This window comes from Lotus japonicus, chromosome 5, assembly GCF_012489685.1.
Source record: "Lotus japonicus ecotype B-129 chromosome 5, LjGifu_v1.2".
In the NCBI taxonomy this organism is placed as follows: Eukaryota; Viridiplantae; Streptophyta; class Magnoliopsida; order Fabales; family Fabaceae; genus Lotus; species Lotus japonicus.
The window spans coordinates 15,996,977-16,067,469 of NC_080045.1; the positions used below are offsets into that span (position 1 = coordinate 15,996,977).

Genomic DNA, 70,493 nt, shown 5'->3' on the forward strand with positions numbered 1-70,493 from the left:
GGCAGCAAGGAGATATTCTCGTAGCCAACCAAAAAACCCCCGTTCGAGCTGCTAATCGTAGAAGAGGAAATGCAATGAACCCCAATACCGTCTACTTCTACAATATCACCAAAGTCGCATCCCAAAGACAAAACTTCCAGAAACAGAGCCGCAATAGGGATCCTAACCATCAGAATAGAATCTCTAGAAGAATCATAAACCATCCTCACCTCATCCTTCAAGAAGGGTATCGAAAAAGGACATTTTCTATTCCCTAGAAGATCATCATCACCTCAAGAGCCATGAGGAAGAACCAAATCCTTCAAAATTGAAACATTCCCGACAAGATTCCCACTGGTAGAATCAATATCGATCTTACGGGGGAAACGAGCTAGAGTGACTGATAATGAAGCACCTTCAATCCTAAAACCATCAAGGGCCTTGATCTCCATCGAAGCATGGTTTCAAAGAAAATATGCACAAAACCAAATCGAAATCTTTTCCCAACCTTGTTGGACTATCAATAAAAAACTTTCATCAATTGTCCATATTTCGCAAAGAGATTTCTTTCTTGATGGTAACCAACGAAATCAATAATCCCATAAACAAAAAGAGTGTTGGAACATGAGATCTGCTCGCACCTCTGTGATCTTGACGCGATCCATCCTCTTCATCCCATGGATCCTTTTTGTCAGTCTTTTCACCACCAAAGGTCCGATTAAGCCTTGCATACAGGACTCCACGAACGAGATCAACAACCATAGTATCCTTGCAAGTTGGAGAAGACAAAATCCTAGCAGAGCATCGCTTAGACAAAGACATAAAGGCAACAAAGAGTCGATGAAATAAAGGGGCAAAAACCCAAGCAGAGCTAAAGGGTTGCATGAATATGAGCAGAGGTGCGTGAAACGAGGAGTGTGGGCAGTTAGCAGCTAATGGAGGACGACGCATAAAGGGGTATTGAGCGGAGTCAGCAAACGACGATGCACGAGTACAGACGGTTGCAACCACCATCGTGGAGGCAGATGGCTAGAATCCTAGCGAGAGAAATTTAATCTTCTAGATATATTAAAATTATTGAAGTAGTTATATATTTTTTGGTGCAATATTCATTTAACTTAGCCCTTCGTTTAGTGGCAAGGCCTTGATTATACATTGTAGATTCAATTCCAACTCCACTAAATTGAATTTTTTAAAATTGCCACATAGGATGCTTATGTGTCCGACACATATGACGTTGACCGTGCAATTAAGGGCTATGTGGAAATGACTTATCCTAGTTATCACATGACACGTCATTTCCTTGGTGACACGTAAGCAAACATAAGGGACCACAATCATTCATTTTAAAACACGAGGACCAACGCTTCGCAATCGCGATATCAGGGACCGAAAGTGCAATTAAGCGTAGTGAAGATGAAATCCATCATATAAAAACGCCTCCTTAGTTACTTCTTGAGATACGTGACAAACTAACTCGGCGTTCCTTGTCTGAAGAACGACCTCTGCTTTACTCTTCAACAGTTCCATCATCGAATTCTAACCTTTCTCTTTCTCTCTCTCTCTCTAACCCTTTCAATTTGGGGATTAGGGTTCCTTCTCCTTTCTCATTGTATCATATAGAATAGGGTTTAATTTTTTCCAATCTTGTATCATTTTCCCAATCAACGATGTTATTCTTACATTGTAATCTAGTTTTTATATGTTACTGTATCCAATTCGGTGTAAACTAGGATTAGGATTAGGGTTTTTGAACATTTGATTTTTGTGGGCATGGAGAGTAGCTCACGCAGACCATTCGATAGATCGAGAGAACCGGGTCTGAAGAGACCCAGAATGATGGAAGAACCAGAGCGTGTTGCTGCTGCTCAGAATCCAAGTTCTCGGCAGTTTCTTCCTCAGCGACAGCAACAAGTGGCGGCTTCTGGGATTTCAACCTTGTCATCTGCTGCAAGGTTGAGAGCTGCAGCTAACAGTAGAGACTTGGAAAGCAGTGATTTCGGTCGCGGCGACGGTGGTGGGGGTTACCATCCACGGCCACCACCATTTCAGGAGCTTGTGGCTCAGTATAAGAGTGCCCTTGCTGAGCTTACGTTTAACTCGAAACCGATAATTACCAATTTGACGATAATTGCAGGCGAGAATCAAGCTGCGGAGCAGGCCATTGCAGCTACTGTTTGTGCCAACATTATAGAGGTGAACTTAGTTTATACTGTATTCATGTGTAGTTGATTGTCTGATCAATTGGGTAGTGATTCCTTTTGTTTTTTTGTTGTTGTTATGGACCTAATTGCTGATTGAATTGAATTGTTGTAAGTCATTTGGAATGATAAATCATTGTGGTCTTTCTGATTGAAATGGTGTTGTTTCTTGTTATTCTGTGTGGTGTGTGGCAATTACTTTTTGAGTGAGAGAGAGAGCCATGGGGATTTTGTGTATTGCTTGTTTGCAATTAGTGGAATATGTTTGGTGTTGTAACTTGTAACAGTTATGGGACAGAGTTGCTATTGTCATGAGAAGAGATCTATTGTTTAGAAAGGACTTTCATGATTCATTCAATTCCATTACATGCAGCTCCTCAATGGAAAACATGTGGATTGGCTTTGTGTTGTACGTTTTACCCTACCTAGAGATGAAGTTTCAACAGAAAAATGAAAATAAAAAGAAAAAACTATGTAGCTTTACAAGCAAAATAATAGATGGTGGGGAGGGGGGGACTATCATTCTGCAATTGCAAAGATTATGTAAGTTTGGTAATCCATTTGGTACAGACAAGCGGCATCATTACAGAATGCTACTCCACAGTTCTCCTGGTTTTTTGTGGACTTTGTATGCAGAGGGGAGTACGAATCATTGCAAACATTTAATTTTTACGGGCCAATGTTTCCCAATTATTGTTGCATTTCTCTTCTCTTTTTTTTTTGTAATAGACATTGTAATTGCACAGTATTTTTGCACTTGTGGAAGGTAGTTCTGTTTCATAGATAACAAGCATTAGCATCTTTCAAGTCTTACCTCTCAGGTTTGAGTCATGTACAGGAAAATACAATTTGGCCACATTTTTGGGGGGTTATTCGAGACAGAAAATTTGTATAGCCAAGATGAACAAAGACATTGTAGCTTGTATCATTTGGCTTTTGTGCTTGTGGATTCACTTTGATTGAAGGGGCCACATGTAGCATGTAACTAAAGATAGCATCAGTAATTCATTTACGATCAATTGGATCAAAGAGCAGATGGAACTAGTCAGTGTTTGATATGATTTGGAAGATTGGATAGTCTTCATTTTGCAGCAATCAAGATTGTGACCAAGACATTTCATATTTGGTGATTTTTTTTCCTAAGGCTCTTTACATAAGTTGAACTTATTCCACGGAGTGCAAGATATGATCAAAACTATCTACAAAAATGTGGAAGGTTTGCCCTGCATTTAATGTTAGTTTATGTGTTAGTTGCCTCCGTAGTATGAGATGTAGGCTGTTTGAGGCAGCTAGAATAAGGAATGGAATGACCAATAATTTTGAACATATATGACATTAGCCAATTGCTGTTGAATATTTCTGGATTTTGATGTTTTTTTGCTGCTAATTTCTATGTGTGAGCTATATATTATTATTTTCTGTCATTTTCATTATATCATATGTCAGGGTCTCTTATTTCTAGCTTTTTGATAACTAGTCTTTTTGTTGTATACAGAACGATCCTTTTTCATTGAATTGTGTTAATGACTTTCCAGGTTCCGAGTGAACAAAAGCTGCCATCACTCTATCTCTTAGACAGTATAGTTAAGAATATTGGGCGGGGTTATGTGAAATACTTTGCTGCCAGACTACCCGAGGTTGGATACTTATTCTTCTCTTAGCCTGTTAATGTCCTTTATGTCTTTTTAGATGTACTTATGCATGTCTTTACTGTGGTCTGTGATGAATCCTTCAATTGTTCAGTTATGCAAAATGTACTAATGCATGTCTTTCCTGTGATTTGTTTTCTCATTTTACAAACCTGTTTTTAACTAGGTACTTGCTAATTACTCCTTTTGTTTAGGTATTCTGCAAGGCATACCGACATGTTGATCCTGCTGTCCACCATAGTATGAGGCATCTTTTCGGAACATGGAGAGGAGTCTTTCCTTCTCAGACCCTTCAGGCTATTGAGAAGGAACTGGGCTTCACACCTGCAGTCAATGGTTCATCTTCCACATCTGCCACACTCAGGAGTGATTCACAGTCACAACGTCCACCTCCAAGTATCCATGTTAATCCCAAGTATCTTGAAAGACAGCGTCTTCAGCAGTCCAGCAGGGTAGGTGAAATGGTTGCACTTCAAAATTTTCTGTCTTATGAAACATTGATATGATTTGAATGGATCAAGATATGACATTATTACAGAATACAGATTTATATTGGGATGAAAATCTTCATTCCTTTCATGATGAAACCAGATGGGTAGATGTATGTTGTAATTTTTAAATCTTGTTGTTGCTTTTTGGGCCACCACAATATTCTTGCAATCACTGTATTTTTTTGTTGGATTTTTCCAATGAACTGATTTATACTCCTTTTTTCTCCTGATTAATCATGAAATGTCCTTCTTTGTCTGTTGTTGTTTTATCTGATTGTTGACTTGTTGGATATCTAAGACAGCCCCAATTGCTTGGAGGCATACACTAGGAATTGCTCTTTTTGTTTCTATAGGTATTATCCACAGTATGCAGACCTATGATAAGTTATACGGCTATACCATTTGACATCCTGTCATGTTACTTTTGTTAGCCACATTCCTTTTGCTATCACATCACCAGTGCATAATTCTTTTGGCATGTACTTTTTCTTTCATGAAGACTAAAGGAGTTGATGATATGTCTGGAGCAATTGCAAACTCAAATGATGACCCAGAGATGCCTGATAGAGCTTTGGGTGTTAAACGACCAAGGGCGGATCCTAGTGTTAGTGTTCACTACCACTTAGAAGTAAAATTTCTTTTCCACTTATGCTATTCTTTCTGTCAGTTGTTATATTTTAATGTTATAATCCACATTGCAGAATAATCAGCGCGCTCATAGAGATGCATTCAATGATTCTGTTCGGGAAAAGAGTATCAGTGCATCCTATGGAGGCAATGAATATGGTTCCGATCTTTCAAGGAATTTGGGCATGGGTACTGGCAGGACTGGTGGTAGGGTGGCCGAGTTAGGAAGTGACAAAAGTGGGTACAACAAAGCTGCTGGTGCTGGTGTTGCAGGGACCATATCTGGGCAAAGAAATGGTTTGAGTATCAAGAATAACTTTTTGAATACTGAAGCATCCATGATTTTGGATGCACGTAATCAGCCAAGACAAAACATTAATAGCCTACAGAGAGGCGTAATGTCAAATAGCTGGAAACATTCTGAGGAAGAGGAGTTCATGTGGGATGAGATGAATGCTGGATTGACTGGTCACGATGCAGCCAGTGTCCCTAACAACTTGAGCAAAGATTCTTGGACTTCTGATGATGAGAATTTGGTAAGCTTGCCTGAATTTGATAACTTGGAAATTAGCTGATGCAGAACAGAACCCGGGAAAGATATTAGAAACCAAAATTTTGATTATCAGATATATATCAGATTTAACTCCCTGTGATAATAGAATAGTTTTGTTAGGACACCCTTATTACAGACAACCCAAACCTAAGTCAAAAGACTTCAAAAATCCTAATCCCCAAGAGGAAAAAAATGTTCTATACCTTGGGATATCATATTCTGGAACTCTAACAGCTTGATCTTTTTTTTCCCCAAATTTCTAATATTTAATATTTAAACCCTAAGGTTTTGTTTGGGAATTTTTAGGGGAAGGCTTTGAGGGGAAGGGGAAAGAGAGGGTGAAGGCAGGGTACGTGCCCTCCCTTTGTTTGTTAGTTCAAAATCCCATAAAATCCCCCAATTTGGGGTAACTTATATAAATAACTGAATTGGGGGTTTTAGAAATTCCCCAAATCTTTCCCCTCTTTTTAAAAACTCCCAAACATTGGGAGGCCTTCTCATACGCCTCCCCCTCCCCCGCCTCTCCCCTTCCCTCCCCTCCAAAACCCAACTCACAAACAAACCCTAAATCTCCAGTTACAAACACAAGTTCCTAAATTACAGATACAATAATCACCTCATTCTGCATAGTTAACATTATGTAGATTTATTGATTTTTTTTCTTGTTCAGGAGGTTGAAGATAATCACCACCAAAGCAGAAATCCCTTCGGGGCAAATGTTGATACAGAAATGTCCATTGAATCTCAAGCAACTGAAAGGAAACAATTACCTGCATTTCGGCCTCATCCATCACTATCATGGAAATTGCAGGAGCAGCACTCAATTGATGAGTTGAATCAGAAGCCAGGTCACTCAGATGGATTTGTGTCAACTCTTGGTGCCCTACCTACCAATACTAATTCTGCTGCTACTAGGATGGGGAATCGGTCTTTACTGCCAAAGGCAACAATTGGCTTAGCAGGAAACCTGGGACAACTTCATTCTGTGGGAGATGAATCCCCTTCGAGAGAGTCAAGTTTGCGACAACAGTCTCCACCACCAGTAAGTGTGCACCTCCCTCATCTAATGCAAAATTTGGCTGAGCAAGACCATCCCCAGACTCATAAAGTATCTAAATTTTCGGGAGGTCTGCACAGCCAAAATATTAAAGATATTTCACCTGCCCTTCCTCCTAATATTCAGGTTGGGAAATTCCATAGATCACAGCTAAGAGACTTGCAGAGTGGTTCATTCTCTTCAATGACGTTTCAGCCAAGTCACAAGCAGCAACTGGGCTCTTCGCACACTGAAGTTACTGCTAAGACTGAGAAGCCACACCTGTCTAAAGTTCCTCTGCCTCGAGAAACAGAGCAACCAACCACAACTCGTTTTGAAACTGCAGCTGGGAAGGGCGGAAAGTTATCCAACATGCCAATTACTAATAGGCTTCCTACTTCAAGAAGCTTGGATACAGGGAATCTTCCATCTATATTAGGAGTTCGGCCTTCCCAGTCAAGTGGTTCTTCCCCTGCCGGATTAATTCCTCCAGTGTCTGCAATTGCATCACCTCCCTCATTAGGTCGTCCCAAAGATAATTCCTCTGCTCTGCCAAAAATACCTCCAAGAAGGGCTGCACAGCCACCAAGGACATCTGCTCTACCACCAGCTTCCTCTAATCTCAAAAGTGCTGCAGTCCAGGCATCAAGTTCTGCCAATAATGCCTTAAATCCAATTGCAAACCTTTTAAACTCATTAGTTGCAAAGGGTTTGATCTCTGCAGAAACCGAGACAACAGCTAAGGTGCCATCTGAGATGCTGACTCGATTGGAAGATCAAAGTGACAGCATTACCACCAGTAGCTCTTTGCCTGGTGCTTCAGTGTCTGGTTCTGCAGTCCCAGTCCCTTCTACCAAAGATGAAGTAGACGATGGTGCAAAAACACCTATATCCTTATCTGAATCAACCAGCACAGAAATCAGAAATTTCATTGGCTTTGAGTTTAAGCCTGATGTAATCCGAGAGTTGCATCCATCTGTAATTAGTGGATTATTTGATGATTTTCCACATCATTGCAGCATTTGTGGCCTTAAGCTTAAATTCCAAGAACAGTTCGATAGACACTTGGAGTGGCATGCCACAAGAGAAAGAGAACACAGTGGTCTAATTAAGGCATCGAGATGGTATCTGAAATCAAGTGACTGGGTTGTTGGCAAGGTTGAAAGTCTATCTGAAAATGAGTTCGCTGATTCTGTAGATAGATATGGCAAGGAAACAGACAGAAATCAAGAGGATGCAATGGTTCTAGCTGATGAAAACCAATGCTTGTGCGTGTTGTGTGGTGAGCTATTTGAAGAGTTTTACTGTCAGGAAAATGGTGAGTGGATGTTCAAAGGGGCTGTTTATGTGCCTAACTCTGATATCAATGATGATATGGGAATTAGAGATGCGAGTACAGGAGGGGGTCCCATCATTCATGCAAGATGCTTATCAGAGAACCCAGTTTCCAGTGTCCTGAACATGGTAAGGCTTATTATTTGATTTAAATGGACAGAATGAAGGCTTTCTAGTTTGGTGTTCAAAGCTCCAATCTATCTATTTGAAAGGTTGGGTGTGTTTGAAATATTGGATGGCTAGGCTCTCATATATTTAGGGTTGAAAGATGAGCATAAAAAATTAAACACACCCCGTTGTTACCCGAGCAATGCAAATGGTGGGCCTAGGTCCTCTGTTTATCAAGTTAAAATATGCTTACATCAAATTGAATGGGCTTTATTACTGGTAATTGATCTGACCCTGTTATATTTTGCAGGAGCAGGATTAAAGCAAGTTTAGACATTGGAGCTCTGATGTAGCAAAAATTAATAAGCTGAGGGAACCCAGGTTTACTTTGAATTTACCTATTCTTGATGGCTCTTCATACTAAATTTATTTACCAGTTGGTTTCTAGAGCTGTCAAGCAATTTTTTGCTCTCTTTTTTTTTTCTTTTTTGTTCTGTTTTGTTTTTGTTTTTAAACTCAGGAAGAGGTGCTAATTCCTTGGTGTTCAAAGTATATAAATGCGATAGTTTTTGCGGCTCAACTTGCTCATTGATGTGTTGTGTATGTTCATTTTACCTGATGAAGCGGATTTATGCTTTTTTAAACAGCATCTTCTGGTTGTAATGTGAGGCAGAGCGTTAAGGTCATAGTTGTTGCAAATGTCTACTGGCGTTCTCTTATCACTAGAATTGCTACTATTCTGGTTACCTTTTTGCGTTGTCCTTTTATTCCCCTTTACATGGGACTTGGTATTGCAGTATTGTTAACTGGACATTACTTTCATAATTTCCAGAATTTCAGTTTTATAGACAATAATGGATATGTAATTTGTTTTACTTTTCCTGCTGCTGATCGATGCTGAGCCATTGTTTAATATTGATAAGAGTAAAGTACACTCACCCCCTTCAAGGTTTGTTAGAATTACACTCCACCCCATTCTTATCTAAAATCTACACCCCACCCCATTTTATATAGAGGCAAATTTAGTGACGAAAAATATTTTTCATTAATAATTTGTTATTATTTAAATTGTTAATCAATAATTTCAAAAAATATTTTCAATATAATCCAATAAATTTAAAAATGTAAACATTACAGTCCCCCTCACTCTCTCAATCGTGTTCTTCTTCCCTAAATTCACAATGCAAATTTTGCAATAGCACACCTGACCGGTTGACAAACCATATCTCGAACACAGTGAAACATGCTTGTGTTTTCATATTTGGTAATAATTCAATTTGAATTAAAATAATCTCTTTATACCTCTAATTTTCAAAATTGGATTGTAGACCCTAAAAGCAACACAAATGGGTGAAGAAAATTGAGAAACAAAATTAAGAAATATGAAGTGGATCGGAGGTTATTAGAACTCTTAACGGTGCGGTGGAGCACCGTTTTTAACAAAATCCAACAACATCTTAAACCAACAGAGCGTTCACTCACAACTTAAAGGGGTGGAGTTCACAAGAAGTAGTTGAACAAGTGGCTTTGGGGATGTGCGATTCACGTTCTGGGGTTCAGGTCGCAACAAAACTTTGAGGCATGGTGGTGCCATGGGGTTTCACATTCTGGGACGGTGGCCACCGTGTTAAAGGGAGCAAAGGCTTGGTGGTGAGCGTTTGTGGTGAGAAATATGATTTGGAGATAGATGAGTCGTGGACTCAACAGACAGAGTTGATGGTTTTTTTAAATTTAATTCAGTAAAATTATTTTCATAAATTAATGTATGATAGTGTATATGCATTAAATTTATTTAAATTTTAACTAATTAGTAATTATTTTTTATTAGTGACGAATTTATTTTCATCACTAAATTTTGCCTTTATAAAAAATAGGGTGGAGTGTAGATTTTAAAAAAGAATGGGGTGGAGTGTCATTTTTGCAAACTTTGAGGGGGGTGAGTGTATTTTACTCTATTGATAATTGCCCACCAACGGGTGATTGGTTCAAGTGACACATGTTTGATTTTCCGTAAACAAGATCTCGGGTGTAGTGAATGATACTCCCTCCCGTCTTAGAAATTTCTTTGAGGTGTTTGGTTTGCCTTTAATTTTGCTGCCATATATTTATCTTTCTCTGGTTCCTTCATTCCTTGTAGTACAAAAGTTGTTAGGTAGGTTTTTCTTTTTTGTCTAGCGATATTATAATTGAGTTACTCCTTGGTTAACATTCAGGAGGCTACTTTTACATTGTATGTTTGTTGACTTTTGTATTCTTGAAAGCGCACAATTATCTATTTCCGCACATTTCGCATAATTTTACTTGTTTACAGTTCACCATTTGATTATAATTGGTCTTGGAGCCTGTTTGGATGCAAACAAAACAACATTTATTGGAGCTTATTCAGTGCTTTTTTCAGTAGATAAGTTCTAATAAGCTGGTATCCAAACCTTTCTATTTCTTTTTTACGTACTTCACAGGTGATGTGATGTGTGTTTTTTTATTTAGATTGGCTGGAAGCACTTGTGAAAATGTAACAAGGAAAAATATTTTAAATTATAGTATAACAATTGGGTTTTCATACAATAAATAATCCTCATACATATGTTTCGTTTATGTAATTATTTTTTGCCTAAGCTTAATCCTTCTTTTTAAATTTTCATGTTAAATCTTAATGTTTGTTAAATCAATTAATATGCTGTGTTTATTTTTAATTTAAACTAAACATAGTGGATATTTATAAATTAATAGGCTATAGTTTTTTAATTAAATTAAATCAAGTTTCACTCAGTTACGATTCCTATCTTATATGGCTTTTCTCTCAATAAACTTATCAAGTAAACGTTGTGTAATCTTGGACCTAGTGGTAATTCTGCTACCCCTCCATCACTGGTGGCATCATCTTCCATCTAGTGATTCATGAAAAAAGAAAAGGAAAAAGTTCAGTAATTATTGTGTTCGATTTCAATTATAATCTTCATGGATATGTTGTATCAACATGGACATAGTAAAGTTTCAGAGTTGCAATGACTGATGCACTTGCCAGTATATACAACACATTCTAAAGTCTAAACTGACGTTTTCATGCGACACTGAACATTTATTCGATGTGTTTCCTAAGCACAAAGTCAGAAGCACAAAGCTTTTTCATATCTCGGATTAATATTGAAATTAATTTATATCCAACTCATGCTTAGTTAGTGCTCTGCATTTGAACTAAGGATGCACTCTTTTTAGGGCTTATAGTGTTGGGTGTAGATGTAATCCAAGTGGGCCTCTGCAATCATCCTTCTGCTAGAGCATTCTTGATCCTCCTCATAGCATGCTTCTGATCCCTTTAACTAAATGAAATTGCATGTAAATTGTAATTAGAGGCAAGAGAGAGAGAGAGAGGGTTAAAAACAGATAAATTAAAGAAGCTAACTTTTTTTTTTTTGATAAGCCATGAACTATATATTGAAATGAAATACAATGGGTACAACAACCTAATACAAGTGTAAACAACAAGAATAATCAGACGTTCAAAAAAAAAAACAAGACTAATCAGTTTAAAATGCGAATAGAGATGAGGAAAACTATGTATTTGCTTACTTCTTCCATATCATCTTTCGACTCAGCATATGAAAGAGTAATAGCATTATCATCGACCTTCACTTCCTTTTCACCTATAATATCAAGTTGTTCAAAGATAAAAAAATATTGACAGAGGGAGGTGAGAAAAAAAGATGAATAAAACAAATATATATAAAATATCATAGTAAGATGTAGTTAGTTACCTTTTCTTGGACCTTCTGGTGCTACATGGAGACGAGCAGAAGCTAAGAAAGATGAAAGAAGGAGAACAGAGAAAAGAAGAGCAATTTGTTGCTTCATTGGTTCATTCAGGGAATAAGGGATAGCTAGCTAGAGAGGAATCAAAGCAAATTAAAGAATGTTAGCAAGAATGCATCTAGGAAGGTGGAAGAAGGGAATAAATAAATCAAAGAGCCCAACAAAGCTTTGCATAAAGCTGCTCAGCGGGGTTTGAGTCACGTGGAGCCCCTCAGTAATACACAACTTTGCATAAAGCTGAGGCTATTTTTGGAGATACCTATTGACTTAGCTACAAAGGAGGTGACCATAAAAAGTGAATGTAATTCTTATTAGAATTATAATAGAAGTTTATTCATGTTGCAGTTAATTACTTTAACACACACTTCGAATCCCTTTGTTTTAAAGGATTAAGTATATTTTAATGCATGTTAACTCACTTTTATTCAACTTAAAAAGAAAAAAAAGGTAAACAAACTGGCATGACACTTGTGTTGGTGTGTGAGTTTTCGTTAAACTCAATATTAAATGCAATGCTGCCAAATCCCAGTGTAATTGTCATATAGCTGTGAGTTTCTTAAGTATGTCAACAAGGGTCTTAACCTTGGACGTGTACGTATATGAAGTATAATTTGTTGGAAGAGATAAAATCACTTCAATGATCACTACGCCTCAAAAGAGATTAGTTTTTGTCCATTGGCTTGGGGACACCCTTGGTGCATGTAAAAAATAAAAATCGACCCCAATCCTTCTTTATTTTTGTAATCAGTTATGATATATAGATATCAAACAATACAAATACCTCACTTATCGTGTTTTTATGTTTTTTTTGGTGGTTACAAGTATCTTCAACTGGAGATAATCCTGTTTGAGTCGGAAATATTCACTTCATGGTAGAGATAACTCTCTCAGTAGATGTTTTTTCCATCCATAAGATTGGAACTCGAGACGTTGCTTAAGGAAAATTAAATATGTACGACTTGAACTAATGTTACTATAATTATAAAAAAATTATTTCATTTAGTTAAATTGTTTTTATTATATAGATTGCCGCGCCATTATATTAGATGAGTAAAAGCTTGAAATTGATCAACGCAGATTTAGGTATAGATACCGGTATTTTTCATAATGCCTTTGCTTTGGTGACTCTTTTAAGATGAGAGGATTTATACCTCTTAGTCTATTGTTTAAATTATTACAACTAGATCATTAATTAAAAAAATTAATTATTACATAAGATAACTTAACACATTAAAACAAAAAGTACATTGACTCATTCATTTTAAGTAGGTATTGGAGAAATTGCATTTTCTTAATGTATGTAAACAAATACTAGTACCCTACCCCTTTTTTTTTACCTTACCTAAATGGTTAAATCTTCCTTTGGGTTCTACAATAATGGTGTCGACCAAAAAAAGAAAAGCACAATAATGGATTTTTTTTTTTAATATAAGCAAACACAATAATTGTATCAACGTTGGATATGTATGTAGCCTCTTAATTCTTCATGTGACAAGCTTATTTCAGTATGAAGACAGAGGATAAAAGGATTGTCATTTTCACAGTGGTCCAATTTGAAACTAGAAAATTAAACAAAACGAATTAAAAGTCATCATAGTCAACAGTAACTCGCAAGGAATTGGATTTCCCACCCAAGGAAAGGAATTTGGCACCCCAGCTATTTTAAAAAAAATGTCAGAAGCACCTTTCGGAAACTTAGATTCTAAAGTACTTAGGAGACTCAAATTCTAAAGTACCCTTCTTTTAATTTTCTCTCCAAAAAAAAAAATGTTTCCCCACTTTTACGTGTTTAAGTACTTTTGAAAGTCAAGTTCCGAAGTACTTAAAATCCTGGGGTGTCAAATCTAGTTGCAATTAATTCGGGAACTAAATTCCCTAATTAGTCATCCTCCTAGTTGGCAAACTAAGTTTCATAATTACTTCGGAAACCGAGTTTTCAAAGTGCTTTGGAAGAACTTTGGAATGTGAGATTTCAAAATACTTTGGAAAGTGGGATTCCAAAGTACTTTGGAAAGTGAGATTCTGAATATGTTATCAATTTGTATATAAAAAGGAATAGCTATTGCCATACAATGCAATAGCTATTGCCGTCCACGAGTGCGCGGTACTCAGTTGGAGAAGAAGGTAGGAGGTCACCAGAATCCTTGAGTAATGGAACACTTGCGGACAAGGGAGTGGACGTTGGGTGTGTGTTAGCCATGCTAGATTTATGGAGCAGGTCAGTGATGTATTTCCTTTGTGAAATAAATAGGCCTGTAGCAGAAGGAATTACTTCCACACCCAAGAAATAATTGAGACATCCAAGGTCTTTCAGCGAAAACCGAGCAACAAGGGTGGTAATGAGGTTGGACAGACCCGTAGAGGAACTCCCAGTGACAATTATATCATCAACATAGACTAATAGATAAAGTGTAACACCTGATTTTTGGTAGATGAAGAGGGATGCATCTGTAGTTGAATTGACAAAGCCAAGAGAAAGGAGAAATACTCGAAGCTCTGTATACCAGGCGTGGGGTGCTTGCTGTAGCCCATAGAGTGCCTTTTTTAGGCGGCAGACATGATCATGAAAGGTTTTGCTGACAAAACCAGGGGGCTGGAGCATGAAGACTTCCTCTTTGAGCTTCCCTTGAAGAAACGCATTGTTGACATCAAGTTGGCGGATGGGCCATCCTTGACGAACTGCAAGTGTGAGGACAATGCGGATGGTGACTGGTTTAACAACCGGGCTGAATGTCTCTGTATAGTCCCAATCAGGGCGTTGGTGAAACCCTTTGGAAACTAGCCGAGCCTTGTACCGATCAAGCGATCCATTCGAGTTTCGCTTGATGCGAAAAACCCATTTACAGCCAACCAAGTTTTGAGAAGAGGGTCGACTGACAAGTTCCCTAGTGTTGTTGCGGTGTAAGGCGTCAAACTCAGCTTGCATAGCTGAGCGCCAAGCAAGGTCGCGAAGAGTTTGGGTGATGGTACTGGGCTCGATTGGAGAGGAGGGTTGGACATAGAGGTTAAGCTTCTTGAGGGGTTTGACAATGTTGTTTTTAGACCGGGTGATGATGCCACCTCCATTGGTTTGTTGTTTCTTATCGAGGTTGACAACTGGTTGGGATGGTGGCACAAAATGTTGTGGAGATGACGTTGAGGTTGGAGGAGGTGAGTGAGTGGATTCGGAGGGTCCGATTGAGGATTGGGCCAGATCCGGGGAATCGGGGAAGGATGGAGATGAAGGGGCAAGAGATAACTCATCCGGGGGGTTCATAGTGGTACTGACCGTGGGTTGGTTTATGGGTTGTAGTATGGAGAGCTGAAGTGGGCCTATTTGTTGATCTGCACTAGGACTGGCGTGAGGGACTAGAGTGCTGTACGAGAATTCAGATTCAACGAACTTGACATGGCCAGATGTGTAGATTCGTCCGGTGGTTGGATCAAGACATAAGTATGCATGTTGATCAGCTGAGTACCCTACAAAATCACACATAGCGGATTTTGGCGCAAGTTTATGGTTAGCATATGGTTTAATCCAGGGAAAACATAAGCAACCAAAAAACTTTAACTTATGATAATCCGGGCTAATTTTGAGCAATTTGGAATATGGTCATTGATACCCAAGAATTGGAGTTGGGAGACGATTTATGAGATAAGCGACAGTGGTCATGGCATGAGGCCAATACGTGAGGGGCATGCCCGAGTGATGGAGAAGAGCGAGACCGGTTTCGGTAATGTGTCGATTCCGGCGTTCTGAAATACCATTGTGTTCAGGTGTATGAGGTGGGGTGGTGTGATGACTTATACCATGAGTGCTTAGAAATGGACAAAGACCAATATATTCGCCACCATTATCTGTGTAAAGGATTTTTATGTTATGATGAGAGAAATTTTCAATGGGCGATTTAAATTTGGGAAACATAGTTTGCACATCATATTTGCGTTTGATTGGATATAACCAAATATAACGAGTAAAATGATCAACAAACATTCAATAGTAGCGAAGACCATCAATTGATAAAACAGGAGAAGTCCGTACATCAGAAAAATTTATTTGACTTAAGTGTAGATTCATGGAAAGGAAGTTTATGACTCTTGCTAATTTGGCATGAGTTGCAATCTGATTGCGGGAATTTATTTGAGCCAAAAAAAAAATGCTGCTCAACAAATGCGAAGATAGAAGAGGAAGGATGCCCAAGTATATGGTGCCATGAAGCAGAGGAATCCTTGCAAACAGAGTGAACGGAGGGAGATTTGGCTAGCCAGAGATAGAGTCCATCCACACACGGGCCTTTATGGGTTGTTTGACCCGTCTGCAAGTCCTTCACACAAAAAGAATTTGGCAGGAAAACAATAGCAGAGTTAGGTTGTTTGGTAAACTTAGAGACAAAAATGATTTTCTGTTGTATTGAAGGAACACACAAAGTATGAGAGATGGATAAATCATCAAGTAAAATTGTTCCAGAATGAGAGATGTTTAAACCTGAACCGTTACTCATAAACAGTGAGTCAGGACTGGTGTACGGATGAAGAAGCACCAGATTGTCAAGGTCATTGGTGACGTGATGCGTTGCTCCACTGTCAACCAGAAAGTTGGATTAAGATGTGCCAGCAGTTGCAGCATTGACCTGAACCTGTCCAGTGTAAGCAGGAGAGGGACGAGGGGGCGGCGGAACACTAGGGTGCTGCTGCTTGAAGGTGCGGCACTGAGACAGAACATGGCCTTTGACATTACACCAATGGCAGCGACCAAGGAACGGTTTGCGATTGCCCCAGTGCAGAGTGGAAGGTGCAGAAGGCTGCCCAGACCGAGATTTGTCATAGTTGTTGGGCCGAGCCTGAGTGTGCAGAGCTGTCATTGGAGTAGGAACCTGTCGCTGAGCCGCAACAAGGGAGAGTTCCTGAATGAGAAGCTTCTCGAGGAGGTCGTCAAAAGGAATGACACTCTCCCTTGCATTGACGCCGTCAATGACAGCTCTGTAGCCGTCATCGAGGCCACGCAAGACATGGTCAGTCATGTCTTCAACAGAGACTGAAGAGCCTAGTGATGCAAGGAGATCTGCGGTTTGCTTCAGAGAATGCATGTAGGTGGTGATGGATTGGGTACCTTTGGACGCCGTATGGAGACGCTCCTTCAATTGCTTGAGGTGGCTGCAGGATGCCTTGGCATATGTGTTATGGAGAAGAATCCAGAGATCATGTGATGTCTTTGTCTGAGACACCAGGGTGCCACTTCAGGGGAGGGAGTGGTGAGGAGAGCACCGTAGATAAGACGGTCCTGTCGACGCAAGGTTTGAAAATCAGGATTCGGAGTCGTGGTCGGAGGTTCGGCGGCGGTGGAGATCGACGTCTCCGGTGCAGGAAAAGATCCATCTGGATATTTGAGAAGATCATAGCCATCAAGGAGAGCTTCAACTTGGAGTTTCCAGGTGAGGTAATTGGAGGGAAGAAGCTTGGTGACACTACTAAGGGTGATGCAAGTGAAGGGTTTTGATGGCTCATGGGGGTTATTAATGGTGGAGGAGTTGTTGTTGGCCATGGTGGAGGAGCAGCGTCCTGTGTTGGAAAAAAGGGGGGGGGGGGATCGTGATTAGGCTGATACCATATAGGAATAGGTTTAAAAATAAATTGAATTGATAATTGTCATTGGGTTACAGCAGTATAAATATACAAATTGATAACCTAATTCTGGAAGGAATCTTACTAATAAATTCCACCAATTGAGCACTAAACTTGAGCCTAAAGAAAGGGAAAATCAGATTTCCAAAAGCTGACTAATTGCAGTAAATTTAAATCTAATTATTTATGATTGATAATTGAAACCCCCCTCACATATATTACAACCCTCGTTATATTCGTAAAATTCGGAATATCCCTTACAATTTTTTTTTTCCGCTCGCACTTTCAAGGTGCGTTACTTATGTACTTTGAAAGTATATTATGGTCGCACTTTGAAAGTGTGTGAGTAACACCTTTAAAAGTGGGATTGAAATAAATGTGAGAGGAGTTTGAATAACAATTGAGTCTGGCTACTATCAATTCAGTTCAGTTAAAATAAGCTAATGGCCCAGCCCTCCTATATTGTAGATTTTTAATCAATATTTGATTTTCCTTTACTAATCGCAATGGACCAAGTTAGAAGAGTTTCGATTCGAGTCCTTGTTTGGTGGCAGTTCTAGTTCTAGTACAACTGAGAAAAAGAAGATGATAAGAGAAATCTGTGTCCCTGCAAGAACAACACGTGTCTGTGCCCCTCTCCTTTACTCTACACATCGATGTAATAATAACATGTTTGCAACTTGTTCAGCATCTTCTACAATTCCAAGAAGATCTTTATCTCTGTCACTCATCTCCACCACTTTCTCAGCATTCATCTTCTCACTTCCTCCTCCTCCTTCCTCTTCTTCTCCCATTTCTTCTAAATTCCCCATTTCAGAATTCTTTGAGCTCCCCAATTCCGGTGGCGTTAAGGCATTGGACCTCCTTGTTGGTTCAGGTGATGTTCCCGCAAATGGAGACCAGGTATCTTTCTCTTCTTCCATCCTTTATGCAATAGCTATTGCCATCCAATGCTATATAACATATTCAGTGCATGATTATTGAATTTCCTTTTATAATGAATTCTCAGAAGAAGTTCATGTGAGCAAGTTTTGATTTGTAGAATCTATCCCGGGAAAAGATAAGCTGATCAAAACCATCGAACTGGTTTTATGCTGAGTTAGTCTTAGAATTTGGGGTTAAGTTAACTCTACCTCAAAAGCTATTAGGGGTGAGGGATGCTCTATCATTTATAAGGACTATATTGACCATATTTCTTTTCAATCAATGTGGAACTTCTAACATACCCCAACACGTAACATACCCTATCACTTGGACACATGGAGCATAGAATTAGAAAGGCTGAATATATGCGGAGTAGTCCATATATGAGAGGTCTCCAAGAAAGATAGACTCTTATATCATCTTAGAATTTGAGTTAGAGCTAACTCTACCCTTAAAAGCTAGCTAGGAGTGATGGTTGCCCTATCCTTTATGATTTAAATCTATGACCCAGTTTGGAAGAACTTATTTGAGCTTATCTGACAGCATAAGCTCTTATGCCAGTATTTGGGAGGGCTTATGCAAACAGCTTATGACCTGCCATAAGCTATTTTCAGCTTATTTTCATAAGCTACTCAGGATAGCTTATGAAAAACAGCTTATGCTTATATACAGCTTATTTTTATTTTATTTCAATAAATTTTTAAAAATAGCTTATGAATAAGCGCTTATGTCATAAGCGCTTATGACTATAAGCACTTAATTAAGTTGTTTTTCCAAACGGGGCCTATATTGATCATATCTCTAGTCAATGTCAATGTGAGACTTCTAATAGTTAGTTTCTGAACTAATTCTGAGAAAACATAATTTCATTGAAACAATCGAACTGGTTTTATGCCTTTCAAATTGTTGGTATAATAAGAGAAGTTGTATGATTATATTTAATTAGTAATTTCATGCATATGTGTGTAAATTTAGTAGTTTGCTATATTCATTATGATTCGGTGATAATTCTTGATATGTTTTTATTTTGAAGGTTGCAATTCATTACTATGGCCGGCTGGCAGCAAAACAAGGATGGCGTTTTGACTCAACCTATGACCACAAAGATGAGAATGGGGATCCTAATCCTTTTGTCTTTGTCCTTGGTGCTGGCAAGGTAAGCCTCTATATCACTGCTGGCAATTGAGCATATCAAGCCTTTACTATTTGTTTCTGATATGTACATTTTCATTTTGCGCCTATGTAAAACTAAAATATTTCCTTTCCCTAAATTGCAAATTTTAACCTTTATGTTTTTCTAAAATTTCCATTTTCAATGCTCTTTGTGCTTGGACAGTCAAAACGTCAGATTTCTAAATGAAGCATTTTTTATAAGTTGTAAATTTGTAATCAAATCGGTTCTTATGCTCATGTCATATTAAGAAAGGACTTAATCATATTTTGGAATCAAATGCTGCAGGTAATTGCTGGAATTGATTTTGCAGTGAGATCGATGAAAGTAGGTGGTATTCGTAGAGTCATCATACCTCCTTCCCTTGGCTACCAGAACACATCACAGGAGCCCATCCCACCTAATGTAAGAAGTATTTTCTGTTCCAGACTTTTAGGATAAAGATCTGATTGATTTCTTAAAATTTTCTCATTTTTGATGACATTAGAAAGTATGAAAGCGGAAAAGCAACACATGTCAAGACACATTTTGTTGAATTTATTGAAGGAGATCTGATTGATTTTTAACATTTTCTCGTTTTGGATCACATTAGAAAGTATGAAAACGGAAAAACAACACATGTCGAGACACATTTTGTTGAATTTATTAAAGTACTATAGCAAATAAGTGTCTAAAAATATGTTAATTTTCTGTTTTCACACTTTTGAACGGTATCCAAACAACTTCATTGTGATCCATCTTTCCCCCTTTCCTTTTTAGACAACTTCATTGTGATCCATCTTTCCCCCTTTCCTTTTTAGACGATGTACAATTTGCAAATGTATTTGAGATTATAGTATGAATCTCTTTTCTTTAATTCTTACAATACTAATTTTTGGTTTTCTCCTCCAATCTTCCTCCAAAAACAAAAGTTCTTTGACAGGCAGAGGCTGTTCACTACCATTTTTAATCCAACTCGGCTTGCAAATGGTGAAGGCTCAACTTTAGGGACACTTATTTTTGATATTGAACTGGTTAGCCTTAGGCACCAGTGATATCAGCATATATATTGCTCGACTTTTTTTCTCTGTAATGTATATTGATTTTGGTCTATTGCAGATTATGCAATTATATCATGACCTCTACTTCATGATTAATTAGTTTTGCACTTCTGCTCAAAATGAACAACGCCATTTCAAAAATGGCTTATAGAGCTAGTTTTGATGTATGGACTCCCATAATATCCCCTCCAATCAGTTCAGTCTTTGAATTATTCTTTGCGTAATACTTTTTTTTTTTTTGGTCAAAGGTGAGCAATTCATTGATAACATGGGCCAAGCCCATAACCCAAGAGGGTGGTACAACTAAATGGGCAAAGCCCGCATAATACATAGAAACATATGCCAAAGCATATAGCCTAACAAGTCAGATTCTTACACTTGAGCTCATGACTTCTTAGTATACCTCTAAACAAAGTTAGAACTAAAGGAGATTAAAAAACTACTTGCAAGAACAATCAAGCAACCCAAGCCCATAACACAGAGCCCATGACAACACCCTAGTCAGTCTCCAAACCCTAGCCCAACAGAGGAGAGAAGATGGTGGAACGGTTGATGGTGGCGGAGATGGAAAACAGCAGTGCTCCGAAGCTCAACCCAAACTTGATTTGCTTCAAACAAAGCGAAAAATTGATATTGAACGAATAAGATGTCGCTTCTCTTAACCTGCTTCTCTTAACCTTGACGGCTCTGCCGTCTGCACTTTTCTACTTCAAGGCCAGGTGCAAAACACCTCTAAAACAGGGGACCAAGCAAGCAAAAATCAGATCTGGATGAAAGGACCATGGAGTACCGATGAAGATGAAGGAGGCAGTTGTTGGTGGTTGGTGGACACCGGTGGAGGCCGCACGCTGGTGGAGGCGGTAATGATGCCTAGAAAAGGCCGCAGGAGCAGACGCGAACGTGGCAGTGACAAAACGGCGTGGCGGTGGCTGCACGGCTCGGAAGTTCAAAGACCAACTAGATGGAACAGATCTGTGTGACCACAATAAGGGGAGAAAACCAGACACAAGAGAGAAAAACAAACAGGAACCCATTTATTGGGTAGCGATCCACCTAGAGTGGAAGATAACTCACCTAATGTGGGAGAAACCCACCTAATGTGGGGAAAAGGACCTCCCTAGTGGAGGAAAAAGGGGAACCCCCAAGGGGGAGAGGCCCCCAAGGGGGTGGCAACTCAGTTCAAGAGAAACCCTAGCAGACAAAGTTTTTCGTAGAAGGAGGATGGCTATGATTTTAAGTGGACCCTTTGCGTAATACTTTGTGAGAGTTATGATGGAGGAAATGGATATTTAGGGACCTTAAAGCCCAATAAACGCTTAAGGGCTTGGAGGGCTATGATCCCCCGAACGAATTTGGATCTTAAAGCCCACTAAGTGCACACGCTTAAGGGCTTAGAGGGATATGATCCCCCCAAACAAATTTGGACCTTTAAGCCAAATAAGCGCACATGCCAAGGGCTTGAAGGACTATGACCCCTTGTCTCAACAGAATAACCAAGACCACTTCCCCGGAACATTCCATAACTGCTGCCCTAACGATTCCCTAGGCATTAACCCCAGTAACCGACAATGCCCCAAATCATGATTTTAGCAATGATGAGGAGAAACCACCGACAGTCTAAGAGGCAAGAAGGAGGCCTATAAAATGACACTCGAGTTAGGAGACACACATGTTCTTCACTCTACATCTCACATGCACACTCTACATCTCACATGCACTAAGTGAGAGAAATGTTTATTGTGAGAGATGAGAACATCAAATCCTAACCATTAAATTTAATATGTATGGTCAAGATTAAAACATAAAATCACATGATTTTTTAAAAAAGTCACATGATCATTAAATGACATTAAATTGTATGGTTAGGATTTGATGCTCTCATATCTTACAATAAGCATTGCTCTCACTTGATACGCCGTCTGAGTTCTTATATGAGAAAATAAAAATAAATCATGATTATTAGATTTAATTCCTTAATTTTTTTTTGGTAAGAAGATAATTTTACTTTTATGGACTAATTCATCGACCTTCCCCTCCCAAAGTCCCAAACCATATATCACCAAATTCTTATCACTTAAACTATCCTTTGAGGACACTCCTTAATTTTTAGAAACACTAATGTTCCTACCATATTTTATTTTAACACGATATAATAAATATTAATAGCCTCCCAATAATAGCCCGGATTTGAGTCATTGATGGTGAAGTGTCGGTCCTCCATACTTTAACTTATTCCTTGCTAATCAAGAGTCAATGTCAATAATAGAGTTTTTTTTAACAAGAGGATGACAATCTATATATATATATATGTAAAGGAGACTTGAACTTTTTTGCATTGATTACCACCTTAATATTAAATACATTAGATAATAAAATACAAAACTAAAAAATAACTACATTTACTTTATTATTCATTATATTAATTAATAATTGTTAAACCTTTCAATTTCCAAATTAAAAAAAACTTTTCAATTTCCCATATTTTAAAATAATTTTTAATAGTGATTAAATTTTAACTATTAATTATAACTTGAAGACAAATTTTGAATAATAATAATTTAAATTGACTAACTTTACATTAATAAAAATATATAGTAAAATAAAATTTACATTTATAACTAATTGTAAAAAAAATTCAAACTCTTATATATTAAAATTAAAATTAGAATTTTAATTTTAATTTTAATTATCATCATAAGTTGATGAATTTTAAAAATTAACCAACAAAACTTATTGCTACATTTTACGTATAAATAAAAAATTAAGTGCTAAAGTTAGATACAAAAATAACACGAATTAATATATTTTGAATAAAAATAAACATGTTAAATATTGAAATTAGTTAATGGTTGAATGCTTTTTGGAATTTACTTTTTTTTTAAAGAGAAATATATATATATATATATGTATATATATATAATATTAGAGTTTTGAGAAATATCTCCTCTCAATATGGGTACAATAACATAGGAATTTACTTTTAAAATCTGAAATGATTATGCATGTTGTTTAAATTGACTATAATGTAGTTTTCTGTTATTTTAAAAAATAATTTCAAAATAATTTGTGATTTTTCTTAATATTGATAGTAATAAAATTTTTTTTTGAACGTAATGATAGTAATAAATTATTGATGAATATTTTATGTTATTAACTATATTATTAACTATTAATTGTCAACTGTTCATTTTCATATACAAAAGAAAAATTTATTATGTAGTACTTAAAAATAGTTAGAATATTAACTATCAATCATAAATTGAGAGAAAAAAAAATTAAGAAACATATTTATATGTAGACAATATTAATAATTTAAATTAAATAGTAGTAAATATAAAATTTTTTAATGAACAATCTAGAAAAATAGTTTCAAAATTAAATGAATGTCTCTGAAAGATATTTACTATTAAATATACTGCATGTGTGTATTATTTGAAAAACATAGTAGTAAAAATATTTTCTCAAGTTTTCTTATGTTATTAATAATATTTTCTTTTTCAATTTTTTTTTATATTTCAGTAATATCTTTTATTTACATAAAGAGAATTCGAATACCAAGGTATCCCCACAGCCGAAAGCCGTGAGATTAATCTCTCTTCCCAAAAAAAAGAGAATTCGAATACAAGTAATTTAATGCATCAAAAAAACTGTAATACTATCTATTTCGAGATCTAAACACAATAATTTTTTCAGTTATATTTATATGTAAGAAATATTTTAATATTTATTATTTATGTAATTACATTATAGTAATTTTCATATAATATTAAAAAATATCGTAAATAAATCCGTGCAACGCACGGGTATAATATCTAGTAACAGAGTATTAGTATAACAAAGAGTTTTCATTAAAATTATAAAAATCATTTACTCCCTCAGTTTCTTATAAGATGTCTAAAAAGAGAAAAAATACATATAATAAAAAATATTTTCAAATAATAGTTTAATTGGTAAGAGTTGAGTGATATACAGTTGGAGAGGGGAGGTCTAGAGGTCAACCCTTTGAGAGTATAATTTATCTTTTTTTTACCCAAAAATGACTTTGATCAAAATATTATTTATTTTTCTTTTACCCTGTACATTATACATCATCTCTCTTCATTTATTAATTTTATAAGAGCATTATTTGGAAAAAAAACAGTTAATACTATTAAAAATCTAAATGAGAAAGCTTGGAGGCGGGTTCGTCAGGACCACGATGATCGAGTTTCTGGCGATGAGGAAACCCAGGTCGAGAATGGGGAGAATGATCGCATGAGCTGTCGCGGGTCAAAGCCTCCAGACGGGTTTGTCAAATTGAACGTTGATGGGAGCTTCCGAGAAGGCGAACAACGTATTGGTGGTGGCGGCGTGGTTCGGAATTGCCATGGCAAGTGGGAGGTTGCGTTCTCGTCGATGGAACTGGGGGAGAACGCTTTCATGGCGGAGCTGCTGGCCATTTGTGATGGTCTTCACATGACTTGGAATGCAGGGTTTCGGTGTGTCGTAGTTGAGACAGATTGTGCATAGATTTTAACCTCTCTAGAGGATGAAGAGAGCTCTCATTTTTGCCCAGTAGTGGAGGTTGTTCATGGCCTTCTCCGACGGCAATGAGACTCTCGGTTAAGGCTCATTCCTCGCGAGTGCAACTTAGTGGCTGATTGGTATGCTAAGTACGGAGTGGAAATGGTCTCCCTGGGCTTGCAATTTTGGCAGGATCCATGTTTTGAAGTTCAACCTCTATTGCTAGAGGATAAACTTATAGCTTGTTAGTGTCGTTTCCCTTGTTGTTTATTTTCCGCTGTACCAGAAAAAATATATTCTAAATGAACATGTAAAAGAACAAACTTTTTTTCTCGAGCAGAACAGTTAACCAAAAACGGAGGAATCAAATGCTTTAAAAGAATACATGCCAGTAGACTTTTCGCATATTTTAAAGATAGAAACAAATAGTCGTTTTCTCACCTGCATCCAGGCATGCATTATGTTGTCATTAGCAACAGGTTTATAAAAAAGTTATCATCATAATGCTAAGCATGCATATATATGATAAAACTTGATTATTAATATGATTATAAGGCGTGTCTTGGCCCGATATGATTATTGAATAAGTTAAATATATTTTATTTGTAGTTAATGGTTGAATTTAGTCAATTTACACTTTTTTTAATGATTTACCCTTTGGTGAGAAAGAAGAGAATTTGCACTGACATGGGAAAAAAGAATTAAGTTTTGATAGAATGAGACAAGAAGAAAAAAATTGGTAAAAATCAATTATAAGAAAAAGTGACATATCATTTAAAAAAAAATTGTATGCTGGGTTTGATTTTTGAGCTGAAGAGGAGGAACTAGTTGAAATGGAAATAAAGCGAGTCTCGCCACTTTTAAATGCTATATACAGAAATTGGAAGATGAGATGAAAAATTGTAGTTTCTCTTATTTCTTCTAAAGGTGAATTTTTTTCGAAGTTAAACATGTACATTTTGGTGGAGCTTACTCTTACAATAAAGTTCTTTTTATACACAAGACTTAGACCTTAAATCTTTTTTAAGGGGAATATTCTAGCACCATTTGAACCAGCAACTCACTAGGTAAAAGAATTTGGTCTAGAAAATATTTTTTTCTTTCTATAATAAATCATACGCCTTGTGCGAATAAAGATTCCTAGTTAAAGTGATGTTGCATAATATCTTATATATCTGTTATAGGATAATATTGTATTAGAACTTGATTCAGCGTTTGTTACAATAATCCTATGTATATATACATCACGAGGGGAACATACCCTAAACGTACACACACACTATTTTTTTAACTCTATTTTTGATTTCTCATTCAACTTTGCTGACTTGAGTGTCAAAATGCCTTGTAAATACCCACCTCGATGCACATTTGATCACTAACTACTAGAAGAAGGAGGCCTTCACGAGAAGCATTCACATACAGCCATACTTCTAATGCCCACATTACTTATTTAGATTCAGAAGCTATACAACCAAACACATAATAATTATATCATACTCATTTTCTTTCTTCCTAAATTTTGAATGAAAATATTCTTTTTTTTTCTTTCAAATTTCTCTTTCTCTATTTTTCTTTTTTTTTTTCAAATTTTGTGTGTCTTTCTCTATTTTTCTAAATATGTTAATAACTCAAAAATTAACTTGTTTTCCCATTACTTTGTCTTCTTTATGGGTTGTTTGGTTTGATAAAAAAAAAGTTGTTTCTTTTTTTTTAATTTTCATTTTTTGAAAATTGTTTTATTTCCAAAATTTTAAAATTTAGAAAACAAAATTTTTGAATTTTGTTTTCTATTTTTAGAAAATAAAAATATTGAAAATTTGTTTGATTTAATTATGTTCAATAAACTTTTAAAATGTTTTTTTTTATAAAATAATAAATTCAAACGAACACGCATAATCACATTCATGATTAATTGATGTATCAAATACAATAGACATATTCCCCGTGCAACGCACGAGAAAAAAAACACTAGTATAATTTGATTTGATCACCACCATCACTATAAGCTCCATCACCACCACCGCTTCCAGGAGATTTTTGTGATTTGGATAAGGTTTCTATAATTTAAATTTAAAAAAAGATTTATCTCTTTTTCTCTTAAAAAATTTAATTGGAATTTGGGCTAATCCAAACAAAACATTTAAAAAAAAAAGTTAAAAAGCACCTGACCCGCGGGCTGACCCGTTCAACCCGCGGGCTAAACGAGTGGGGTTGTGCTGGCCCAGGTTCCATATGGGCTGATATTTACCCAACCCAACCCTGTCACGAGCCGGGTTGGGTCGGGCTGGCTCGCGGGTTCCAACCCATATTGACAGCTCTTACCTTTGATTCAAGTCTTGTAGAGAAAAATAAGTTGAGCCTTATAATAAGGGAATCATGATACATTTGAAAGTCCAATAACAATGTTCATTTACAATGTTTGTTCGAATCAATAATGACAATTCATTTCCCTGACCTTATAGAGATGATGTGGATTTCTTTACTCAACAGCTAATTCATCTAAGAGAGAAACAATTCTCATCTCAGGTTGTTTCTAAGGGCGTTGAACTAAGATGACGCACTTCATTGAGAAAATATATGATAATACTTGGTCAATTAATTTTCATAGTATAAAAGCATTTGATGAACGTGAACTTCTCACATCTTTTGACTCGAAGAGTAAATGCATGGAGATATGTGGTAGGATCATCCATTCCCACGAGTGATATACTTGTTATGTGTGACGCAACACTAAGGTGGAGAAGATTCCGTCAATTTTTGGAAATAGTCATGAATTCGAGTTCATACTCATCATTTAGGCTATTCATTTGCGTAATGCTAACTCATTTATGTGAAATTATATATATTGTGTGTAGATATGTGATGTGTGTTTACCATGTCTATCTTATAATCACATACTGGAATTATATTATTAGGTGGTTGAAGCCGTATGAGATTCTCTTATTACTCATGATGAGGTCTGCATATCACTAAGTTAACATCAGCTAAGTTAATGCTAGATGAAAAAATAAGAAATTATACTCCATAACTTAACATCAGTTTAACAAGTATAAATATTGACCTATACAACCAATATTGGAGAAATAAATTAGTGTCGGCCATTTTTGTCATATGTGTTGGGCCGGCTCAAAGTCAGCTAAACTGATGTTTTACGTTGTGTCGTCCGCTTTTAACGACAATAAACATTTGGTCGAAGCCACCGATATTAAGCTGATTTGATTTTAGCCTCCGTTTGCTCCACATTAGTGGAATTAGTGGAAATAGAAGTTGGAAATTATATTGACAACTCCATAACTTGGCTCTTTAATATATTATGAATTGAAAGATAAATATTCCTACCACATTTACAAAGAAAAAATGACTTTTAAAAGGCAATAAGAACCGGTACTACACCAGCACTACACATAGATGGAATATTATATTATATCATACCAAAGAACCATCTGATCAAGAATTTGAAGGTCTCACCTACATATATTACATCTTGCATGATATCATGTCAATAAAAAAATTCTTGTATAATGAGTAATTGTAGCTGATTTGAGTGACACTATGCTTTCCGTCCATTTGTGCACCCCAAGATTTTGGGTGTCACAGATTGAAGATTGGCCTTACTTCTTTTCTCATGTTTTCATTTTAGTTTGTGATACTCGTCAGCCCTACCCTCCCATCGCGCTAAAAGATATCACACAAACCCATAAATAGAGATGGAGATTGCAATGTGATTAAGAACCAACCAAGAAGAAGAAAATTGATATCAGAGGGATGTGTTTTACTTTGATAGCTTGATCTTTGGATCAAGAATATTGAGTACCTTAAGTGGTTTCTGGTCACATTTTCAAATAAATGCTGCTAATTATTGGATCAGGAGGTTGAGACTTATTAGTCGTGTTTTCAGTACAACAAATGAGTCCTAGTTAATTTTAGTATGAAATCGCTTGAGGAACATAAGTTCTGTGGAGACAACAAAGTAGCTGGTTAATATAATCGGTATTCTATTTCTATTAGAAAACTTAAATTATACTCCAAGAATTGGGTTAAACATACATCCAACAATGGTTTTCAACAAATTATGAACAATTGAGTGATTATGGAGATCAAATAACTAGGCAAAAAACACGGAAGTACTTATTATGATTCTGATTCAAAACATTTTAAACAATATTGGATAATAACCACAGTTAAGAGTCAAAATTTAAATGGAAAGAACACTGCACACTCCCATATTCCAAAAGATTAAAACTTTTTTTTCCGAAAGATGATGACGAGGATGAAGACCAATCAAGATATTCAACAAGTGCAATATAGAAATTGAATAGCTTGATAACCTCTAGTTAAAATTTGTCATTCAAGTATTCAACTGATTCAAGTACTTTGAAACGCTATGTAACCTACCCTAATTGGAAGCTGAAATGTGAACAAGAAAATATTTGTAAATTTTTAATGCATTTGCTAACTTTTTATGTCTAATGGGCAAGGTAACATGTGTATTTATCTGATTAATTTGTGAATTTAATGTTTGTAATCACAGCAAAACCGAAGTGTTGCTCACTAGTAGATTTATTTGCTAACTAATAGTCAGGCCAATGGACAGAAAGAAAACCATGCTTATGGATAATAATCTTATGTTTTAATTCAACCATTCCCAAAACTATTTCACTGCCACATATGACGTCTAATTTTCAAGCTCGAAAGATATTTTTTCCTTCTTTCGCCATTCACTCTCTACGTCTTTTAAAACATCTAGGACGCCAAGAACACCCAAAAGAGTGAGACCACCTGAAAACTTATCGCCACCTCCTCCATTATCACCATTGCCATGGTTGTCACGAGGTGGAAACGTGGGCCCATTGTCATCAATTTTAGGGTCATGTTTGCCTGTCATTTCAGATAAAGCGATAGCAAGTTATATTTGTATAGTGACTACAAACATAAAAACATTAATAACAAAATCAAATGATACAAGATAATCAAGGGAAAAATAACATCTATATAGACATTTGTTTAGAGTAGATCCTCAACATTCCATAATTTACTGTTGTTTCTAATCTTTAAAGTTCCTTTTGCTCTTCTTCCTCTCTTCAGAAAGTTTATCTACTTACTGAACAGATTAACCGACATTGAATCAAGAACAGCGGATCATACCAATCCCTTGCATAATGAATATAAGGGGAAGGGATTCAAGAAAACCATTATCTATCCATTTCAAATGACTGCTTTAAGAAAAAAATGAAGCATTTGAGCGTGCATAACTTCATTACTAAATATTCTTACTTCTTTCCCTTATTAAAGATCAACTAGCTAACATTCCCACAAAGTCCCTTAGGGGGGGTCCAGTATTGAATTCATTTATAACAAGCTGGTGCTTATGACCTATATGCTTCAGCTTGAGGGGCAGTGTGAATGTATAGTAGTTAGTTTGTGGTTTTGGGCCCTTAAAGGGCTCACTTCTAACATGTATATATAAATAGATTAGAACTTATCATGCAAAGATAGATTAATAAAATATTTGGTTTTGGGCTCTCTTCAAACATGCATATATAAATAGGTTAGAATTTATCATGTAAAGATAGATTAATGAAATATGTTCAGATTCTCTCATCTCTTCCAAATCAACAATTTTAAAGAAGACACACAAATGTGTATGGGAGAAAAAAGAGAGATGAATGAAAATTATATATTTAAACAAATGAATACGCACGTCATGATTAGCATAGCAAATGGAAAGGCCTATTACATTGTGGTGAAACCTTGTTCCAATGTAAAACAAATTATAGAATTTAGTAAATATAAGTGCATCAAATATTTGGCGTAAGTTCATAGAGGAGTCATACAGGAGAGAACTTATTACCGGGAACAATAACTTTTTGATCATTGCGTTTTAGGACTTGGGTTGCACTTGCACTAGCAGCACATTTAGCATTCTGTGGAGAGAAGCACAATACAAGACATCAGAACGTTGTAGATCAACAAAAAAATTAGATAAGCATTTGTCAATGATTCACCAACAAATAAGCACAAGTTGCAAGATTGTGACTGAAAGTAAGGGAATAATAAACACCCACAACATTTACTTCCATCATCAATCTATAAAATATCAGCCATGCCAAAAAAAATATATCAGAAGTTTCATCAGGGAATCACTCAACACAAAATAACAAATGTCCACTACTTTACTTAAAAAGAATTATCGTACCGGATGGAACCCTGAACAATGTCTATATGAGAAAGGAAAGAGGGAGAGGCAGTGGAGTATGGACCTGAGCTCCCTTTGTTGGATAAATAATGTTTAGTGATTACGAGTTTACTTTCACAGAACCTAATTTTGTAATGCAATAATACTAAGTGCCCTTACATGATCGAGTCACTTCACCACATCAAGAGAGCAAACAAATAACAAACACCAAAGAAAATTACCAAAGCAGAAGCACTTACAATACCACGGGATGAACTTTGAAACGTAGAAGTCTGAAGTTCTTCTTTCCTGATGTTAAATGGTAAGTGTGGCATCCCGACTATGTTTGGTCCAGTACCCTTAACATGTACTTGAGACTGAATTTTACCAATGACTGCATACAAAAAGAGCAAAACATGATCCATTATTTGTGTAACTTCTCACACACATCTCTCACAGCAATATGTTAGTAAGATTAGATCAATTACGGAGATGCATAAATTATTATACCTGGTAGTAGTCGAGGTGATGAAGCAACGCAGCTTTCCATTGACATCAGCTTCTAATTAACGACCTAATGCTAGCTGTTCGAATAAAATGGAAATTTACAAATTATTAGTTTCGAATACAAAATATATAATGAGCTAAGAGCAGTGGCGGAGCCAGAATTTTTGTGAAGCCTAGACAAAGTTCAATGTTTAATTTAAAAACTATAATCGCATATTCGGATACATATCATGTAAAATGGCACATACCAAAACAAAAAACCCTAAAACAAGAGCAATCTCAGACCTTATACCAATATATTAAAAATTCAGCAAATCAATTCAGCAAAACATACCTAATACCCAGTTTCAGTTTTTCAGCAAAAGAAAGGAAAAAGCCCTTTTAAGAGAACGAGAACGAGAACGAGAGAGAGGACAAACAGACGTGGGAATTGAATCAGAAATCTAGAACCGATAAAATACTCTTGTTCCTCAAAATATCACAATTGATTATATCGATAAGAACGAAGAAAAACAAATTCACAGAGCAAAGTGCATAGCGAAACCTACATAGAACAACGTGATCACAAGTAAATGACAAAGCAGTGAAGGGGGCGATTACCTGAAAGCTGGTGGTTGGTGGTTGTGGCGGCTTGATACGGTGTCTGGCCTCGGACACGCTTCTGACGGAGAAGGCGGTGTTAGGCAATGTTTCGCAATTAGAGTTGTGCTAGATATATAATCGCTGCCTAATCTGCTTTATTTCTTTACAATTTTATCTTCTTTTTTTCATTATCTTCTAAGGAGTCAAATAAACTATTAAGTAATACATTTTTGTGATAAATAACTATTTTAATGTCATAACTAAATGTGTAATGAATAAATATTCCCCTTAAACAAATATTGTCATGTTCCATTTTGTTCTATCCCTTCCGTTCTGCCACCAAACACTACCTTAAGTGCTGTCAATATGGGCTGGCCCGACCCATACGAGACAGCCTGTCACGGGTTGGGTTGGAAACGGGTTGGGTCAGGCCAACCCATATTTTGACGAGCTAGAGAAATATGAACCCAACCCGACTCGCAGGCTGGCTCACGGGCTGGCTCACAAGCTGTTCAAAACAGGAAAATGCAGAGATATATATCATAAATTCATAATAGCTAATTGCACAAGTTGTGGTAGTCAAGGAAAAAACAATACAAGAATTAACATAGAGTAACAAAATAGAGCAAGTACAAACAAGTTAAAAGAGGCCAAAAAGCCAAGGAAACAAAACAGGGGAACATAAGAAAAGACAAGAACCAAAACAACACGGGAATGAAGAATGAAACAAAGCTATAAATTGAAAACTAGCTACAGGCACCAACACGCATGGGAGAAGGAAAATACAAATCCCATTCCTAATAATCCAAGAAACCATCATCCCCTCTAATTGCTACAGGTAGCAAAAGATAAACTACTAATTCATCAACAAACACCAGTAACCTACCAAGAAATTTTCACAACATTATAGAATATCCTGAGAAATTTAACTACTAATTCAATTCAATTTCATTTTCTCCAGTAACCTACCAAGAAATTTTCACAACATTATAGAATATCCTGAGAAATTTAACTACTAATTCAATTCAATTTCATTTTCTCCAGTAACCTACCAAGAAATTCCAGAACAGCCTGGGAAATTTAACTCTGCTAATTCAATTTCATTTCATTTTCTCCTGTAACCTACCAATTAAAAAAATATGAAAAAATAATCACAACAACGCATCAATGGCTGTGAAATTGTACTACTAATTCATCAACAAACAGCAATTAAAAAACTAAAAAAATCGCATACAAATAGGCAATCCGAAATTTACAGAGAAATCAGTCTATTGAATAGACCGCAGCCGAAAATCGAAGACAAAGAAGATCGATACGAGCTAGCTAGGTCTGGCTGCGAGATGTGAACATCGAATCGAAATCGCAAGAACACTGAAAATCACACTTAGGAACAAGTAATTGAATCAATGAGCTACTTCGTTGTAGTTAGGGCTTTTTTAGCGAAAAACGATTGTGATAATCTTGCTTAGAGAGAGAGAGAGAGAGAGAGAGAGAACCTGGCGGTGGCGGTGATGGTGATGGTGATGGTGGCGGTGGTGTGATGGATCGGAGGAAATTGAGATATTTTGGAGTTTTGGAAATTTCCCTCCGAAACCAAAACGATAGTAAGCAAATGCACCATCTCTTACTTATTTATTTGTAATAAACAATTTCATTTTTCTAAACCCTAATTCCCTCCCCCCCTCTCATTTTTACCCGTTTTCAACCATGGCGTTGCTTTTTTAATAATGCAAGAAAAATAAAAATAGTACCAAAAAATAGTTAACAAAGTATAAATTACTAGCTAGGTGGTTTTATAGACATGGGATAGTGATGTGGTTGGAGAGTGTAATTCGCTTGGCTCGGTGCGAATTGAAAGAATCTTTGCGAGCATGTTTCCAAGCTTTTGCGATGTCGGGTGGTAGTGGCAAAATGAATTCGCATAGACCCAGGGGAATTAATGGTCCAAGCGAGTAACGAGGTGCATCAGATCAGGTGGTAGAGTGGTAGTGAAAAATTTGAGTTGACTAGAGTAATTAATGAAGTCGATTTCACACATGCAAATTGTTTAATTCACTTTGACTAAGTGAATTGCCAAGTTATTCGGGGCGGTCTCAAACTCCTATATAAGACTGCAACTCATCTTAGAATTTCACATCTTTCACTCTCACTCTCACCTTCAATCTCTCTCAAGTTCTAACACTCTCTTATATGAAAATCACACTTAAGAACACTGAAAATCACACTTAGGCCACCACACTGCCGCTCCCTCTTCACTCCCCTTGCTTCACTCACCCTCACCCACAGGCCACCGCCACTGCCTTGCTTCACTCACCGTCTCACACTCTATGGCTCACGGTCTCACCCACCCACGCAAGCACAATCGATTCACAGAGATACAGTTCCAGACCCTCACGGCCTCACCCACCCACGCCAACAAAATCGATTCACAGAGAATCAGAGTCAGAGGACGGAGACAAAGTCACAATTGATTAAGAAGTTTGACCTGCTTTTGCTTGGTGGTTTGGTGGAGGGAGCAATTGAATTCAACAATGGGTGAACAGAGGTGAAGCCGTGCGTGAAGGAAGTGGTGAAGCCGTGCGTGAGCAATGAACAATCCAGCAAGTGAAAGACTAGGGTTTCAGAATTTTGTTTTTATGAAGTAGTCTCTGAATTTTCCCTTACCTTTACATTTGCCATTTTTATTTTATTTTTTGTGGCCCAAAATATGATATGGGCCAAAGAAAAAACTTTGTTTTTTTGCCAGAGCCTGGGCACAGGCCCAAGGTGGCCAGGCGGTAGATCCGCCTCTGACCGCTACCACCAATGTCATCGCCACACCACAATCACCACCGCCGCCATAACCGGTCTTTATCATTTTTTCATATTTTATAAAATATTAAGAAAAAAAATTATAAATATCAACTACACATATTATCAACTTTTCTTTTATTCTCTTTGGAAATGAAAATAGACAATTGACAAATCAAAAAAGAAAGTATATTTCTTTTCATTGTGTGTTATTTTCTCCCATTTTCATTGGTCATCCAAGCAAAGTGTTAAAATCCTTTCATTTTCATCTCATTTTGTATCCTCCCACTTTTTTTAAGTCCACATCCAAATGAAGCTTAAGGCTGGATGAGTAGGAGCTAGAATTCCTCACCTTAATTTCATATCTTTTATCCTTTTTAAGATTTAGCTTATATTAATCAATGATCTATTTTCATGTCAAGAAATGCTAATGCAAAGTTCATTGCTCTTTTCTGACCAAACGAATAAAATGTTCAAATTGAAAATAGGACTAAGAAAGGAAAAAGGTTGACAAAGTGGTGAAAAAGGAACCACAGGTGTGGCGTGAATTGTAGGCAGATGCGAAGGTTCTACTTGTTTTTCGGTCTTTGTCAATGTTCAACCTTCAAACTTTAAAACCAAAGCCTCCCCCAACATTTTCGAATTTCTAGCCATCTTTGTGGTGTGGATACGATTTGGCTGCAGCTCTATTTTCATGCAGTCACTGGATTTATTAAAAAAATATACATTTCATTTAAATTCTGTGATTAATATTGAATCTTGTTAAATCAAATACAAATATATGTGTTAAGAAACTAAAAATATATGTTTAAAGAGTTTAATGGATATGCACTGACAGTGTAAAATAGTTTTACACAGACATCCAATTGAATTCCGCCAAATCAGAAAATATCTTATTCTTTTAATTAAAATTAAAGTCAAATGTAATTATCTCTGTGGCATGCTTTGATTGGATGACTGTGTAAAACTATTTTACACTGTCAGTGCATATCCATTAAACTCATGTTTAAAATCCTAACAGCTCAATATTAATGGGACAAATTGAATTTGTGACTACAAATGTATGTGTGCATAATTGATAGTCATCAGACTAATTCATCATTGCGTATTAAAAAGTAGAAAGCCGATCAATGAATTTGTTTTACCCCTTTCCAATTTAACTTTTCTTAATTTCTTTTTCTCCTTTAAAAGAAAATTATTTCCATATCTATTGTCAATCTTAGCCCATTGATGTTTACTTTTCCATTAATTTGTTTATAAATATTCTTACAACCCCTTTATAAATATTCCACCTCAAATAACTCCTTTCTCATATTGTCTTCTCTGCTTTTGAAACACCCTCACAAACCAAAGCCTTCTCATTCTTCTGTGATCTCACAAAGCCACCAAAAGCCACCATGTCTGCCTTCAAGAGCAAGTTCGAAGGTGAATATTTGTTCATGTTGTGTGTTCTCAATTCTTCTTTTTCGTTATAAGCTTTTTCATTGATCTATTACTCCTTATCAGAGATGGTTTCAAGGATTGTTTTTCTTTACCTTTTCATTTCCATCTTTTGTTTTTGCGCATGCATTATGTATTGTGTTGCTCAGACGTTGTGGATCATCTGAGTATGCCGTTTCTACGGTAAAAAATTGATTTTTTTTTGTGCTGTGGATGGTTGTTCATGATCCCAGATGAACAGAGGATAGGAATTTTGAACTTTTGTTCATTGTTGTGTGTTTTGATTGGATAACTATTTGTGAATTTTACTCACACACAAAACAGTTGGATCTAATGTCTTTTAATGGGTCTTTGTCCCTCATGCATGATATTAAATTCATGTTACGCCCTTTGGTTGGGATTATGTATGTAAATATGAATCTAACAAATATTTCAATTAATAACCTTCTATAAACGTTAAATCTTAAATATTGGCTCAATTATTCAAACAATTGCAGTTTGGATACTCACGGAAAACTGTGGTGAGCCAAAATCACGGTAGACAAAAGCAACTTTCTTATATTTTGGGCTGTCCACCATGCTTTTGCTTTTATCGTGATTTTGTATCGTGTATCCAAACATGCACTAAGTTGGTCATGTTCTGTTTCTTTGTTGATCATGAATGAGGGCTAGGAGTGGTTAATTTTTGTCCTCCCTTCATTTTGCTTCATGAGAAATAAGACTATTATTGTGTTAGTACTTAAACATTCAAATTTTATTTGCTCTGGTGGTTAATGTTTCTGAATGATTTGGCATGAATTGCAGATGAACTCATAGCCAATGCTGCTTACATTGGCTCTCCTGGAAAGGGTATCCTTGCTGCTGATGAGTCCACAGGCACAATTGGCAAGCGATTCGACAGCATCAAAGTGGAGAATGTTGAATCAAATAGGCGTGCTCTTCGCGAGCTCCTATTCACGGCCCCTGGGTGTGTAGAGTGCCTCAGTGGTGTTATCATGTTTGAGGAAACCCTGTACCAAAAGACTGCTTCAGGTATTGATTCTTGTTGTTAATGATATTTATAAGACCTTACATTGTAATAAAGTTTACATTCACAAAGTAGTAGCCATAGGCTTATTTCAGATACTGGTAGTTGCATATATTTTTCTTTTAACACTCACCCATTACAGATAGGAAAACTGGAATAATATGATGAGCTGTAGAAGTTTACAAAATGTTTAGATCAGCTTATTTTTCCTTAGAATCAATTCTGGCACCTAAAAGTTTCTACTCAGAATTAGTTTTGGCTTTAGAATCAATCATAGAAAGATTTCCAAACATGCTTATATTTCAACCATTCATGTTTACTTTTTGAAATAATGATTTTCTCATTCAATTCAAGATTTATGTTTATGTATTAATCTTATGCTTTTATATGCTGTATAGTGTATACCAATTGTCTCTTCCTAAAATCCCTGTCCTTATGTCACATTTTTACTTTTAGCATGTTTGGATCAACTTCTCTTTCATGAGAATCAACTTTGAAACCCAAAAACTTCTTCTTAGAATTGATTCTATCTTCAAAATCACTTGAAAAGAGTTTCTAAACATGCATGTTCTATTGCAGTACTTGATGAGTAGTTACATATGAGAAAGAAATGAACATCTTATTTACACTTTTATTATATGTATTTGGTTTAATGATAATTCAGAGTTTTTCAACTATGTTTTACAGTTTATGTTATGGCCCTGCCATGTTTTTCACTCTATTAGACCCTGAACATCTTGTCTTCCAGGAAAACTCTTTGTGGACGTGTTGAAGGAAGCTAATGTTCTTACTGGTATTAAGGTTGACAAGGGCACTGTTGAACTTGCTGGGACAAATGGAGAAACCACCACACAGGGTTTAGACGACCTTGGCAAGCGCTGCCAGAAGTACTACGAAGCTGGTGCACGGTTTGCTAAATGGCGTGCCGTTTTGAAAATCGGTCCAAACGAACCATCTCCATTGTCAATCCATGAAAATGCATACGGTTTGGCTCGATACGCTGCCATATGCCAAGAAAACGGCTTGGTCCCCATTGTGGAGCCTGAGATTCTGGTGGATGGATCTCATGACATCAACATATGTGCTGATGTAACCGAGCGCGTTCTCGCAGCATGCTACAAGGCGCTAAATGACCACCATGTTCTTCTTGAGGGCACCCTTTTGAAGCCTAACATGGTGACACCAGGATCAGATTCTCCAAAGGTTGCTCCGGAGGTGATTGCTGAGCACACGGTTCGAGCCTTGTTGAGAACTGTTCCTCCAGCGGTTCCGGCGATAGTTTTCTTGTCTGGAGGGCAGAGCGAGGAGGAGGCGACCGTGAACCTCAACGCGATGAACAAGCTCAAGGGGAAGAAGCCTTGGTCTCTTACATTCTCCTTTGGGAGGGCACTTCAGCAGAGCACTCTCAAGGCTTGGGCTGGGAAGGAGGAAAATGTTGAAACGGCTCAGGCTACATTCCTCACCAGGTGCAAGGCGAACTCAGAAGCAACTCTTGGAAGTTACAAGGGTGATGCTAACCTTGCTGAGGGTGCCTCAGAGTCTCTCCATGTCAAGGATTACAAATACTGATACTAAGATGGAGTGAGCTTCTAATTGTACTTGTTTTTGTGTTGTTTGCACTGTTGGCATTCAAGGCTATGGTGATCTTTTGTAGGTTTAGAAATTAGAGTCACTTTTTTGCTTCCCATGCTCAGTCAATGGAGGGTTCATGGTCCAAGCAAGAATAATGGCTTTCAAGTTGCATCTGCATTGGCTTGATCAGCATTTACTTTTCAGCAACGATGAGCCTGCTTGGTTTAACATTGAAAAGTATGAAAGCGAAAATAACACATCTCGTTTTCATAATTTCTAACGGTAAACCAAACAAGCTCGTTAGTTGTATCTGTACACTTTCGACATTACACATTTTTCAAGTTAGTTTCTTTTTGTATAATAAAATGAGAAATACCCTTCTAAGTGCACTATTTTTATTTCTATTTCTCTCTAGTTTTCCAAGCAAGTAGGTGTGACATAAAAGTGTAAAGAAGAAAACAGTGTGGAAATAGCATTTCTCTTTATTTTTGCCCCTCTTTAATTCAGTTTCCTTTTTGGCGTTTCCCCATTTGTTTTCCCCTGTAATGAAAAGTGCTCTGCCTTTTCTTGCATACCTGGAATTAGGATCTCAAAGTACAATTTCATGCCTGCATAAGTTTTGAAGTCTCTTAAGGTACTATGATCCTTGTTGGGCCGTGTTAGGAACATAGAGTCCTTCAACATGATCAAAGATAAAAGGCACGGTAGAGGAAGAGCACTTCAACCAGTAATCAATTATTATGAAAAATGATAAAATGATACAATGTAAGCACTATTTAAGTATTTTTACAACATACTAACAGTGAAATGCTCAACTATGTAATAACCAAATTGAATAAATTAATAACTAACTAACCGCCTAAGTAATAGACTAACTCGCTAATCAGTAGTTCTAATAGTAATATTCCCCCGGAAGCTGGAAGTTAGCACAACTAGCTTGAAAATGGAACTAGCAAAAAACATCTATATGCTACTAGCTTGCTGCTAGGATGGCAACTTCTGTATAACTTGCAAGCTGCTAATTTGCTACCAGGGAGTTGTCATTGAGGAACTTGCATTTAACTCAAAGTTCGAGCTTTTCAACATAAAAAAAGAAGAGAGCTTTCACTTGTTGGATGATATAAGGCCACCAGGAACAATGAAAAGCCCACTAGCTTTCTCTTAAAATAGCCCAGGACAAAATCAAATTGAACACTGAAAATTGTTTCCATTCTAGGGTTTTCTCTTCTAGGATTTCTGTACTAGGGTTCGGCTAGGGTTTAGCACTACCAATGATTCATCCTACGAAGAGTCCCCTTCTCCTCTTGTGGAGTCTTTGAATCCAAGGGATTCTCCACAACTCAGGAGCATCTCAGCTCTTGGGGCTCTCAAAACTTTCTATCTCTCTACTACTCTCATATTTTGCTTGCGATCTCCAAAAATGGTAGATGGTAAGTGTCAAATTTACCATGTTTTCTATTGTTATCTTGGTACTTATCTTTATGATTCATGAGAAATATCTTGCAAACTCACCCTCTTTTGATTAAGAACTTGTAAATTTGTGAAATTGAGTTAAAATGTGTTTAAAGTTTGATTTTAATCTCAACTTTTGTTGTAGGAGGTTAAGTTCAAAGAAAAGAGAAGATTTTAGGAAATCTGGGTGCTAAGCACCAGCAAATATCAATCTATTGGAAAAAAGAAGATTTTAAATGGTGCTGAGCACCATAGAAGGAGTGCTAAGCACCTGAGGCGATCTGTAGGGAATTTTAAATATGTTGAAATTATGGTGCTCAGCACCCAAATGAAGGTGCTAAGCACCTAGTGAAGTTTTGAGCACCCAAACATAGATGTTGAGCATCCTGATAAAGTGTTGAGCACCCAGATGACATTCTAAGCACCCTGTGCTGGTATTTTATATTTAAAATCCTATCTTCTTCATTTTGGGACGAATTAGACAGACCCACACTTGCAAAACAGAGGAGAAAACAAGGAAAGCAAGAAAGGAAGAAAGACTGAGAGCCTCCGCACCTTCCCTTGAGCTGGGAACACGCCGACGACAGCACATGTCATCTCCATCTTCTTTGTATCACTTGTAAGCTTTAAGCATCCATGAAAATTGATAGCTAATCCTCTTGTGTTGGGATTGGATGTAGTCTCTTAGTTTGAATGTATCCATCTTGATTTTCATGTATAAATTTATATGCCTATGTGTTGATTTCAATGATTTTATCTTGTTCTTCATGCTAGTTTTATATTGATCAACTAAAGCTTGATTTTGGATTTGATTGAGTGGTGGAAATTATTCCTTTGATTCTGAAATATATAAGATCATCTAGTGAGTTTCAGTTTTAGGAATGAAATTAGATTCATTAGTCAAGAAACATCTAAGCTTTAAAGCAACTTATTTTCTAAATTATTCAAGGGATTGATAGTTAGAAAGTGAGATGATAATCCTTTTTATGATGGAATTATAAAAAAGGATTAGGAATGATGTGATGAAATTTAATATAGGAGATAATTTATATGTGGAATCATAAGGATACTAAACAGCTAATTGATGATATCTAATTCCAACCGTTTTCTCCGCTTGTTTACAAATCGTTTTATTGCCGCTTTCCTTTGATTTTGCAACATAGCATAAACAATCAAACAAACCTTCCTTAAACCCTTTGCTTAAGTTATTTATTTAGAGAATGACATTGTATTTCCAATTCCCTGTGGATATGATATAACCCTTTGCGGTACTACAATTAAATCTTGGAAGGAATTCAATAGTAGGTGTGGTAAAAACCTTTCAACAGTAGACCAGGGGACCATCCCCCCCATAGGGGAACATTGCACCTTTGAAACAGAGGAGTTCACACTAGATGGAGCTACAGTATCACTAGAAGCGGAGAGCCTGGTAAACGATGAACTAGCACAACAAAACTTGAGTTCGTTATAGTTATCATCCAAGATCTCTTTGAGTTCGTCATCATGGGTTGGGATTTTGGGGTCATCATGTGTTGGAGGGATGAAAAATGTAAATACATCTTGGTCTTCTTCCATAAATTCCATTTCGTATGATAGTTGGGCAATACCGTGTGCAGTCATGTTCCCTTGTTTCTCAATTAATTTAAACTTCAAGGATTTTTTTTAATCTTTTTCTCTGTTTCAAATTCAAGGAGTTCCATTAAGATGACTTGTGTCTATGGTTTATGATTAGTTCAGGCTCTTTGGGTTGGTCCATGACCTCTTTGCAATCACTGCACAAAATCACATTCATGAGACCCTAATCTACGCATTTCTGGAGATCGTTGTTCTTTGACATGGTTAGAGATAAAAATGTACTTTGCTTCGAATAGAGTTGAAATTTTTTCTAATGTGCTAGTAGGACATTGCATTTGTGGTCTCTTATAATTCATGTTGCTACAGTCACATCTCTATAGCATATTTATGCCCACCATCGTTGTGCAAAGCATAAATTTCCGTAGATATTGAAATTTTATGATCTCTTATTTTTTATCCCGTTTCTTTTCTTCTTCTTCTTCCTCATAATTTAGAGTTCATTATAGTTATCGTCCAAGATCTCTTTGAGTTCGTCATCATGGGTTGAGCTTTTGGGGTCATCATGCGTTGGAGGGATGACAAATGTATATACATCTTCGTCTTCTTCCATAAATTTCATTTTGTATGATAGTTGGGCAATATGGTGCGCAGTCTTGATCTCTTGTTTCTCAATTAATTTAAACTTCAAGTTTTTACTTTTTTTTTTAATCTTTTTCTCTGTTTGAAATTCAAAGAGTTCCATTATGATGGCTTTGTGTCTATGGTTTCTAATCAGTTCATGCTCGTTGAGTTGGCCCAAGACCTCTTTGCAGTCACTATACAAAATCACATTCGTGAGACCGAGATCTATGCATTTCTGGAGACCGTTGTTCATTGACTTTGTTGAGATAAAAATGAGCATTGCTTCAAGTGGATTTGAAATTTTTTCTGATATGCCAATAGGACCTTGGAGTTGTGGTCTTTTATAATCTCGGCTGCTATAGTCACATATATAGGATACTTATGCCCACCATCGGTGTGCAAAGCATAAATTCTCGTTTATATTGAAATTATATGATATCTTATTTTTATCCCTTTTTTCTTTTCCTTCTTCTTCTTCTTCCTCATAATTTGGACTTCGTTGTAGTCATTGTCCAAGATCTGTTTCAGTTCGTCATCATGGGTTGGGATTTTGCGATCATCATGTGTTGGCGGGATGAGAAATGTATATACATCTTGGTCTTCTTCCACAAATTCTATTTCGTATGCTAGTTGGGCAATACGGTGCCAATCTTGTTCCCTCGGTTCTCAATGAATTTAAACTCCATGTTTTTGATCTTTTTCTCTGTTTGAAATTCAGGGAGTTCATTTAAGATGACTTTGTGTACATGGTTTCTGATTAGTTCAGGCTCGTTGAGTTAGTCAATGAGCTCTTTTATGTCACTATACAAAATCACATTCTTGAGACCTTCATCTACGAATTTCTAGAGACCGTTATTCATTGACTTGGTTTCATATAAAAATGAGCTCTAGTTAGAGTGGAGTTGAAATTTTTTCTGATATGCTAGTAGGACCTTGCAGTTGTGGTTTTTTATAATGCCTACTGCTAAAGCCACATCTATAGGATATGTATGCCCACAATCAGTGTGCAAAACATAAATTCTTGTTGATATTGAAATTATATGATATCTTATTCTTTATCTCTTTTCATTTCCTTCTTCTCCTTCTTCCTCATAATTTAGACTTCGTGGTAGGCATCGTCTAAAATTTGTTTGAGTTCGTCATCATTGGTTGAGCTTTTGGGGTCATCATGTGTTGGAGGGATGGTAAATGTATATACATCTTCGTCTTCTTCCATAAATTCTATTTCGTATGATAAATGGGCAATACGGTGCACAATCTTGTTATCTTGTTTCTCAATAAATTTAAACTTCAATTTTTTTTTCAATCTTTTTTCTATGGTTGAAATTCAAGTTGTTCCATTATGATGGCTTTGTGTCTATGGTTTCTAATCAGTTCATGCTCGTTGAGTTGGTCCATGACCTCTTTGCAGTCACTATACAAAATCACATTCATGAGACCTATATCTACGCATTTCTGGAGACCGTTGTTCATTGACTTTGTTGAGATAAAAATGAGCATTCCTTCGAGTCTATTTGAAATTTTTTCTGATATGCAAGTAGGACCTTGCAGTTGAGGTCTTTTATAATCTCGGCTGCTACAGCTACATCTACATGATATTTATGCCCACCATTGATGTGAAAAGCCTAAATTCATGTTTATATTGAAATTATATGATCTCTAATTTTTTATCCCATTTCTTTTCCTTTTTCTTCTTCCTCATAATTTGGACTTCGTTGTAGTCATTGTCCAAGATCTGTTTCAGTTCGTCATCATGAGTTGGGATTTTGCGGTCATCATGTGTTGGCGGGATGAGAAATGTATATACATCTTGATCTTCTTCCATAAATTCTATTTCGTATGCTAGTTGGGCAATACGGTGCCAATCTTGTTCCCTCGGTTCTCAATGAATTTAAACTCCGTGTTTTTTTTAATCTTTTTCTCTGTTTGAAACTCAGGGAGTTCATTTAAGATGACTTTATGTCTATGGTTTCTATTTAGTCCAGGCTCGTTGAGTTGGTCCATAAACTCTTTTATGTCACTATACAAAATCACATTCTTGAGACCTTCATCTACGAATTTCTAGAGACCGTTATTCATTGACTTGGTTTCATATAAAAATGAGCTCTGGTTAGAGTGGAGTTGAAATTTTTTATGATATGCTAGTTGGACCTTGCAGTTGTGGTCTCTTATAATGCCTACTGCTAAAGTCACATCTATAGGATATGTATGCCCAAAATCGGTGTGGAAAGCATATATTCTTGTTGATATTGAAATTATATGATCTCTTATTCTTTATTTCTTTTCATTTCCTTCTTCCACTTCTTCCTCATAATTTAGACTTCATGGTAGGCATCGTCTAAGATCTGTTTGAGTTCGTCATCATGGGTTGAGCTTTTGGGGTCATCATGTGTTGGAAGGATGGTAAATGATATACATCTTCGTCTTCTTCCATAAATTCCATTTCGTATGATAGTTGGGCAATACGGTGCGTAATCTTGTTCTCTTGTTTCTCAATGAACTTAAACTTCAAGTTTTTTTTTTAAATCTTTTTTCTCCGTTTGAAATTCAAGGAGTTCCATTATCATGACTTTGTGTCTATGGTTTCTGATCAGTTCATGCTCGTTGAGTTGGTCCATGACCTCTTTGCAGTCACTATACAAAATCACATTCGTGAGACCCAGATCTACGCATTTCTGGAGACTGTTGTTTATTGACTTTGTTGAGATAAAAGTGAGCATTGCTTCGAGTGGATTTGAAATTTTTTCTGATGTGCAAGTAGGACCTAGCAGTTGTGGTCTTTCATGGACAAAATCATCACCCCCAACCAAAGCGCCTTCATCGGGGGAAGGCTTATACATGATAACATTATTATAGCCCATGAAGCATTCCATGCACTAAGAGAGAGAAAAAGTGGCAAAGAATACTAAATGACCCAAAAATTAGATATGAGCAAGGCCTATGATAGGTTGGAATGGACCTTCATTGACAAATCCCTTAAAGCTTATGGATTTGATCAGACCTGGGTTACCCTTATCATGAAGCTAGTGATGAGAGTCTCATACCGCGACAAGGTCAATGGTTTCCTAAGTTGCAAATTAAAACCCCAAAAAGGCCTCAAACAAAGTGACCCACTTTCTGTAAGATCAAGTTTTGATCTAGTAGTACAACTCTATGTTTTGATGATTACAAGTTAACCTTTTGATATGAACAATTGTGGTACTCTAACGTGTTCTTCTGAGTGTGCTATTTACAGGCTCTGACCTCAACTCAATCTCACACAAATCAGAAGCACTGTGTATAAAGAGCAACCCAAGCAACGCTTTCGCATTCACCATGTTCAGTATGAACAGTGGAAAAGCTTCAGAAGTTCTGAAGTTATACAAACTCTGATGTGGACTCAGTCACTAGAAGTTCTGAAGATCCAGAAAGTCTGATAACCAAGAAACACTGAAGGCTCAGATGTTCTGATGGTGTAGAAGACTCTGAAGATCTAGAAGCTGATTAGTGAAATTCTTTTGTCCAGAAGCAAGATACTCTGAAGACCATGTTCTTCCCTCTGAGCTCAGAACCAGAAGAAACAATGGTCAGAGGATCTGGGCTTTCCCTCTGACTCTGATCAACCGGCTTCACAAGTTCCAATATGAAGCATTCCCCTGATCAGAAGTCTCCTAGGTTTAAAGGTCAAGTCGCTATCCAAGTACAAAAGCAACTGTACCTTCCTGACGACCTACCTAACAGTCTCAGACACAGCAGAAGCTGGATTTTCCAGAACTGCCCTCCAACGGTAGCATTTCCCATGCAACGCTCAACCCTAAACCTTGGAGTATATAAAGAGGCTGAAGACTGAAAGAAACGGCTAGAAGCATTCACATACGCGCAAGACAAACTTAAATTCTTCTAAGCTTTCTTTCATCTGAAATTCATTGAGTTTACTATTAGCTTTTTAGAAGCAAATCTCTTGTAAACAATTCTTTGATAAACAGTTTGTTTAGTTCCTTTAGGAGATCAAGGCTGATCGGATCCTAGAGAAGACTAAGAGAGTGAATCTTGGTGTGAGCTAAGTCAGTGTAATTGTTAGTCACTTGTAGGTTTCAAGTGCAGTTGTAACTCTTACCTGATTAGTGGATTGCCTTCATTCTAAGAAGGAAGAAATCACCTTAACGGGTGGACTGGAGTAGCTTGAGTGATTTATCAAGTGAACCAGGATAAAATCCTTGTGTGCTTTTCTATCTCTTATCTTTAGCACTTAAGTTCTCGAAAGATTTGTCAAAATCTTTAAGGTGGAAGTTTTATACTGAAAACGTTATTCAAACCCCCCCTTTCTACCGTTTTTCATACCTTCAATTGGTATCAGAGCGCAAGTTCTGATTACCACACCTAACAGTGTTCAGTGATCCGGGCCGGTGTGAAAAACAATGGCTGCCACCACCAGTGAAACTCAAAGAGATGGTTACAATGCAAAGCCTCCTATGTTTGACGGTCAAAGGTTCGAATATTGGAAAGATAGACTGGAAAGTTTCTTTCTGGGTTTCGATGCAGATCTCTGGGATATTATTGTGGATGGCTACGAGCGTCCAGTTGATGCAGATGGTAAGAAGATCCCAAGGTCAGAGATGACTGCAGATCAAAAGAAGCTGTACTCACAACATCACAAAGCAAGAGCAATTCTTCTAAGTGCTATTTCCTATGAAGAGTACCAGAAGATTACAGATCGTGAGTTTGCGAAAGGCATTTTCGAATCTCTGAAGATGTCTCATGAAGGAAACAAGAAAGTCAAAGAATCAAAGGCATTGTCTTTGATCCAAAAGTATGAATCCTTCATCATGGAGCCAAATGAGTCCATTGAAGAAATGTTCTCCAGATTTCAGTTGCTTGTAGCTGGCATACGACCTCTCAACAAGAGCTACACAACAAAAGATCATGTCATAAGGGTCATCAGGTGTCTTCCTGAAAGTTGGATGCCTTTAGTGACTTCAATAGAGCTCACGAGAGACGTTGAGAATATGAGTTTAGAAGAACTCATCAGCATTTTGAAATGCCATGAGCTGAAGCGCTCAGAGATGCAAGATCTGAGGAAAAAGTCCATAGCCTTGAAATCTAAATCTGAAAAGGCTAAGGTTGAGAAGTCAAAAGCTCCTCAAGCTGAAGAAGAGGAATCTGAAGAAGCATCAGAAGATTCTGATGAAGATGAGCTGACTCTGATCTCCAAGAGACTCAATCGCATCTGGAAGCACAGGCAGAGCAAATACAAAGGCTCTGGAAAGGCAAAAGGAAAGTCTGAATCCTCAGGTCAGAAGAAGTCCTCACTTAAGGAAGTCACATGCTTTGAGTGCAAAGAATCAGGGCACTACAAAAGTGACTGTCCAAAATTGAAGAAGGATAAGAAGCCAAAGAAGCACTTCAAGACAAAGAAGAGTCTGATGGTGACATTTGATGAATCAGAGTCAGAGGATGTTGACTCTGATGGTGAAGTCCAAAGATTCATGGCTATTGTCAAAGACAAGGAAGCAGAGTCAAAGGGAGCTGTTGACTCTGACTCAGAGTCAGAAGGAAATCCTAACTCAGACGATGAAAATGAGGTATTCGCTTCTTTCTCTACCTCTGAACTGAAACATGCATTGTCTGATATTATGGATAAGTATAACTCCTTATTGTCTAAGCATAAGAAGCTGAAAAAGAACTTATCTGCTGTTTCCAAGACTCCTTCTGAACATGAGAAAATTATTTCTGATTTGAAAAATGATAATCATGCCTTGATCAATTCTAACTCTGTGCTTAAGAACCAGATTGCTAAGTTAGAAGAAATTGTTGCCTGTGATGCCTCTGATTGTAGAAATGAATCTAAGTATGAAAAGTCTTTTCAAAGATTCCTAGCTAAAAGCGTGGATAGAAGCTTAATGGCTTCAATGATCTATGGCGTAAGCAGAAATGGAATGCATGGCATTGGCTATTCTAAACCAATTAGAAATGAGCCCTCTGTGTCTAAAGCTAAATCCTTGTATGAATGCTTTGTTCCCTCTGGTACCATATTGCCTGATCCTGTACCTGCTAAAGTTGCTAAAAACCCTCTTAAAAAGGGATCCTTCTCTATGACTAAATATCATGCAAATATTCCTTTAAAATATCATGTTGAGACACCCAAGGTGATCAGAACCTCTGGGGTAACTAATAAGAGAGGACCCAGAAAGTGGGTACCTAAGGACAAGATTATCTATGTTGCAGATATCCTTGATAGCTCCACTGAAACACCAATCATGGTATCTGGACAGTGGATGCTCGCGTCACATGACGGGAGAAAGGCGTATGTTCCGAGAGCTGAAACTTAAGCCTGGAGGCGAAGTTGGCTTTGGAGGAAATGAAAAGGGTAAAATTGTTGGTACTGGTACTATTTGTGTAGATAGTAGTCCATGCATTGATAATGTGTTATTGGTAGACGGCTTAACACATAACTTATTGTCTATAAGTCAATTAGCTGACAAGGGTTATGATGTTATATTCAATCAAAAGTCCTGCCGGGCTGTAAGTCAAATCGATGGCTCTGTTCTATTTAACAGCAAGAGGAAGAACAACATTTATAAGATCAGATTATCTGAGTTGGAGGCTCAGAATGTGAAGTGCCTTCTGTCTGTTAATGAAGAGCAGTGGGTATGGCATAGACGGTTAGGGCATGCCAGTATGAGAAAGATTTCTCAGCTGAGCAAGCTAAACCTTGTCAGGGGCTTACCCAATCTGAAGTTCGCTTCAGACGCTCTTTGTGAAGCATGTCAGAAAGGCAAATTCACAAAAGTCCCTTTCAAGGCAAAGAATGTTGTCTCAACCTCAAGGCCGTTAGAACTTCTACATATCGACCTTTTTGGACCAGTGAAAACTGAGTCTATAGGTGGCAAGAGATATGGGATGGTTATCGTTGATGACTATAGCCGCTGGACATGAGTAAAGTTTCTAACCCGCAAGGATGAGTCTCATGCTGTGTTCTCTACCTTCATTGCTCAAGGCTACAGCCAGCAGGAAGGAATAGACTACACTGAAACATTTGCTCCAGTAGCAAGACTGGAGGCAATCAGACTGTTGATTTCTTTTTCAGTAAATCACAACATAGTTCTACATCAGATGGACGTGAAGAGTGCCTTCCTAAATGGTTATATTTCAGAGGAAGTCTATGTTCATCAACCCCCAGGTTTTGAAGATGAGAAGAAACCAGACCATGTGTTCAAATTGAAGAAATCACTCTACGGTCTGAAGCAAGCTCCCAGAGCATGGTATGAGAGACATAGCTCATTCCTTCTGGAGAATGAGTTTGTAAGGGGTAAAGTAGATACAACTCTTTTTTGCAAGACTTATAAAGATGATATCTTAATTGTGCAAATTTATGTTGATGATATTATATTTGGTTCTGCTAATCAATCTCTGTGCAAAGAATTTTCTGAGATGATGCAGGCTGAATTTGAGATGCGTATGATGGGAGAATTAAAGTACTTTCTGGGAATACAAGTTGATCAAACACCAGAAGGAACATATATCCATCAGAGCAAGTACACTAAAGAACTTCTGAAGAAGTTCAATATGCTGGAATCTACAGTGGCCAAGACTCCAATGCATCCTACATGCATTCTGGAGAAAGAAGATAAAAGTGGTAAAGTATGTCAGAAGCTCTATCGTAGCATGATAGGTTCACTTCTATACTTAACTGCATCTAGGCCAGACATACTATTTAGTGTTCATTTATGTGCTCGTTTCCAATCAGATCCAAGGGAAACCCACTTAACTGCTGTTAAGAGGATCCTAAGGTATCTGAAAGGCACCACTAACCTTGGCTTGATGTATAAGAAAACATCAGAGTATAAGCTTTCAGGTTACTGTGATGCTGATTATGCTGGAGATAGAACAGAGAGAAAAAGTACTTCTGGAAATTGTCAATTTCTGGGAAGCAATCTAGTCTCATGGGCAAGCAAGAGGCAATCAACCATTGCACTATCAACTGCAGAGGCAGAATATATCTCAGCAGCAACATGCAGCACTCAGATGCTCTGGATGAAACATCAGCTGGAGGATTATCAGATCCTTGAGAGCAATATCCCAATCTATTGTGATAACACTGCTGCAATCTCATTGAGTAAGAATCCTATCTTGCATTCAAGGGCAAAGCACATTGAGGTAAAGTATCACTTTATTAGAGATTATGTACAGAAGGGCGTACTTCTTCTGAAGTTTGTTGATACTGACCATCAATGGGCAGATATCTTTACAAAGCCCTTAGCAGAGGATAGATTTAATTTTATTCTGAAAAATCTAAACATGGACTTTTGTCCAGAGTGAAGATGGATCAGAACCTCTGACTATGATACTTCTTGATCAGAAGATGTCTAGTCCAGAAGGTAACTCAATCAGAGTGTGTGTACCCACTGGTACTGACTCTGAAGCTGAGACAGCAACACGTGTGTCAGTATTTCTGATGCATAGTTCCTTGTGCCCGTATGACAGTCTGTTATGATTGCGTGTAGATGTGCTTCTCTCCTGTGTGTGATTTGTGTATTTACTGTTACTATCTATCTTTAATTTTCAACCGTTGATCTTAAATTGCTTTTTGAATCAACAACGGTTATTTGTCAAAACCCACTATACACACACGATCTCTTTCACTTCCGGTCTTTACTCTCTCTCTCTCTGCTATTTCGAAACCGCTTATCCTCGTTTTCTCTCTCGATCTCTCTTCATCTTTCAACCTTCATCTTCTACCTCAAACCTTCAACCGCTTCAAAAATGGTGAGTCAAACCAGAAGAGCTACTGCAGATGCAACCCAGTTCCCTCACATGGTAGTTGATCTAGCAACGGGTCAAAGGGGCCCTGAGAATCCGACACAAGATCTAGGTCAAGCTCAAGAGCAGATTATTCCAATTGCAGAACGGGGCTGTGCCGTTCACTGCGTATATGCTCCTGAGGAACTTCAAGTCCTGGCAGAATGGAGATTCGACCTCGACAACCTGGCTACAAATGGGTATGATCTTGGTCCTGAAGTCCAAGTTCAAGGTTGGGGAAATTACTTCAACAGACTTCGAGGACCGGTGTATGATAAACTGGTCAAGGAATTCTGGAAGCACGCCGACTGCGATGATACTCAGGTGGTATCTCACATTCTTGGAAGAAAGATCATCATCACAGAGAAGTCCTTCGTGAACTTGCTGGGTGCAGAAACTGCTTTTGGGTATCGTTTCCAATTCACGGAATCGAAGCTGAAACCCAAGACGAAGGATGAGATCAACAAGGCCCTGTACACCAATTACAAACCGGGCAAGACGAATTACAAGGTGATGGACCTTCGTCCCAAGCTCAGGATCTGGCACAAAATTTTGCTCCACTGCATAAACCAGAGACCAAAGGGCAGTTCCCCAGACTACATCAACTTCAACCAGAAGGTGATGTTGTTCTTCATCCAAGACCAGAAGAAGATCTGCCTTCCCTACTTCCTGTTCTCCTACTTGAAGGAATGTATCCGGAAGTCTCCTACCACTGCCTCCATCAAGTCAGCGATCAAGTATATTCCCTTCGGGAGACTTTTGTCTGATCTCTTCATTGAGAGTGGCCTCATTCAAGATCTGATAAATGCTGGATGCATAGAGGATCTGACCACCATTGTCAGTGATGTCTTCACTGCAAATTCTCTAAAGAAGATGGGCCTAATCATGAAGAAGATTGCTCCTTCCCATGAAGACACATCTTCTGAGATCAGAAGTAGAAGGATGCCTCTGAATGACTACCCTCTGTGGACACAGGCAGACAATCCTGACGCCATTAGGTGCTATGTTGAAGACCTAAGGGCTCAAGGATTCGAAATTGATCTCGATGACTTCTTCAGCAGACTGCCGCCAGCTCCAGAGTTTCCTTCTCCTCCCAAGAAGAAAGTTCAGAGGAAGATGATCCTAGAAGAATCTTCTGAGGAATCAGATGTCCCTCTGATCAAAAAGAAGAAGGCTGGTCAATCCAAGAGAAAGCAAGATGAAACCAGCAAGCCTGATGATGGTGATGATGGTGATAATGAGGATGGTCCTCCTAAGAAGAAGAAGAAGCAGGTCAGAATTGTGGTGAAGCCTACTCGGGTGGAACCAGCTGCTGAAGTGCTAAGAAGGACTGAACCTCCTGCCAGAGTGACAAGATCATCAGCACATTCAAGTAAGTCTGCAATTGCTTCTGATGATGATTTGAATTTATTTGATGCACTCCCCATATCTGCCATGCTCAAACACTCTTCAAATCCCCTCACTCCTATTCCTGAATCCCAACCAGCTGCACAAACCACCTCTTCATCACATTCCCCAAGGTCTTCATTTTTTCAACCTTCTCCTACTGAAGCACCTCTCTGGAATTTGCTCCAGAACCAACCCTCTAGGTCAGATGAACCAACCTCTCCCATCACCATTCCATACAACCCATTAACTTCTGAACCCATCATTCTTGAACAACCAGAGCCTACCCAAACAGAACCTAGACCCAGAACCTCTGATCACTCTGTCCCAAGAGCATCAGAACGTCGGGCTTTCAGACCCACGGATACAGACTCTTCCACCGCCCTTACACCTGTATCCTTCCCAACCAATGTTGCTGACTCTTCTCCCTCCAATAACTCTGAATCCATTAGAAAATTCATGGAGGTCAGAAAAGAAAAGGTGTCTACCTTAGAAGAATATTATCTCACTTGTCCAAGCCCTAGGAGATATCCTGGCCCTAGACCTGAACGTCTAGTTGACCCAGATGAACCTATCTTGGTCAATCCTTTACATGAGGCAGACCCTTTGGCTCAACAAGCTCACCCTGCCCCTGACCAACAAGAGCCTATTCAACCAGAACCTGAACCAGAACAATCTGTGTCTAACCAATCCTCGGTTAGATCACCTCATCCTCTGGTTGAAACTTCAGAACCTCACCTTGGAACCTCTGAACCCAATGCTCAAATGTTTAACATTGGCTCTCCACAAGGTGCCTCTGAAGCTCACAGCAGCAATCACCCAGCCTCTCCTGAAACCAACCTCTCCATAATTCCTTACACTCACCTCCGACCCACATCTCTCTCTGAGTGCATCAATATTTTCTATCATGAAGCCTCTTTAATGCTACGCAATGTGCACGGTCAGACTGACCTAAGTGAGAATGCTGAACGTGTGGCTGATGAGTGGAACAACCTGGGCACTTGGCTAGTGGCTCAAGTTCCAATTATGATGCAGCTCCTGCATGCAGAGGGAAGTCAGAGGATTGAGGCTGCAAAGCAAAGGTTTGCTCGAAGGGTGGCTCTTCATGAACAAGAACAGAGACATAAGCTTCTTGAAGCTATTGAAGAAGCCAAGAGAAAGAAAGCTCAAGCAGAAGAAGCTGCACGTCAAGCAGCAGCTCAAGCTGAACAAGCCAGATTAGAGGCAGAACGACTTGAGGCTGAGGCTAAAGCCCTTAGATGCCAAGCACTTGCACCAGTAGTGTTTACTCCTGCTGCTTCTGCTTCCATTCCAGATCCTCAAGCTGCTCAGAATGTTCCTTCCGGTTCTACTCAGTCAAGCTCATCCAGACTCGACATCATGGAACAGCGTCTTGACACTCATGAATCCATGCTAATTGAAATGAAGCACATGATAAACCCTAGTTTTAGGATCTCTTCGCTTTTCTTTTTCTTTAACGTTGTTTTATTTTGTTAACTTCTGTTTCTTTTTACTTATTTATTCTACTTTGTTCGTTTGTGATTATCTATGCATATCTATATATATTTTTGTCACATGTGTTTGCAAAAATCTTTTTATTCATACTCTCTTTATGTTTACATCATACATTCTTTCCATAGAATCTAGAATGGAGAATCCCTCCTCATTCTTCTGCACTCCTGGCGCTGCTCTGACCTATCCTTCTCCAGACGCTCCAGTGCATGCTGGATGTTGTTGAGCCTGTTCTTTAGCTCATCCCTCTCCAGAATCTCTTCTGCAGTCTTGAGCTTCTCTTCCAAACTCTCTTTTTCTTCCAACAGCTTGAGTTCAAGCCGGCTGAGTTCTTGCACCTCCTCCACGAAGGCAAGAAATTCCCTCAGGTCTCTCTTCAACTCTGGACGCAGGTCCTCCTCCAGCAGTGTCCGTGTCAGCTCCGAGATGGTCGTTGTACCCTATGGATGCCTGATGTTCAGGAACAAGTCCTCCTCGAAGGCCTTCTTCCTCAGCTCTTCTAGTGCTACGATGTATGATGCCATTTTTTCCTTACTGAAAATTGTTCGAGGTGTGAAGCTTACCTCTCTCTCCAACGCTTTATATAGGCTTCACTTTCTCTCTGAAAGTTAATGCTCCTACGGTTTCTCGAGGTTAAGTTCTTGGTAACTGACCCTTCTCTTTACTCCCTTGACCGGTGGTAAACGTTCTTCTCTTGCATTAACTCTTCTATTCATTTCGCCTAACTCTGATTATTGCATCGTTTTCATTTTCTTTAAACTTAGGCCTTCTCTAAGGGGGAGTACCCTGTACTTCAAACTAAGTTTTTCACACCCCAAGCTTTTTGCTTATGACAAAAAGGGGGAGTAAACCCAGTTTTTGATGTGTAAGATGTGTTAGTGTGATTTATTTTTTTCTCTTTTGGAGAATTTAAGAGTTCCACCTTCATGACCATAGATGTGTCACTGGGCAAATACAAGGAATACATTTCACTTCTTCTGAAGTGATTCTAGTTGACTCTGATACCCAAGACTCTGATACCTTGTCCGTGACTCTGATTACTTATGCGCTCTGATTACTCGATTTTCATCTATGTCATAAGTTTTTCACTCTGAACTCTTATATCATTTAGCTATGAATCTAGACTTTACTAACGTTTTCATCAAGTATTAGATTCAGGGGGAGCTAAGCTCAGAATCAAGCAGTGACTTGAATTCAGAATGAGCAAGATAAACTATTCACATCAGGATAAGTATTATTCTATATCTCTAAACTCTGAGTGAATTTAGTTTAATGTTTAAGAATTGTTCATCAAAAATCTTAGTTTTGTCATCATCAAAAAGGGGGAGATTGTAAGATCAAGTTTTGATCTAGTAGTACAACTCTATGTTTTGATGATTACAAGTTAACCTTTTGATATGAACAATTGTGGTACTCTAACGTGTTCTTCTGAGTGTGCTATTTACAGGCTCTGACCTCAACTCAATCTCACACAAATCAGAAGCACTGTGTATAAAGAGCAACCCAAGCAACGCTTTCGCATTCACCATGTTCAGTATGAACAGTGGAAAAGCTTCAGAAGTTCTGAAGTTATACAAACTCTGATGTGGACTCAGTCACTAGAAGTTCTGAAGATCCAGAAAGTCTGATAACCAAGAAACACTGAAGGCTCAGATGTTCTGATGGTGTAGAAGACTCTGAAGATCTAGAAGCTGATTAGTGAAATTCTGTTGTCCAGAAGCAAGATACTCTGAAGGCCATGTTCTTCCCTCTGAGTTCAGAATCAGAAGAAACAATGGTCAGAGGATCTGGGCTTTCCCTCTGACTCTGATCAACCGGCTTCACAAGTTCCAATATGAAGCATTCCCCTGATCAGAAGTCTCCTAGGTTTAAAGGTCAAGTCGCTATCCAAGTACAAAAGCAACTGTACCTTCCTGACGACCTACCTAACAGTCTCAGACACAGCAGAAGCTGGATTTTCCAGAACTGCCCTCCAACGGTAGCATTTCCCATGCAACGCTCAACCCTAATCCTTGGAGTATATAAAGAGGCTGAAGACTGAAAGAAACGGCTAGAAGCATTCACATACGCGCAAGACAAACTTAAATTCTTCTAAGCTTTCTTTCATCTGAAATTCATTGAGTTTACTATTAGCTTTTTAGAAGCAAATCTCTTGTAAACAATTCTTTGATAAACAGTTTGTTTAGTTCCTTTAGGAGATCAAGGCTGATCGGATCCTAGAGAAGACTAAGAGAGTGAATCTTGGTGTGAGCTAAGTCAGTGTAATTGTTAGTCACTTGTAGGTTTCAAGTGCAGTTGTAACTCTTACCTGATTAGTGGATTGCCTTCATTCTAAGAAGGAAGAAATCACCTTAACGGGTGGACTGGAGTAGCTTGAGTGATTTATCAAGTGAACCAGGATAAAATCCTTGTGTGCTTTTCTATCTCTTATCTTTAGCACTTAAGTTCTCGAAAGATTTGTCAAAATCTTTAAGGTGGAAGTTTTATACTGAAAACGTTATTCAAACCCCCCCTTCTACCGTTTTTCATACCTTCACTTTCCCCCTACCTCTTTGTTCTAGATGTAAGGCCCAAGTTTTAACGCTTTGGATAAGTGAATAAAATAAAAGAGTTTATTTGATTAAGATAAATTTGTGAAGGAAAAAGGTTCAGGAAAAATCCAAGAATTTATCGAAAAACCGATAAGAGTTATAGCACGACTAACATACGCTTAATCCTAGGTCAAAGGTATTAGTGAATAGTTAATTTACGCTTTAGGACACGATGGAAACTAATTCCAAAAATCCTTAGAGAAATGTTAGAACTTCTCTTTTCCGTCCTTAAACAACCATTTCGATGCGAAATCCTGGAAAGTACGAACGTCAAATTCCAATTCTCGGAAGTTTGCCGAAACGGAATCCCTGATAGTTCGAGAAATCTAAGATCGACAGACGATGAAGACTTTTTCTATTCGGAGCTGCAAATGAAGATTCCACCCGCGTTCTCCTATTTCTCTCATCATTCCTAATCTTTCTTCAGAAGGAAGTTTTCTCATCCGACGATCACTGCAAAAAGTAGTTTTTCGGGATAATCCGACTTACACCGACTTATGCCGATTTTGGATCTTTTGGTTTAATTCCAAGAATCCTGTTTTGAGTTCTGGAATTCTGTCGCCAGAACCTATCTTAGAATGCGCAGAGGAACGCGCAGGAAAAATCGGAATCGCAAAAAAATCTTTTTTCCGCTTTTTCCAAAACCTATAAATAGCTTGAAAATTAGATTTTTTGCAAAAAATCACCCATTCCCTCCCCCAAAACCGTGAGCAGCTAGAGAGAAAGAGAGGATCCGGATTTTCGCGAATCTTTGCCCGTTTTCTTCACCGATCGTTGCTAATCGAAGACCTTGAGGTAGGTAAACTATATCTCACTTCTGATCGTCAGATCTGTCGACTTTTTCTATGTTTTTCTGAGCTCAAAGTTTGGAGCTTTTTGTAAAATTGTCCAAATAGCTTGATTTCAGTGTCTAAACTTCTTCCCTGCATGCTCCTGAGCGTGTTCTGCGGATTAGATTTTGTCAAATGTCGACGAAATGCCGCCGGGATCAATTTCTACCTTAAATACCCATTTTTCGGTAAAGTCGCAACCTTTAAGCTCTAATCTATCGACTTGGCTTAGTGCTAGTAGGATTTGTCGTCATAAACGTCGTTGTGGACGTCTCCATCCAATCTGTTTTTCAAAAATCCAATTTTGAAATTTTGAGCTAAAAATAATGACCAAACTACCCCTATATCAGTTTTCGATCCGAAAATTTTTCCGAGCTTAGAACCGTCTTAGTTACGGCTTATGTTAACCTAGGAACCAAGTTTGATCGAAGAAAAATTGACCCTCCCAATTAAGGAAAGTGGTCGAGAGCTATACCAAGGGGGGAGGAAATCCGACTTTTTCGAAAACTTGTCTTAACGCGTTAGATTGTCGTACCACAGAGTTTGTAATGTACCGTGTAACCCTAGGACTTATTGCTTGCTGAGTTTCTGACTCAATGTGTTGATTTCTGTGATTTTGGCTTAAGGTTCTTTTGAGGAGTTTCCTGGAGATCAAGGCGAGGAACGTGAAGGAGGTTGTGAGGAAAACGCTGGAGGAGTTACAAGTGAGGGCTACTCTCTGAATTACTAGATAATTCTTTAGGTGTCGATGAAATTCGACTTGATTTATGTGTTATGCACCTAATTGCTAAATGTCTGAAATGATTTCTGAGGCTTCGGCCGAACTTGTTGAGTACTTGATGCCATGATATTGTGTGCTAAATGATTCACATGCTATGTGCTACATGGTTAACTTAGGATGTGTTGGAATATGCTGTTTATGCCTATTGGTTGAGCTGTTTCATTGATGCTATTCCACTCGTGCCTATGTTTCTGGAAAGTGAGGATTACGGGCAAGTCATGCCGAATTTTTATGAGATTTTGAGAGAGTTTGAAAGGACGAACGAAGTTCGGACCTTGTTATATTTTAATGGATCGAGACCTTCTCAGAAATTAATTGGGATTATGGGATCCCTGAAACTCATAGGAAGTATCATAAGACTAAACGAAATCTATTTTCTCAAAGAAAATTCATAAGACATTAATCAATCTCTAAGCCCCTTGAACAAATGATAACAAAATTTAGATAAGAGCTTAGAGCCTGGATATTAGTCTTGAAGATATGAGAAGTGTCGTCGAGTCCAAGTCTTGAGGAAACTTACAAGTTTCCGAGTATGCTTATACTCTTTCGCTCGATGAGCAGTTTAATGTTTGGCTATCTAAAGTTTAGCCGGAGACTATAAGTTTCCAAGTACTTCGGTACCTTTTCGCTCGATGAGCAGTTTATTGATTGGCTATCTAAAGTTTAGCCGGGAACCATGAGTTCCAAAGTATCTTCTTCTTCTTTTGATTAATTCATTTTGTCGCAGAATCGACGTTTGCCTTAGGGTAGGTTTTTTTAGAGACAATAAGTTAGCTAGAACACGTGACGACGTGTCGAGTGAGGTCGGAGACGTTGTTTGGCTAATCACTTGCATTCATGCACTCATTTTGAGGTTAATACACGGCGGATTACCGGACCTCGGTGGATTCCAAAATGGTCATAAGACCCGGATTTCCATATTTAGGACACTACGGTGGTCCTCAGTAGCAGACGGAATGGCAGACCTACGGGTTTACTGCTGATCTGACTACTTTTGTGTGGTGTAAGAGACGCCCGAGCGGAATGGTCCCACTTTGGCCGGTGTAGGGCTGACTCGATGGTGTCCATCCTTCTTCCGGAATGCATTTTGTTACCCAGCATTGCATTTCATGCAACATACATGCTGACTTAGTTGCTGAGTGTGATTGGTACCTGTTTATCCTATTTGAGGCATGCTACTTGTTATTATGATCTTTTATATTCATTGTGAAATATGCAACCCTAGGATGTTATCCCTAAACTTATAAGCCTGAGAGGCTAAATAATTATTATCCTATATATCTAGTTTTATTATTTATATAATTCTTTGGAGTTGACCCTCGCGTCTTCTGTGAGTGTTTGGGCGGACTACGCCATTGTCAGTTGAGTATGGCGGACCGGTTCACGATGGTTCACCCTTCAGGGGAAACTAGGTTGAAGAAGCTTGATCAGGAGGACTACGGTTCAGGGGTGGTCGACCCCGCTGGCCACCGAGCGACTTACTCGAGATGGGATTAGTGTAGGAGTAGTGTCGATGCTCTGACCGTCATGCTTCAGTTTTGGGGACAGGGTAGTTTCCTACCGGTAGCTTTTTGTGTGGTTTCCTATGGAGATCACAGAGAGCTGGTTGGATTTAGGGGGTCTTTTCTTAGGCCGCTGGGCCAACTTGTTCTCAGATTTTGAGGTTTAGTGTTGCGGACACAGTATTTTTACCTTGGTTTGTACTTTTGCCTACGGGCGTTACTCTCTTTTACTTTCCGTCACTGGAGGTTTACTCGTGACGTGGTTTACAACTTACAGTGGGGGCTGTAATCATATTGTATATTAGTTATGTTATCTTCGTTTTAGAGTTTCATCTCTTTCTGTCTTTACTTACATTATCAAAAAAAAATAATTCACGTTTTTCCGCTTAAGTTATTTCTTTGGTTACTAAAGTGACGCCACCGAAATCGGGGTGTTACATTGTGGTATCAGAGCTTGTCGAGTCTTTCGGGAGTCTTTGGGGAATAGGTCTTCTGTGCTAGGTTGTGTGACTCTGCAAAGAGTAAAAATTGATTGTCTGCCAAGCAATTTCTCGCTTAGAATTGATTGAAGTTATTGCTTGATCATATTGTATAGTTGTGCCAGAGACTATCTTGTGATGGGTACTAACTGTTTATTTGACTAAGCATAGGATGGTAAGCCCTGACAGGATGGCAAAGGCAATAGCTACCATGATTGAGGCAATGATGAATCAGGCTGCTGAGGACGCTTACAGACGCGCTGAGGAGGCTGCACGTGAACGACCTCAACCGCTAATCGAGGCGTCCAAGTACCAGCATAGTGGATTGGATCGAGCTGGAGCTGGAGGACCAGTGAGGTCAGATCCACAGGAGTACCGGCAGTGGAAGCCATACCAGCATCCCGAGGGAAGAGACCCTACCCCAGGATCACGCAAGTTAACGACCGCAACTAATTTCCAGGAGGCTGTGACATGCTACCGTTGTGGGAGACTTGGACACTACGCCTTTCAGTGCCCAATGACTGGACCAAAATGCTGCAAGTGCAAACAACGTGGACATTTGGCTGTAAACTGTAGGACGTTCCAGGCAGGACCGTCTGACAACAAGATGAAGGGCAAGCTTCCTGCCATGGTCAGAGGGGAAAAGAAACAAGTGTCATGTTACAGATGCGGGGAGATTGGGCACTACTCCACGAAATGCCCGAAGGGGAAGCCGAGGTGTTTCAAGTGTGATCTACCAGGACATCTGGCCAACAACTGCAAGACACCCAAGGTTGAGCCGTTTGTTAACACCGTAAGGGGAAAGCGCCCTGCTGCTGAAGGAAGGGTTTATATCATGGACGGTGAAGGAGCTGAGGGATTAACCAGAGGAGAGCGCAATAACGATGGTAACCTTCTAACTATTCTTTCTCATTCCGGTATAATACGCTTCAATACTCTCGTAACGTGTGCAACACACCTAACTTGCCTTTACTGTCGAGCTTTGACTTTATAGTTATTACGCCTAATAATACTTTATTTGACCGTTGCTCGTGTTTAAACTATAGAAGTTACACGAGGTTTAGAATAACGCGTTAAGCCTAGAAAAGTAGTCTTGCACCGATGTGTTTAACAAAGAAGCTAGAAGCTGAAGGATGAATCTCAGGGAGATTCCGTATGGATAGTATATGTATGGTGTCGAGAGTGTGTAGTTCCGTAGCGGCATCATTGAGGATTTAATATCAAGATCTCTGTGACTACTGGATGTTAGGAACTCATCGACTGTTCCAGTGGGTTTTTCTAAATCTTCACCTTCGATGTATTAGGCCTGATCAACTTAATATGGAGGGGGTGATATTCGGAATCAGAACTGGCAATGGACTTTGATAGATGGATTGGTAAGATTAATTTGATTGGATCGAGGATTAGTGGAGTCGGGAAGTAAAGTTTTTGTTAAGTAATTGATTTCCTTTGGGGAGGAGTTATAGTTTAAGAAATGGATATTCATTTAAGAAGTATTGAAGAATTAAAGGACATTTGAGGTCCAAACGTGGTGAAAGTTTAGGTTTTAAGTCTATGAATTCTTGTCTTAAGTGCGTAGGACTCAAGGTTTGTCAGGTTTTGATCGAGAGACTAAGTATCGGATTGATGGGAGGACGATCTAGTTACGGAAATAAAGAGTTAGTATTAAGATTAATACTTGAGGTTGTTATATGTGGACAAATTTCTTAGAGTCTAAGAGTGAATGGAACTTTGTTATGGATTCCGATATTGCATGCTGGGGTTAGCAAGTGAATTTCACTAAGTTAAGTGAGGATTTAAGGGTTAAGATTGACCTTGGGAGGTGAAAATCATGTTCGAATCAGAGGTTTAGTGGTGTTGGCATTAATGATTGTAGTTAAACCTCCGAATGTTGAGGGATCGGATGATAAAATGACTAGTTAAGTTTCCTGAGGTACAACTATGGTTTGATCTTCTAGGGAATAAGTTCGGATTTGGGGGGAAGTGTTAAGGATTTTAGGTAATTGTAAAGTGGGTTGTGAATAAGTGAAGGTTGGTTTTATGGTTCAAGTAAGGGAAGTCTCGAAAAAGTGGAGATGACAATAATGGATTGTAAGATATTAAGATGGTGATTAGCTTATAAGTTGCTGATGAATGGATGTTAAAAGGGATTGGGTCTAGCGATGCACAAGGTATTAAGACTCACGTCGAGTTTTACTTTGAGTGATGACTAAGTAGAAGATTGATTTCATGGTGCGAATGAGGATAGTTACGAAGTTGGAATCGACGTTAATGGACTAGTAGATTCCAAGGGAATAGTTCGTCTATGAGTTATAGAGCGATCGAGTTAAGTTTTGAATCATGAGTGGAGATCACGAGGACCGGTTGAACATTCACTCTGGAATGCCAGAGGTGTACTGAGTTTAAGCAGAATTTTTGGACGAACAAAAGTAAAGGATCAAGTGGTTAAGGTTGTGCAATTGCACGTAGCGTCAACCAATGTTATTTCCAACATAGAACCGACACGAGTGGTCGAGCAGGACGACATAGAGCTTAAAGTACTTGTTTGACCAGAAGGAGTTGAACATGAGACAACGACGCTGGATGGAATTTCTCAAGGATTACGATTTTACCTTACAATACCATCCTGGAAAGGCTAATGTCGTTACTGATGCATTGAGCAGGAAGATGCATATCTCATCAATGATGGTTAAGGAGCTGCAACTGCTGGAACAATTTTGAGATTTGAGCTTAGATGTGAGAGCATCTGAGGGAGAACTGAAGTTTGGGACGATCAAGATCACCAATGGATTGATGGAAGAAATCCGAGACCAACAGTTACAAGATGAATTTTTACTCGGAAAATAAGAATTTAGTAATTCAGGGTAAGGACCCGGAATTCAAGGTAGGGAGTGACAATATCCTGCGATGCAAGGATAGAGTGTGCGTACCTAACAACCCTGACTTAAGGAGGTTGATTATGGACGAAGGTCACAAAAGCAAGTTGAGCATTCACCCTGGAAGGAAAAAGATGTATCAGGACTTGAAGGTGAATTTTTGGTGGCCAGGGATGAAGAGACAAGTGGCAGGATATGTAGCTGCATGTTTAATCTGTCAGAAGGCGAAGGTGGAACATCAGAAATCTTCAGGTATGCTACAGAGCTTGGATGTACCTCAATGGAAATGGGATAGCATATCGATGGATTTTGTCGTGGCGTTGCCAAGAACTCAAAAAGGATATGATTCGATTTGGGTAATCGTGGACCGATTGACTAAGTCGGCTCATTTCATACCTGTGAGAACTACGTACAACGTGGAGAAGCTATCAGAGATATATAAAGCTGAGATTGTGCGACTTCATGGTGTGCCAACAAGCATTGTTTCCGATCGAGACCCGAAGCTTACTTCACATATGTGGAAAGCTCTTCATGAGGCTTTGGGGACGAGGCTGAGATTAAGTTCTGCTTATCACCCACAGACTGATGGACAGACTGAGAGAACTATCCAATCATTGGAGGATTTGCTACGAGCTTGCGTGTTAGACAACAAGGGCAGTTGGGATACCCTATTGCCACTGATTGAGTTCACATACAACAACAATTTTCATACGACCATAGGCATGGCACCGTATGAGGCTTTGTATGGCCGCAAGTGTAGAACGCCTTTATGTTGGTATCAAGATGGAGAGAATTTGTTAGTAGGACCGGAACTTCTGCAACAGACAACTGAGAAGATTAAACAGATCAGAGAGAAGATGAAGGCTTCTCAGAGTAGACAGAAGAGCTATGCAGATCAAAGGCGCAGAACCCTGGAATTCGAAGAAGGAGATCATGTGTTTCTGCGAGTTACCCAGACTACAGGAGTTGGTCGAGCAATCAAGTCAAGAAAGCTGACGCCAAAGTTCATTGGACCTTATCAGATTACTCGTCGTGTAGGACCGGTAGTTTATCAGATCGCACTACCGCCTTTTCTATCAAACATTCACGATGTATTCCATGCGACACAACTGAGGAAGTATATTGCTGATCCGACACATGTTATCGAGCTGGATGACATTGAGTTGAAGGATAACTTGTCTTTCGAGACACCGCCAATCAGCATTGGTGACACAAGGATAAAGCAGTTGAGGGGTAAAGAGATCGAGTTAGTGAAGGTTATTTGGAACAAGGACACCGGCGATGCGACGTGGGAGCTGAAGGAAAAGATCAAGGAACAGTACCCAGAACTTTTTACTGAACCATAAGTTTCGAGGTTGAAACTTTCTTTTTGGAGGGTAGTAATGTAAGGCCCAAGTTTTAACGCTTTGGATAAGTGAATAAAATAAAAGAGTTTATTTGATTAAGATAAATTTGTGAAGGAAAAAGGTTCAGGAAAAGTCCAAGAATTTATCGAAAAACCGATAAGAGTTATAGCACGACTAACATACGCTTAATCCTAGGTCAAAGGTATTAGTGAATAGTTAATTTACGCTTTAGGACACGATGGAAACTAATTCCAAAAATCCTCAGAGAAATGTTAGAACTTCTCTTTTCCGTCCTTAAACAACCATTTCGATGCGAAATCCTGGAAAGTACGAACGTCAAATTCCAATTCTCGGAAGTTTGCCGAAACGGAATCCCTGATAGTTCGAGAAACCTAAGATCGACAGACGATGAAGACTTTTTCTATTCGGAGCTGCAAATGAAGATTCCACCCTCGTTCTCCTATATCTCTCATCATTCCTAATCTTTCTTCAGAAGGAAGTTTTCTCATCCGACGATCACTGCAAAAAGTAGTTTTTCGGGATAATCCGACTTACACCGACTTATGCCGATTTTGGATCTTTTGGTTTAATTCCAAGAATCCTGTTTTGAGTTCTGGAATTCTGTCGCCAGAACCTATCTTAGAATGCGCAGAGGAACGCGCAGGAAAAATCGGAATCGCAAAAAAATCTTTTTTCCGCTTTTTCCAAAACCTATAAATAGCTTGAAAATTAGATTTTTTGCAAAAAATCACCCATTCCCTCCCCCAAAACCGTGAGCAGCTAGAGAGAAAGAGAGGATCCGGATTTTCGCGAATCTTTGCCCGTTTTCTTCACCGATCGTTGCTAATCGAAGACCTTGAGGTAGGTAAACTATATCTCACTTCTGATCGTCAGATCTGTCGACTTTTTCTATGTTTTTCTGAGCTCAAAGTTTGGAGCTTTTTGTAAAATTGTCCAAATAGCTTGATTTCAGTGTCTAAACTTCTTCCCTGCATGCTCCTGAGCGTGTTCTGCGGATTAGATTTTGTCAAATGTCGACGAAATGCCGCCGGGATCAATTTCTACCTTAAATACCCATTTTTCGGTAAAGTCGCAACCTTTAAGCTCTAATCTATCGACTTGGCTTAGTGCTAGTAGGATTTGTCGTCATAAACGTCGTTGTGGACGTCTCCATCCAATCTGTTTTTCAAAAATCCAATTTTGAAATTTTGAGCTAAAAATAATGACCAAACTACCCCTATATCAGTTTTCGATCCGAAAATTTTTCCGAGCTTAGAACCGTCTTAGTTACGGCTTATGTTAACCTAGGAACCAAGTTTGATCGAAGAAAAATTGACCCTCCCAATTAAGGAAAGTGGCCGAGAGCTATACCAAGGGGGGAGGAAATCCGACTTTTTCGAAAACTTGTCTTAACGCGTTAGATTGTCGTACCACAGAGTTTGTAATGTACCGTGTAACCCTAGGACTTATTGCTTGCTGAGTTTCTGACTCAATGTGTTGATTTCTGTGATTTTGGCTTAAGGTTCTTTTGAGGAGTTTCCTGGAGATCAAGGCGAGGAACGTGAAGGAGGTTGTGAGGAAAACGCTGGAGGAGTTACAAGTGAGGGCTACTCTCTGAATTACTAGATAATGCTTTAGGTGTCGATGAAATTCGACTTGATTTATGTGTTATGCACCTAATTGCTAAATGTCTAAAATGATTTCTGAGGCTTCGGCCGAACTTGTTGAGTACTTGATGCCATGATATTGTGTGCTAAATGATTCACATGCTATGTGCTACATGGTTAACTTAGGATGTGTTGGAATATGCTGTTTATGCCTATTGGTTGAGCTGTTTCATTGATGCTATTCCACTCGTGCCTATGTTTCTAGAAAGTGAGGATTACGGGCAAGTCATGCCGAATTTTTATGAGATTTTGAGAGAGTTTGAAAGGACGAACGAAGTTCGGACCTTGTTATATTTTAATGGATCGAGACCTTCTCAGAAATTAATTGGGATTATGGGATCCCTGAAACTCATAGGAAGTATCATAAGACTAAACGAAATCTATTTTCTCAAAGAAAATTCATAAGACATTAATCAATCTCTAAGCCCCTTGAACAAATGATAACAACATTTAGATAAGAGCTTAGAGCCTGAATATTAGTCTTGAAGATATGAGAAGTGTCGTCGAGTCCAAGTCTTGAGGAAACTTACAAGTTTCCGAGTATGCTTATACTCTTTCGCTCGATGAGCAGTTTAATGTTTGGCTATCTAAAGTTTAGCCGGAGACTATAAGTTTCCAAGTACTTCGGTACCTTTTCGCTCGATGAGCAGTTTATTGATTGGCTATCTAAAGTTTAGCCGGGAACCATGAGTTCCAAAGTATCTTCTTCTTCTTTTGATTAATTCATTTTGTCGCAGAATCGACGTTTGCCTTAGGGTAGGTTTTTTTAGAGACAATAAGTTAGCTAGAACACGTGACGACGTGTCGAGTGAGGTCGGAGACGTTGTTTGGCTAATCACTTGCATTCATGCACTCATTTTGAGGTTAATACACGACGGATTACCGGACCTCGGTGGATTCCAAAATGGTCATAAGACCCGGATTTCCATATTTAGGACACTACGGTGGTCCTCAGTAGCAGACGGAATGGCAGACCTACGGGTTTACTGCTGATCTGACTACTTTTGTGTGGTGTAAGAGACGCCCGAGCGGAATGGTCCCACTTTGGCCGGTGTTAGGGCTGACTCGATGGTGTCCATCCTTCTTCCGGAATGCATTTTGTTACCCAGAATTGCATTTCATGCAACATACATGCTGACTTAGTTGCTGAGTGTGATTGGTACCTGTTTATCCTATTTGAGGCATGCTACTTGTTATTATGATCTTTTATATTCATTGTGAAATATGCATCCCTAGGATGTTATCCCTAAACTTATAAGCCTGAGAGGCTAAATAATTATTATCCTATATATCTGGTTTTATTATTTATATAATTCTTTGGAGTTGACCCTCGCGTCTTCTGTGTGTGTTTGGGCGGACTACGCCATTGTCAGTTGAGTATGGCGGACCGGTTCACGATGGTTCACCCTTCAGGGGAAACTAGGTTGAAGAAGCTTGATCAGGAGGACTACGGTTCAGGGGTGGTCGACCCCGCTGGCCACCGAGCGACTTACTCGAGATGGGATTAGTGTAGGAGTAGTGTCGATGCTCTGACCGTCATGCTTCAGTTTTGGGGACAGGGTAGTTTCCTACCGGTAGCTTTTTGTGTGGTTTCCTATGGAGATCACAGAGAGCTGGTTGGATTTAGGGGGTCTTTTCTTAGGCCGCTGGGCCAACTTGTTCTCAGATTTTGAGGTTTAGTGTTGCGGACACAGTATTTTTACCTTGGTTTGTACTTTTGCCTACGGGCGTTACTCTCTTTTACTTTCCGTCACTGGAGGTTTACTCGTGACGTGGTTTACAACTTACAGTGGGGGCTGTAATCATATTGTATATTAGTTCTGTTATCTTCGTTTTAGAGTTTCATCTCTTTCTGTCTTTACTTACATTATCAAAAAAAATAATTCACGTTTTTCCGCTTAAGTTATTTCTTTGGTTACTAAAGTGACGCCACCGAAATCGGGGTGTTACACTAGATGTTGACGTTCTATCTTATATGCTAACCAAGGTACAAAATGATGGCATAATCCAAGGAATCCTATTGGCACCCACGACCTCCACTCTAACCCACCTAATTTTTGCATATGATTCCCTATTGTTTGCACAAGCCAGTGTGTTAGAAGCATGCAACCTCATCCCACTTCTCAACCAATTCTCCAAAGCTTTGGGTCCGCAAATTAATAATGCCAAATCTGGGTTCACATGTAGCTCTAACACCCCACCAAACATCATCCAACAGATCTCAAATACAATGGCCATGGAGCATTGGGTTAACTCGAGGATATATCTTGGCCTCCCCTTCATATGGGACATATCCAAACTATAGTGGATCTTACGAGGTTAAGGGCAAAATGGAAGGCTGAAAGGAAACCCATCTCAACCAAGCGGGCAAGGAAGTACTCATAAAGGTTGTTATACAAGCTTTACCCACCTATGCCATGGAAATTGTTCTCTTCCCAAAGAACTTTTGCAACTCTCTCAACTCTGCAGTTGCAAGATTCTGGTGGAGAAGTAACAGGCGAGGCAGGGGCATTCACTAGAAAAGCTGGGCGAAAATGACTGTTAACAAGAAGGAAGGTGGACTAGGCTTCAGAGAATTCATTCTGCAGAACCTATCATACCTTGAGAAACAAGCATGAAGACTCTATGAAAACCCAGATTCTTGTGGGGTAAGATTCTCAAAGCTAACTACTTTCCTAATGAATGCATCCTAACAACTATACCCCGGACCAAATATCCGCATGGATGTGGTCTAGCATCATTAAGGGAAGAGATTTTACGGTGAGACAGGGAAAATGGGTAGTAAGGAATGAAGAATCAATCAATCTCTAGAGAATCCCTTGGCTTGCTTCGAGCAGATCATTAGCCGCACTTGACAATGACAAAAAATTCAAAGTTGCAGACTTCATTGAGCCAACCTCATCTTGGAAGATCTGAGAACTCCAACAACACCTTAGTGCAAACATCATCAAGGAAGTTCTCCAGACCCTAGTGAGAATCACCTAGGGTCCTGATAGACTAATATGGCATCACTCCCTCTCGAAAACTTATACCATTAAATCTGGCTACCATGCTGTAAAAGCAGAACAACCTATACAACTAGCAGATGCCTCATCTTCCTTCACAATCCCCCAAGACTTGTGGAACTGTATTTGGTCAGCTCTAATCCCCCAGAAGGTAAGCATGTTCTTGTGGAGAACATGCCAAAACACTCTAGCACGGAAGGATAACTTGTTCAAGAAAATAATTACCCCTGACCCTATTTGCCCTATCTGCTCCAATGCCCCTGAAACTACTGAACACGCTCTTCTAGGCTGCCCTTGGACAAGATCGGTGTGGTTTGGATCTTAGATACAGTGGGATCCAGGCATAAATGGTCATACCAAATTGGATTCATGGTTAAGTTATCGCATCCTGGCCCTCAAGGACTCCCCAAAACTTCTCACGCATTCGCTGGTGGCAGTAAGTGCAATCCTTTGGAATATCTGGAAAACCAGGAACGAATGGGTTCACCAAAAAAGCCTCCCGAACCCCTCCTCACCATTAGGAAAGCTCAACTCTTCCATACTGATTGTATTTGTATCCCTTTGGAACCCCAACACCTTGGACCAGGAAATTAGAGATATGATGATAACCGAAGGCCCAGGGACAATACTGACTGGAAACCACCACTGGAAGGCACAATTAAAGTGAACATAGATGCCAATTGGAAGAAGGAAGAGTTGGTCTATATTATTGCTGCTATAACACGTGATGATAGGGGCAATTTCATCTCAGGGATTGCCATACGCCTTTATGCACCCTCTGCTATTGCAGCTGAAGCTTTTACACTCAAAGAAGGGGCCCTGCTGGCTCATAACCTCCAAATGGCCCAAGGTCACCTATGAATTGGAAAATATTCATCTCATTGAAGCCTGCAGGAGAACAAAGGAAATGGGTCACATTAGAAATATTCAAGAAGACATCTCCAGCCTCACTTCTAATATGGAGTACATGA

The 70,493-nt window shown here is 38.4% G+C and overlaps 5 protein-coding genes across 11 annotated transcripts; 3 read left to right on the forward strand and 2 right to left on the reverse strand.

Moving 5' to 3' along the window:
• Window positions 1–1,432: 1,432 nt before the first annotated feature.
• On the forward strand, window positions 1,433–8,559 carry LOC130716894 (uncharacterized). 3 transcript variants are annotated; one of them, XM_057566930.1, is made up of 8 exons: window positions 1,434–2,175; window positions 3,716–3,817; window positions 4,024–4,281; window positions 4,820–4,948; window positions 5,022–5,483; window positions 6,171–6,542; window positions 6,684–8,000; window positions 8,290–8,559. In XM_057566930.1, exons 1-8 carry the CDS (start codon window positions 1,753–1,755, stop codon window positions 8,299–8,301), a joined length of 3,075 nt encoding a protein of 1,024 aa, XP_057422913.1. In that variant the 5' UTR covers window positions 1,434–1,752; the 3' UTR covers window positions 8,302–8,559. The 3 variants fall into 3 exon arrangements, with proteins under 3 accessions (XP_057422914.1, XP_057422913.1, XP_057422915.1); XM_057566931.1 differs by lacking the exon at window positions 8,290–8,559 and having other exon boundaries at window positions 1,433–2,175; window positions 4,820–4,924; window positions 6,684–8,240; XM_057566932.1 differs by lacking the exon at window positions 8,290–8,559 and having other exon boundaries at window positions 1,747–2,175; window positions 6,684–8,241.
• A 2,340-nt stretch (window positions 8,560–10,899) lies between these two features.
• On the reverse strand, window positions 10,900–11,955 carry LOC130718808 (putative phytosulfokines 6). The gene is made up of 3 exons (XM_057569433.1): window positions 11,735–11,955; window positions 11,550–11,623; window positions 10,900–11,299 (listed from the first exon to the last, which is right to left on the reverse strand). The coding sequence occupies exons 1-3, from the start codon at window positions 11,829–11,831 to the stop codon at window positions 11,192–11,194; spliced, it is 279 nt and encodes a 92-aa protein (XP_057425416.1). The 5' UTR covers window positions 11,832–11,955; the 3' UTR covers window positions 10,900–11,191.
• A 5,938-nt stretch (window positions 11,956–17,893) lies between these two features.
• On the forward strand, window positions 17,894–20,737 carry LOC130721435 (peptidyl-prolyl cis-trans isomerase FKBP17-1, chloroplastic). The gene is made up of 4 exons (XM_057572235.1): window positions 17,894–18,293; window positions 19,348–19,470; window positions 19,774–19,890; window positions 20,397–20,737. Exons 1-4 carry the CDS (start codon window positions 17,976–17,978, stop codon window positions 20,517–20,519), a joined length of 681 nt encoding a protein of 226 aa, XP_057428218.1. The 5' UTR covers window positions 17,894–17,975; the 3' UTR covers window positions 20,520–20,737.
• An 8,748-nt stretch (window positions 20,738–29,485) lies between these two features.
• On the reverse strand, window positions 29,486–33,929 carry LOC130720229 (protein YELLOW LEAF 1, choloroplastic-like). Of its 5 annotated transcripts, none has more exons than XM_057570856.1 (7): window positions 33,789–33,921; window positions 32,643–32,800; window positions 32,311–32,371; window positions 31,714–31,787; window positions 31,464–31,597; window positions 30,880–30,952; window positions 29,486–29,906 (listed from the first exon to the last, which is right to left on the reverse strand). In XM_057570856.1, the coding sequence occupies exons 4-7, from the start codon at window positions 31,757–31,759 to the stop codon at window positions 29,704–29,706; spliced, it is 456 nt and encodes a 151-aa protein (XP_057426839.1). In that variant the 5' UTR covers window positions 31,760–31,787; window positions 32,311–32,371; window positions 32,643–32,800; window positions 33,789–33,921; the 3' UTR covers window positions 29,486–29,703. The 5 variants fall into 5 exon arrangements, with proteins under 5 accessions (XP_057426839.1, XP_057426837.1, XP_057426836.1 ...); XM_057570854.1 differs by having other exon boundaries at window positions 32,311–32,368; window positions 33,789–33,919; XM_057570853.1 differs by lacking the exon at window positions 32,643–32,800 and adding an exon at window positions 33,345–33,414 and having other exon boundaries at window positions 33,789–33,894.
• A 2,419-nt stretch (window positions 33,930–36,348) lies between these two features.
• LOC130718290 (fructose-bisphosphate aldolase 6, cytosolic-like) lies at window positions 36,349–39,513 on the forward strand. The gene is made up of 3 exons (XM_057568839.1): window positions 36,349–36,507; window positions 37,327–37,554; window positions 38,298–39,513. The coding sequence occupies exons 1-3, from the start codon at window positions 36,480–36,482 to the stop codon at window positions 39,116–39,118; spliced, it is 1,077 nt and encodes a 358-aa protein (XP_057424822.1). The 5' UTR covers window positions 36,349–36,479; the 3' UTR covers window positions 39,119–39,513.
• Window positions 39,514–70,493: the final 30,980 nt, after the last annotated feature.

What these genes read in the sequence shown, in the direction of transcription:
- LOC130716894 (XM_057566932.1), top strand. Translation starts at nt 1,753, where the DNA reads ATGGAGAGTAGCTCACGCAGACCATTCGATAGATCGAGAGAACCGGGT. An exon ending in TTGCTGCCAGACTACCCGAG is followed by an intron (nt 3,818 to 4,023) that starts GTTGGATACTTA and finishes CCTTTTGTTTAG; the next exon opens with GTATTCTGCAAGGCATACCG. An exon ending in GTGTTCACTACCACTTAGAA is followed by an intron (nt 4,949 to 5,021) that starts GTAAAATTTCTT and finishes TCCACATTGCAG; the next exon opens with AATAATCAGCGCGCTCATAG.
- LOC130718290 (XM_057568839.1), top strand. Translation starts at nt 36,480, where the DNA reads ATGTCTGCCTTCAAGAGCAAGTTCGAAG. An exon ending in CTTCAAGAGCAAGTTCGAAG is followed by an intron (nt 36,508 to 37,326) that starts GTGAATATTTGT and finishes CATGAATTGCAG; the next exon opens with ATGAACTCATAGCCAATGCT. An exon ending in GTACCAAAAGACTGCTTCAG is followed by an intron (nt 37,555 to 38,297) that starts GTATTGATTCTT and finishes CTTGTCTTCCAG; the next exon opens with GAAAACTCTTTGTGGACGTG.
- LOC130721435 (XM_057572235.1), top strand. Translation starts at nt 17,976, where the DNA reads ATGATAAGAGAAATCTGTGTCCCTGCAAGAACAACACGTGTCTGTGCC. An exon ending in TTCCCGCAAATGGAGACCAG is followed by an intron (nt 18,294 to 19,347) that starts GTATCTTTCTCT and finishes TTTATTTTGAAG; the next exon opens with GTTGCAATTCATTACTATGG. An exon ending in AGGAGCCCATCCCACCTAAT is followed by an intron (nt 19,891 to 20,396) that starts GTAAGAAGTATT and finishes CAAAAACAAAAG; the next exon opens with TTCTTTGACAGGCAGAGGCT.
- LOC130718808 (XM_057569433.1), bottom strand. Translation starts at nt 11,831, where the DNA reads ATGAAGCAACAAATTGCTCTTCTTTTCTCTGTTCTCCTTCTTTCATCT. An exon ending in ACCAGAAGGTCCAAGAAAAG is followed by an intron (nt 11,624 to 11,734) that starts GTAACTAACTAC and finishes TTGATATTATAG; the next exon opens with GTGAAAAGGAAGTGAAGGTC. An exon ending in CGAAAGATGATATGGAAGAA is followed by an intron (nt 11,300 to 11,549) that starts GTAAGCAAATAC and finishes AATTTCATTTAG; the next exon opens with TTAAAGGGATCAGAAGCATG.
- LOC130720229 (XM_057570855.1), bottom strand. Translation starts at nt 31,759, where the DNA reads ATGTCAATGGAAAGCTGCGTTGCTTCATCACCTCGACTACTACCAG. An exon ending in AAAGTTCATCCCGTGGTATT is followed by an intron (nt 30,953 to 31,463) that starts GTAAGTGCTTCT and finishes TTCTCTCCACAG; the next exon opens with AATGCTAAATGTGCTGCTAG. An exon ending in TCAAAAAGTTATTGTTCCCG is followed by an intron (nt 29,907 to 30,879) that starts GTAATAAGTTCT and finishes CTGAAATGACAG; the next exon opens with GCAAACATGACCCTAAAATT.